This window comes from Lepidothrix coronata, unplaced genomic scaffold (genome assembly GCF_001604755.1).
Source record: "Lepidothrix coronata isolate B3197 unplaced genomic scaffold, Lepidothrix_coronata-1.0 Scaffold374, whole genome shotgun sequence".
NCBI classification, from domain to species: domain Eukaryota; kingdom Metazoa; phylum Chordata; class Aves; order Passeriformes; family Pipridae; genus Lepidothrix; species Lepidothrix coronata.
In genome coordinates, this window is record NW_016690554.1 from 88,294 (window position 1) to 153,860 (window position 65,567).

Consider the following 65,567-nt stretch of genomic DNA (forward strand, 5'->3'; position numbering starts at 1 on the left):
GCTCGGTCCGGGGGATGAGGGGAGACGTGCTAAGCCCGCAGAAAAGCCCTTCCCGAGCTGGCAGAGCCGGGCAGGGTTAGCCTGTGTGTGCTGGGGTGTGTTTACTAAACACTGCTCCCGGAGAGAGGGAATGGCTGGAATTCAGCCCCTCGCTCCCCACCAGACCCCAAGGACACGCAGGCGGACCAGGGGAATTCGCTCCTCCAGCCTGCTGCCATGGCTGCATATTTCTGAGACCCAAGCAGCAAAAAAAATAAAAGAAGAAAATCAAAACATTTCATTGGGAGGGAAGAAAAATAGGAGGGGAAAAAATGCAGAAGAGTGATGAGAAGGACGAGTGAGTCCAAGAAATGTATTAGATCATCCTTAGAAACTGGTGTCTGAGGAGTTCTCTGTAGCTCAGGCTGTTCCAATATTTATTGTGTGTTATTTAAACCATGACTCCTGGCACCAGCTGGGGTTCCACAGCCCTGCATGCTGCTCGGGAACGTTGGGAAAAGCTGGTCCCGGGCTCCAGGACTGCTTGACAGGGGCTGAAAGAAAACATCCCTGTTGGGGTCCTGGGCTCCAGGACAGCTTGAGAAGGGTTGGAAGCAAAACATCTCTGTTGGCTGCAGCCTGCTCCAGATGAGCTGCTGGCAGGATGGCAGCACGGCTGTATCCTGTAAGCAGGACCCAGTGTGGAGCTGGCAAACAGCAGTGTGGGATATAAACTTGTAGTTTATAGGATCAAATCCTTGGAGGGGCTGAGCGAGGACAGGCCAGGGCTGGCTCCAGCATGAGAACAGAGCTCCCTGAATGAGGGTGAGATGCACACCTGCAGGCAGGGATCCTGGATCCTCTGATCCTGGAGGGATTTGTTGATATCGGTGTGCTGGGTATTTAAAGTCACTCCGTGGGCAGTTCTTTATGAGCAGGTTTCAGCACGCAGACTGTGAGGCAATTTGTGTGCTTCATGTCTGTGACACCCTGGAAAAGCATCCCTTCCTTGTGCAGAGGCAGGACATGGCATCAGGAGCCTGGAGCTCCCACTCTGGCCTGGGTGATGCAAGCCTGGCTCATGTAACCCTGTGGTACCAACTGAGGTTCTCCGGGCAGCCACAGGCATCCAAATCCCAGCCGGATTAAACCCCTGCAATGATCTGGCACCTCTGCCTCTCATATCTCCTGGGAGGAATCTGGATCTGCAGCAATGTTTATTCTCTTGTGGGATTCCCAGTGTTAACTACAAGATGCGGAATGATGGTGCCATGGTCTCTGCTCCATGCCATGAGTGCCAGGGCTGGCTGACCACATGCAAGAGCTGCTCTGGGGCTGGGTGCCCACGGGAGCAATTTCCCAAGAGATGAAATCAGAGAATCAGAGTTACAGGATGGTTTGGCTTGGAAGGGACCTGAAAGATCATCTCGTTTCAATTCCCTGCCATGGGCAGGGACACCTTCCACTAGCCCAGGTTACTTCACGCCCCGTCCAACCTGGCCTTGGACACTTCCAAGGATGAGGCAGCCACAGCTGCTCTGGGCAACCTGTGCCAGGGCCTCCCCACCCTCACAGGGAACAATTTTTCCCAATATCCCATCTAACTCTGCCCTCTGGCAGTGGGAAGCCATTCTCCCTTGTCCTGTCCCTGCAGGCCCTTGTCCAAAGCCCCTCTCCAGCTCTCCTGGAGCCCTTTTAGGCTCTGCCAGGCGATCCCGATCCTTCCCTTCCCCAGGATGAGGCGCCNACCTGGCCTTGGACACTTCCAGGGATGAGGCAGCCACAGCTGCTCTGGGCAACCTGTGCCAGGGCCTCCCCACCCTCACAGGGAACAATTCTTCCCACTATCCCATCTAACTCTGCCCTCTGGCAGTGGGAAGCCATTCTCCCTTGTCCTGTCCCTTCAGGCCCTTGTCCAAAGCCCCTCTCCAGCTCTCCTGGAGCCCTTTTAGGCTCTGCCAGGCGATCCCGATCCTTCCCTTCCCCAGGATGAGGCGCCTCCGCCGCCCCTCTCCCGCGCGCACAGCGACACCTGGCGGCCGGGCCGGGCACGGGCTCTGCACTTCCCGGGGGCTGGAGCGTGTCCAGGGAAAAGAATGGAGCTGGGAAGGGGCTGGAGCAGCAGGAGCGGCTGAGGGAGCTGGGGGGGCTCAGCCTGGAGAAAAGGAGGCTCAGGGAGGACCTTCTGGCTCTGCAAGTCCCTGACAGGAGGGGGGAGCCGGGGGTGGTCGGGCTCTGCTCCCAGGGAACAAGGGACAGGAGGAGAGGGAACGGCCTCAGGCTGTGCCAGGGGAGGGTCAGGTCGGTATAGGAAAAATTCCTATCCCAAAAGGGCTGTCCAGCCCTGGCACAGCTGTCCAGGGCAGTGGTGGAGTCCCCATCTCTGGAGGGATTTAAAAGCCATGTGGATGTGGCACCTGGGGACATGGGATAGTGGTGGGTTGGCAGTGCTGGGAGGAATGTTCAACTCGATGGCCTTAGAGGGCTTTTCCAACCTTAATGACCCTATAATTCCATCTTTAAAACTGCGTTTAGTCACTGATGTTGGAGCATGGCTGTGATGTTTTCCAGCCAAGGGCTTTTCCCCATGATTCCTTAAGGAGCATTTCTCCCCGGCTGGCTTCATTCTGCACACAGTAACGGGTCTTTAATGACAACCCCATTGCATGTGCGGGACAAAGTTTATAAATGAGGGATAGGGAATCTGTTGCCCTCTCCAGGAGGGATTATGAGCACAAGCAAGATGCTAATATCACCAAACTAAAAGTGGTTTTGAATCTGAACTGCATGGCTGTAAACTCTCCATATGGCTTTCACCCCATAAAAACGCCTGTGGATGGTATTCCAAGAGCTGCCTTTTGCTGTTTGTGCTGTTCAAGAGATGTTAAGCAGCACAAAGCTCCTTTCCACCTGACCTAACCCTCACCCTGCCCCACGTGGAGATGCCTCCAGTAGGAAACAAGAGATGGAATTAATTGCTGTGACCCATCAGTGTCCAGCCCTGTCACCCACAGCTCAAGAAAATGCTGAAATAAGACCCGTGGAAGCAGTTCAAGGTCAGGTTTCCGCTTTACAGGGAAAAGCCAAGGAAATGCAGCTTATTTTGCTCATGAAAGAGAAATGGCTGAGCACAGTGATCACAAAGCAAGAAAATTCCCCAGGATTTTCGGCACAACAATGACAAAGTTTTAATCAGCTGGTGAAAGTGTGAGGATCCTACAGCTGTTATCCAAGCCAGGGTGAGATCTGGCCCATGCAGGTTCCTGCTGACAGGATCCCTCCTTGCTGGCTCTGGGGCTTCGAAGGGTTTCCCAGCCCTGAAATCCACATGGGAATACTGGATAGTTTATGGAAAGCATTTAAAAATGTTTAGGATTTTTTGAAAGAAGGAGTTTTCATTGGATTTTGGGTATACACAGCTTCATGTGGTGGGAGCTGCTGGAGAACAAATAGTCTGGCTGGGCCTATGAAAGGATCCAGGAATGGTTGGATGGGAGGAAGCCAGGTTGCCTTTCCACAGCCTTTTTCCTGACCCTAACCTCAATTTCAAGATGAGGATCTATGAAAACACAGCAGCCCTGACAGAACAGAATAGAGTCAAAAGCACAAAGCATTTTAATGAGGCAAAACATCCTGCTAAGTCTTTTGGTTTATTGGTGTTGAGCCCATTCCAAGCCCAGAGAAAAGGACTCTGAATCTATTAAAATAGTTGGCTTGTGGGATCTGCAATGTAAGCATGATTAAAATCCATCTATTTTTATCTATATGAGAATATATCAGCCACAGGAATCTGGTTTATTTTAGAAGTAAAATATATTTATCTCCAATAAAAGTGTCCAGGTGAGCTCAGGGTGTAACAGCATTGGCCAGTGCTGGGAAGAGACAGGTACCCGGGTTTGCTCCTTCCCAGCCCCGTTGCTGGCTGGTGCTGGTGACATTCCAGGAGTTGTAATGCCATTTGGACAGAAAATGGGAGACAGGAGTTAGATCTCTGCAGCCTGAAGAAGTTCAGGCTTACTGCATCCCAGAACAATCCTTGAGAGGAGTGGGAGAGTCCTGCTCTTTCCTGCTTCCAGCTTTGATGGATCCAGGGGTACCACACCTCTTCTGTAGAGTGTGAGAGATTTCTGGTTCTCATTTATCTCAGTGAAAATGGGGATTTTAATACTTTCTCAGAAAGAAAGTCACAAATATTTTCCACTTCCCGGGCAAACGCTCCAAGTGTGCTTTGGTGAAAAAAGGATGGGATACAGTGACTCCTACAACTAATTATCTCCATTCCCATATCGTGTGTGGGCTCCAAAAAACCCTGGTAAAACCATAAACCAGTTCCAACTGCCAGAGCACAGGGAAACACTTACATAAGTGACCTGTAAAACACAACCACATCAGTTTAGAGCTGCTGCTCCATTGGCTTCCCAAGGGAAAAGGGGACAGCGCTGACTGAGCTCCCTGAGGATGGGTGCTGTGTTTGGAGTCACTGCTGTGTTTGGAGTCACTGGAGTGCTGAACTACAGTGCAAGGTCTGTTGTTCCAGCAGAGACGTAAGAAATCCCCTGGAGACAAATTTTGAAGCATCATTCGCACTGAAAAGCCAATAAAAGACCAAGCAGGAGACCCAGGGGCAGGTTGAGGTGTCTGCTTGCCCTCTCTGCTCCCTCCAACTGTTATCTTTCCAATTTTCACTCAATTTTGTCATCGAAAAAGGTTTTGTTTCTAATTTTCTGTCCTGATACCAATTCTCACCTGAGCATCAAGCTCTGAACCAGTGCAGAACAAAATGTAACAGCATTACAAGCCTTGTTGTGCAACCCATGGCCCCAAATCCTGCCATCCACTGGCAAGGAAAACGCTTCCGATGACACACACGCCAGCCCAGCATCCCCTGGGTGTCCTGGGGAGGGAAGAGGTGGGACAGCCAGCCCCCAAACACAATTTAGTTTGTATTTAGCAATATTGTGGCATGCACACTCCCCTTATAAGGGAACAAGGGAATGGCATGTGCCTTCCCAACCACACGCTGAAACCGTATTCCGAGGCTCCGCTCTCCTCCAGCCTCCTGTGCTTAATGCCACAGCAGCTCCCGCCAGCTTCATGTTCCCAGGATGTTTTTTCCATTAAATGCTGCATTTCCTGGAACTTGTACACAGTATTTCCCTCTGCTGCTGTGTGAGTGACTTTTCCTCTCTGAATATCCCAGTCAACTCTGCAGTGATGGAGCAGCCGGCCCTTCCTTCCCCAGGGCAGCTTTGTGGACCTGTGTGCACAATTAGGAATTAAATAAAGAAAAAATAGAAGTCTGATGCAAAGAGAAGCAGGTTGGGAGTCTGAAGGTTTTTATCTTTGCCTCAGTGCTATTCCAGAAACAGGAGGACACCAGACTTCCCAGTGCCTCCTATTTATGGGTGACGAGACAGGATAAAAAGAGTTTGTGGGAAGGTCTGTACATTTTAAAGTTTGAAGTTTCAGCTCTTCCCTCCCCTGGAAGACTCCACGGGTTGTTGCTGATCTGAGGGAAGCCATATTTCTATGAGTCATTCTTCTCCTTGGGCTGTGGGAAAAAGGATGGCAAATTTAGAGATGTAGGAGAAAACAAGCAGCAAGCCCCCCCAGTCTGTTCCACCCAGATGAGAGAGGAGAACTGGAAACCCTGGGGCACCTTGCTCCATGAAAGACAGAAGTGGGAAGTCCTTCAGGAAATGGCAGGAGGTAAAACAGAGCAAATGGAGGGGTTTATCCCTACTCAGAGGTGTGGGGACACATTGTTGCCCATGGAAAGGGGTAAATAAATACCAAATAAGGGAGAATACTAAATGATACTAAATAATAAAGGAGTAAATCGATGCTAAATAGCTTAGGTGTTTTCACAGGCTCAGCTGTGACATATTTTCCTAGGTCTCCTAAATCCAAAATCCCCTTTGGCCATTTCTAACTCCTGTCCACAGGTAAAGCCAAAGCTCTGGAGCATTTCTGTGGAGAAGCCTTGTGGTCAGAGGTCCTTGTGCAAGCAATGAGCTGAAGGCTCCTGGGCCATGGAACAAAGGTGCAGTTGTGTTGGAAGCCATCCAAGCACTGAGGTCACCTGGTACTCGTAAAGGAGAGAAGCTGTTTGAAGGCAAAAATGTTGGAAGACTGATTGGAAGAGGCTGAAGGACTTCATTCCTGTGTCTGCGTGAAGGGGCCGGCTCTCCTCTCCAGGGAATGCTGCACAGTCATTTACAATCCTAAAGAGGAGGTGGGAAAAGCCCCCCTGAATCTCAGCAATGTGTGTGAGCGAGTCTGGACACGGAGCAGTCATTCCCAAAGCCCTGTCTCCTGCCTCCCAGCACCCGCGTAAACATTCCTATATCGTGTGTCTTCCATGAGGTCCTCATGTATCAAATTCCCACCAGTGCCATTAATTGTCAGCTATTTGCTTTTACAGGTTTGTTTTTCATCCAGAAATGAGTCCCAGCTCTTCCATCCCTCCTGGGACCCGGTGGTGGTAAGTGCTGATACAATCAGGCTGGGAGCACACGCAGTGATGCATCCCAGTGCCTATCCAAGCAAAACTCTTCCATATGAGCGCTGTGAGTTCACAGCTATTGCTAGCAGCTTGCCACTGAGAGACTTTGTGTATCCTCTTGCAATATAATCTTCCCCAGAACGGTTTTGAAAGACGGTGAACTCGATCCTGCCAAAAATAGTCTGTGCAGCCAAAAAAAATCAACAGAAGATCTTCAGCGTTTGAGCTGGCCCATGAGTTGCATTTTTCACCTTTTTCCAATGAGATGTTTCTTGACATCCACGAAACCTTCATTTGGCTTCTAATCCCCCCAATTATCCTCTCAGACTGCATTTTAATTACAACTTCAGGGCTCAGCAAGCAATCAGCCTCACGGGCATGAGGGAGCAGCCACCCCAGCCAGGCCTTTAGCCCCGTGTCAGGCTGGCAGCCATGGCCCAAGAATGTGTTTATTTGCCTTTGGTTTATGTGGTTTTGGTGACCTTTTGTTAAAATCAGCTAGTGGCTTCCAGGAGGCAGAGTTACATACTCGCTGAAAAGGAATCGCAGGAAAATAATCCCGCACGGGTCCTTCTGCTGAACGTCACATTTGTGCTGAATATCGTGTTCCTGTGCCCAAGGCAGGGATGGCCAAGGTTAAGGTTAAAGTCATGTTAACCACAGTGCCTGCATGGATACTGCTCCCTTGTTCCTCATGAAGACAGAAATGGCTTTGGGGAAAATGGGGCACCGTGGAAAATGGAACCCCCATGTGGGAATTCCTGTGGGTCCTGCCACCATTAAAGGCTGTCACAGCTAAGGACTGTCTGCATTTCCCTGTCTCTTCTGCCAAGTCTTTGACAAACCCATGGAAAAAAAGAGCTGTTTGTCTCCTGCCTGGTGCCTACACCACATTTTGGGCCTCGCTGGGCTCATCCTACCTCCAGAGAGCAGGAGCAACTCCTTGCTGTTCCCCCATTGCACTCATTAGGAGTGAAGCAGGGATGTCTCCAAGTGATGGATCCATGCTGGCTGTGTCTCCCCATGTGAGCTGCCTGTCAACTCACCAGAAAAGGGCATCAGCATTTTGCTTGGTCTTTGTCTAATGAGCCTCAGTCTTGGTTTTGATCACATCAGACACCAACGTTGCCTGTCTGTCCACGAGTCCCTAAGTGAGGTGCACCAGGAGCCAGCCGGAGTCTGAGCGTTCGGCTGTGTCTGCAGGGCAAACACAGATGCCCAGACGCCGAGTTTGGGGGCTGAGGAAACGGCCCGTGGAGGAGCTGGGGTGTGGAAAGCTCTCTCTCAGCAACCAGTGCTGTGCAGGCTGGGCCACATCCACCCAACCCCAGACTTGCCCATAACTTCCCTCTCCGTTTCAGTTTGGTGTTTCATTTTTTACACCTCACACTGTTAAGGAAGTGGTGGTTATTGTGGGGAGGTGTGTGAGCGATTTCTCTTTCACCACAGTGATTAGAAGTGCAGAACTTCCTACACACTTTCTCCACTCTTAGGATTATGAGCTGAAAGACTCACTGACTAAACCCCTCTGTGGCCAATTATCCTGCAGTGTCCTGCTGTCACGGTGTCCCACGGAGGGACGGAATTCCTGCCGGCAGGTCAGGAGGAAGCACGTAATTCAAAGCTATTAATGGTCATAAATGAATATTGTGACGCTTCTGCTGAAAACCTCAATCAAGCAGGCAGCTCCCAGCGATGGATTTGCCGACAGCAAAGCTGTCACTGCTCTCCAGAGGAGCTGGAGAGCGGCCAGGTGCGACAGCAGGTAGGAAGGTGATGATGGAGGCAGCTCCTCAGCCTGGAGGAGGGAGGAATGAGGCGTGTTTAGGTCAATAGCCAGCTCAGAAGAACAAAATCCACTTCCCTAGCTGATCAGAACAGAGGTTTTGTGTTTCAGGGGAAAGGTGGATATCTTGAAAAGGGGGTTTGCGCCAAACTGCCACAGAAATCCTTACTTTTGAAATTCTGCACAGCAGAGGATTGTGGGAAAAGGTCAGGAATGTTTGTATAGGAGAATCAAAGTCTCACGCTGGAATTTAATGTTGTTTTCATCATTGGGCTTGATTATTATTGCATTCTTTTAAAATATATCAGCTGTCAAGCAGCCCTGCTGCTGGCATTCCGTACTGTAACAGAACAGGAGACGTGTTTACAGTTTGGATTTTACTTCAGGATCATTACAGGCAGCAATGGCTTGGCTGGGGTTGAAATCACCATCCTCTGTGGGCCAAAGGCTCTCTGTTACAATGAAATGAAACGCTGCTGCTGCTTCTTAGCTTTGACAGCACTGTGAGTTAAAAAAGCAGATTAAAATGTTAAATACAACATTGGTATGTTTTATATACTTATAAAAAGTGTATTTAAAAAAACCCTTATTTTTTAGTTTTAAAAATGTGACCTAAAAAGGACATTTTCTTCAACTAAAATGCTGGTATTCCAGCAGTACTTCCAGTTGGGAAAGCTTCTGAGCAGTGTGTTGGGTTCTGGGTAGCAGGGGGGCTACAGGGGTGACTTCTTTGAGAAGCTGCCAGAAGCTTCCCCTGTGTTCAATGCAAACAATGCCAGCTGGCTCCAAAGTGGACTTCTCATTATCCTATTGATCTCATTGGTAATAGATTTCATAAATTTCCCCAAATTGGGTCTGTTTGGCCCAGGACAGTATAGCTGAGTGATCTCCCCGTCCTTAGCTCGACTCATAAGCCCTTCACTACATTTTCTCTCCCCTGTCTGGCTGGGGAGGGCAGTGATGGGCTTTGGTGGGCACCAGGTGTCCCACCAGGATTGACCCACCACAATCAGTTATTCCAGGATTATCTTTTCTGGGATGTTTTGACAGAACATTTCCAGCCATGTGTCCATGACCCGCCTTGGTCCATCATGGATGGATGGCCAGGACAGGCTGTTGGGCTGGAAGGGTTCAGGATAGAGCAATGACAGCCGAGGGGGGACGTGGGGATGCGTGGGGGGCTCAGGGCAAGTGTGAGGTGATTCGGTGGCAGCCCGGGGTGCAGCGCCCACTCCTGCCAGCCTTCCATCGGGATGGGGTCAGAGACCGTGAGGGACCTGGAAAAGGACTTGGGAGTGCTGGTGACGGCGGCTGGACATGAGCCCAGGTGTGCCCAGGTGGGCAGGAGGCCAAGGGCACCTGGGCTGTGTCACACCCAGAGTGGGCACAGGACAAGGGCAGGGATTGTCCCCCTGTGCTGGCACCGCTGAGGCCCCTCCAGGGCTGTGTCCAGTTCTGGGCCCCTCAGTTCACGAAGGACATGGAGGGGCTGGAGCGTGTGCAGGGAAGGGAACAGAGCTGGGAAGGGGCTGGAGCAGCAGGAGGGGCTGAGGGAGCTGGGGGGGCTCAGCCTGGAGAAAAGGAGGCTCAGGGGGGACCTTCTGGCTCTGCAACCCCCTGACAGGAGGGGGGAGCCGGGGGGGGTGTCGGGCTCTGCTCCCAGGGAACAAGGGACAGGAGGAGAGGGAACGGCCTCAGGCTGTGCCAGGGGAGCGTCAGGTTGGACATCAGGAGGAATTTCTCCCTGGAAAGGGCTGTCAGTCCTTGGCAGGGGCTGCCCAGGGAGGTGGTGGAGTCTCCATCTCTGTAGGTGTCCAAGGAAGGACTGGACGTGGCACTGAGTGCTCTGGGCTGGGAGACAAGGTGGGGATCGGGCGCAGGTTGGACTCGATGACCTCAGAGGTTCATTCCGATCTCAGTGATTCTGTGAGTGGCAGGAGCCGCAGGACGTCCTTCCTCCTCCTCTTCCTCCCGGCCCCGGGCTGGATGCGGGAAGGGGCGGGAAGAGCCGTGAGCGGGATCCCCCCCGCGCTGAGGGGGCGCCCGCGGCGGCGGCGGGAGCGGCGCGTGCGCGGGGCGGGGCCTGGCGGCGGCCGCGCCGTGCGAGGGTCCGGCGGGGCGGGGGGTCCCGCCCGCGTCCCCCCGGCCCTCCCTCCCTCCCTCCCTCCTTCCCTCCTTCCTTCCCTCCTTCCCTCCCTCCCTCCGTCCCTCCGTCCCCGCCGAGCGATGGGGCCGCGGCGCCGGGAGCCCGGCGGGGGGCGGCGGGGCCGGCCCCGTGAGGCGGCGGGGGAGGCGGGCGCGGGGCCGTGGCGGTGCCGGCGGTTGCGGGGCCCGCGCCGCCATCTCCTCCGCCTGCTGCTGCCGCCGCCGCCGCTGCTGCTCCTGCTGCTGCTGCCCGTCCAGGGCCAGCCCGGCCCGCACGCCCCGGACTGGCCCCCCGGTGGCCCCGGGCCCAGCCTCAGCATCTACCTGAGCGAGGAGGAGGTGCGGCAGCTGATCGGTGAGTGCGGCCGGGGGCTCCGCGGGGCTTAGATGGTGGGGAGGGTCCGGGCGCTCAGCCGGGGCTGAGGGGCTTCTGTGGGGTTGGGGTGGAAGTTTGGATGGGGGCTGGAAGGGGATGGGAGGCTGTGGGGATGGTGGGGGTCAGCAGGAGGAGGGGAGGGTGACCGTGGGGTCCAGGAGGCAGTAGGGGTGTCTCCGGGGCTGTTGGGAGGGAGACAGGTCTGGGGGTGCAGGGGAGGATGGAGAGGGCGGAGAGGGCTGTGAGCAGGGATGAAGGACCTGGGGCTCAGGAGAGGATGGGGAGCCTCGGGGCTGTGGTGGGGATGGGTGAATCCAGGGATCTGCGTGGGTACTGTAGGACTGGCTGTGAGTGGGGATGAAGGACCTGGGCTCAGGAGAGGATAGGGGGCTGTGGGACTGGGGTGGAGATGGTGGGAGTCAGCAGGATCGGAGGGTGGCTCAGGAGAGGATGGGGAGCTGTGGGACCGTGGTGGGAATGAGTGATTCCAGGGGTCTGCGTGGGTTTTGTAGGACTGGGGGAGCAGGGGACTGTGGGGAGAATGGAGGACTCGGAACGAGTCTCTACTGGTCAGGGCTTCACCATGAGGGTGAGGGGTCGGTTGGAGTGACCTGGGTGGTGTCCCGTGGGAGCAGGGTAAACCCTGGGAGAGGTGAGCTCAGTCTCGGGATTTAATTAGCCAGGCCAGTGACATGCAGAGGGCAGAGAGGAGACCTGGCAATAATTGGGTGCGTGTGTGAAAGGAATCTTAATTTCTAGGCAGGCTGACAATTGCTGCGCAAGGACTTGGAGGCAGTTCCTGAAGTCCCCCATCTGGCCCGCTGTGGAAGGCTTTTGCAGGAGTTCTGTGCTTGGAGAGTCTGACTTAAACAAAGATTTGTTTTCTGTAGGCTTTGACTTGCTTAGGCTCTTGTTTAGAGTTGGTGGCTGGAGTCTCAAAACAAATCTGTTGGTGTCCCCAGTGATTTGTTTTTCCCAAGTGCCCTGTATCGCTGCAGGCTGGAAAACTGGCAGTGCAAGACTTTATTTGCGTCAAATGGACAAAATAAAAATATCTCCAGTTAATTTTCACCCTGTGAGCATGTAGCTGACCCAAGTCAGGGGATCTGGGGAGTGAAGAGCGCTGTAAACACTTTTCCCTCATGGTGATCAGCATCCTGCTGTCGTCATTTTTACAGGACACGTGCTTTTTGCTACCACATGCTCCTTTACAGATAGAGGGTGAAAATGTCAGGCTTTCTGGTTAGCTGGGATTCTGAACAGGTAGTTAATCTTGGAAGTAGTGACTGGTAAGGTTTGAGCTATCCCGAGCCCACTGCCTGAAATCTGTGTTGGCTGGATTTGCACAGGCTTCCTTGGCCCACTACAGTCATTATGCATCTTGAAGTAGCAGCTGAGCAGGGAATATCTGCTGTTATGATTTTTTAAGTGAAATTTCATCCTACAACCTCCTTTATGGGTGTCTGTTGTTAATGTGGCTGAAGGCACTTATTAGTCAGCTGTCTGTGGCTGGTTTATGTCATTTTAAGTATCTGACACACTTGATCTGTTTTGCTTCTGTGACCCCAGAGTTGGTTAAATTGGAGTCCAATGTGGAGATAAACTGGCACTTCTTTCAGTTAGTGGGGTTCAGATCACTAGAAGTCTCTTGCAAACTAAACTTCCAGGAACTAAATTGTGTTGTTGGCATGAGGAGATCTAAATTTAGGGGTATCCTTTACACTTGCTGTTGTAGGTGAGGTGTAGTTTAGTGAGGCATCTAGAACAGGCAGTCAAATCAGCAGTACCTTTATATATTCCTCTGGCAGAAGAAAATCCAGAGGAACAGACAGTTTTATTCCAGTTCCTCACACTTCAGAAAGCAAACCCAGCCATTTGATATGTTCCATTTTGTAGTATGTGACTGGGACTTACTACAATCAAGTTCATGGTGTAAGGGCTTGTAGTGAGGTGCAGACTTGCAAAGAGCAGGGAGGGGGTTCAGCTTCTGGAACTTCCCCGGGAAAAGCTGTGGTTCAGCACATGTTGGGATAGTCAGTCACGGGGACAGGAAGATGTGAAGCGAAGTGTTAAGTTCAGTGAAGCTGTTAATAATAGAAACTGGATTCTTTCAGCTTTTGTCTCTAAACAAACTCTGTCTCTGCTACTGTCTTGCTGTGGCTGAACAGAAACTCTCAGGACTTTCTGAAGTGCTCATAAACCCAACTGTTACACGGAGTTACTGCAGTTACTACAGCCTGTGGTGTGTTCATGCTTCTTAATATCATCCCTGTACATCTTCAGGGACTTGCTGCAGATTATTTGTGGCTGCTGTTCTTTGTGGCGTGGAGGCAGGACAGATACTGTGATTTATGGTGAAAACTGCCTGCTCCTTTCCTGTGTGCTTAATGCCAGATTTCCACCATTGGGCTGTGGGATTCTGGCCATGTGTCTGCCTTAGGAGGAATTGTTTTGAAATCTTCAGAACTTTACATAGAAGAAAGCTGGAGGAAACTGGCTTGTCTTGTTGTGTGAGGTGGATTTTTGTTTTGAAACGCTGCGGAGTTCTCAGGGTCTGAAGGCAGGACTTGCTATATGGCAGGCAGATGGTGTCTCCGACAGAAATATCTCTTGCCCTTCCCATGGAAAATGTTCCCAGCCACCCAGACTATAAGCCTTTGAGAAAAAGAATCTGCGGTTTCCACACAGTTGAATGTGTCAGATTCCACTCACACCATGCAGGATTCAGCGATAGATGGGATAAAGGTAGAAGGAGAGAGGAGTTAGTCGAGGGGACTTGATTGACACAACTCCAGCATGGCAGCAGGAGCCAGAGGTGTCTGGGTGGGAGCAGGGATGGGGTACGGGGTCAGGGAGAGTTGGTGAGGAGGAAGAGAAGCACTGCTTGCTGGGGAGAGACACCCAGAGCACCACAACGTTTTTAGGGGTGTCAGTGAACTCTCTTGGCACTGAGATCTGTAGTTTTTTGGAGCTGGTTCATAGAGCTGAAATATTGTTACTCTTCTGGAGTGACTAACTGCAGATGTGATAACACCACCTGATCCTGTCCCCTTTTCCAGTGATTGCTGTGGGATGCTGAATACACAGAGCCGATGGTGTGAAGTTAGTGATGAGTTATTCAGTAGAAAGTCTCTACTTGATTTAGTGACTTCCATTCCAATTTTCCCACGAAATCAGAATGTGATTTGCCTCATGTTGAAATGCTCCATTGTTCTGCTTTTCACAGGATCATGGGATGTAAAGGCCCATGTATCCCTGCTTTGCAGGCAGTGAGCTCAGGTTCAGAGATTAAGGTAGAAAATATCCATTATTGTTAGATAACTAACTTTCATAATTGAGGATTGGGTCTAGTCTGTTGCACACAGTGTTACTTGGCACTTAGAGCATTCCTGGTGTGCCTCTTAGACCTTAACTGTGAGTTCCCAGCAGTTCTGCAGCTCAGCCTCACAGGAGACCTAAGGTTCTACCCTCTGATTACAAGGACCAGAATCAATAGCTGCCTGTGCAAATTTGGCTTAAACAGCTCTCCTGGCACTGCAGGCAGTTCTTTTGCAGCATTCATGGCAGGAACAAGGTGCTTAAGCAGCAGAGGACAATCCTTTCTGCCCTTGCAGGTTTTTTTTTTTTTTTTTTGGAGACTGCATGGCTTTCTGCTGTGAACTTGGTCTTGTGGCTAGCCCTCCTTCTCATACGGCTCTGGGTCTTTTTGGTGCCAGGTCTGGTCTGAGTGTTAACTGAGACTTTAGTCCCAGGAGAGGAAAATACCACATTATCATGTAACTAAGGGTTATCATAATGGATATGTACCAGGGGGGCTAAATTAGAATTGCAGGGGTCAGAAGTCCTACAATGTTTGCATTGAGTTTCTAAATTTACTATTCTCTGGCCTGGTTTCTTCTGAGTAATCACTGAATGCTGTCTGCTGTTGGTTTTATATTTGCACTTGCTTAATTGCAGAGTTAGATTAATTTGACACTGATGTGACTTTCGTGTTCTAGAATTTCATTAGAAGCTGCTGTGCAGCTTACCAAAATGACTTGTCTGGGTGTAAGATGCAAAACTGATGCAAAATCTATTACAGCAGTGGGTTGGTTGTGTTTTAAATTGTGCTGCTGACTCACAGGGTGGTTGAGGTTGGCAGGGACCTCCGGAGGTCATCTGGTCCCACTCCCTGCCCAAGCAGGGCCACCCAGAGCTGGTTGTCCAGCACCACATCCAGAAGCTTTTGGACATCTCTGAGTTTGGAGACTCCACCACCTCTGTGGGCAAGCTGTGCCAGTGTTTGGTCACCCTCAGTATATCAGTTTTTCCTGATGTTCACACAGACCCTCCTGTGTTTCAGTTTGTGCCCATTGCCTCTGGTCCTGTCACTGGGCAGAGCCTGTCTCCATCCTCTTTGCACACACCTTCAGACACTTACTTATGTTGCTGAGATTCCCCCTGAGCCAGCTGTTCTCCAGGCTGAACAGCTCCAGCTTTCTCAGCCTCTCCTCATGGGAGAGGTGCCCCAGTCCCTTTAATACTCTTTGCACCCTTCCCTGGATCTGCTCCAGTAACTCCATGACTCTTGTGTTGGGGAGCCCAGTGCTCCAGGTGTGACTGAGCAGAGCCCTGGGAAATTATAGGCCACATGCAATTTTGTATATTAGAAATGGAGTCTAAACATCATCTTATTGCAGCAGATGATCTTAATGAAAGATGTCTTCGTCTTGTACTGTGAAAAAGCTTTCTTGATGGCACTGTTTTGGGGAGTTGGCCTCAGGAGTTCACATCAAAAGTGCTTTATGGTACTTGCACTGAGGCTATAGTGACTGGAAATCCTGTTGTTCCCTCGTTGCCTGGTTGTTATAAAAGGGAGCAGAAAGTAGGTATTCCTTTCGATTCTTGAAAAGCTTCAGGGCCTTGTTAAAATCTTCCCTGTCTTGGGCATCATCACAACCTGGAGCACCGGTGAGCCAGCGCTGTGCTCCGAGTGCCGCTGTTGTTAGCAGCACCCAAGATCATTTTCCATGGGACGTGGGTAACTCACAGGAACTGGAAAAAATACAACAAAGAGCCTCTGTGGTTGCAGGAGGGTGAAGGAGGTGCCTGGTAATGCTCTGTGGTACCATTCAAAAGGGACTTAAAATGGAGATTTATGTAGGTGCCCACCTGCATGGGAAGGGTATAAAACTTCTAATCCTGACAGTCACTGTGCACTGAAACAAAACTGACCTGCTGAAAGTATTCTGATCCATCCCAGTGAACTGAAGTGCTGTTTTTAGGGTGATGGGTCTTTTACCTCTCCCAGTAAAGCCCTTTGCCCTGATGGGTGTGCAGTAGCTGGTGTTTTGGGTGATGTGATCCAGCCTGCTCTGGAGCAGGGGTGCAGCAGCAGCAGCAGGTCAGGACAAGTTCCCTGTGGAGTCGAGCAGCCTGTGCTCATTCTGGAGCCTCTCCGTGCTCCTGGGTGCCTGTCTGTCTGATTTACAGAGCACCACAGCTCATGTCTGTACTGAGGCTTACAAGAACAAGCTGCATTTGGGGTTCCTCGGCCCCTTTCCATTCTTTTACCTCCCTTTTGGTTTGCAAAGTTCAAGTAACTTGTGGAGAGCTGTTTGAGATATGTGCAGTCATCTGTTCTTACTGCAGTATTTGTAATGCTTGCAGACCTGCAGAGGAATACACTTCTGGAAGCTTGAAATGGCCTGTGGAAGGCCATTGGGAGTGACTCCAGTGGAGGCAGCCCCTGGCCTGGGTTAGGATTGCTTTGAAATCAAATTCTGTGTGATGCCATTAGGAGGGAAGTTCAGGAATTAAACTTCAGTCCTTGTGTGTGTTGATCTGCTCAGCATTGCTGAGATGGGGGGTTGATTTCTGAATCCCGCTTTAGCACACCAGCTGATGTGTTGGGATTTAAACTGCCGGGGGCTCCATGTGAATCCTGCCTGGAGAAGGCAATTTCCTTCTCCAGACTGGTGTTCGGGAGGGATTGCAGGGGCAGCTCTGTCTGCGCTCAGCCCTGGGAGGGAACAGCCATTTCAGCTCCCCAGAGGCCAAGGGCTGCCTAGTGATAAATGTTTGTGGCTCTTGGAACATTTGTGTGTCAGGGACTTGGAAGAAACCTGACCTCTGGGACTGAAGGCTGGACTGTTTTTGGGGGGGGGAAATTCCCAAAGCTGCATTCCTCACTGCCTTGACTTTACACCTGTGTTGGGTTTGGCAGCATCCTATTTATCACTGGTGATTGTTTGGCCTCTTGGAATACTGCTCTCTTTCTCCCTCCAGTATGTGGACAGAATGGGAACAAGGGAGAGGAAATGGAGGCACAGCTCCCTGAATGCATGAGAAAAGCCAGCAAGAAGGTCTCAGGATATGGGGAGGAAGGCAGGGACCAAAACTGCTCCTAAACACCACCTGGGCAGAGGGAAATACAGGAGATAGGGATCATGTTCACAGGCATGAAAAATCCCAGGGTGGCATTTTCCTGAGAGTGGGAGCTGTGGAGGCAGCTGTGCTGTACCCTCTGGGTACTTTAAAGGATGAAGCATCTGGGGAAGCCTTGTGTTTTTCTCCTCCCCTTTTGCTATTTGGAGCTGTGTTTGGATACTGGAAGAGCTGAATTAATGAGACAGATTCCCAATGTGTTGATTCACAGTTGTGCTGAGCTCCAGCGAAATGGCTTGATGACTAATTCCTACCTGACACTATCCAGACTGCAATATCAGGGAGGCTCCCACTTTCCTCACGGTGGGAGGGTGTTCAGTTGGGAGTTACTGCTCTGTACCTCGGTGTGCAGTGTTTGAGTGGCGCTGAGCTCTCAGCTGGGAGAGCCGAGTACAGGGTGAAGTGAATTTAACGAGTTGTGCCTGATGAATTGATTTTTTTTTCCCCCCTTTTTTTCCCCTGGAATGGCAGCAGCACCAGCAGCTCCCATGTAGGAATGAATGCTAACACCCTGTGCAAATGCCTCATAGGGGCACAAAGGGCGCCGTGGCAGAGGCTTCAAATGCATTATTCCTCTTCCATTGCCACCTTTGTCCTTCTTCCAAGCGGATAACTCACATATTTGCACTGGCTGCTCCAGAGCTCTGGGAGCAGAAGCAGCAGCATGAAACTAATGTGGTGCTTTAGAATTTCACTGCCACTTACTGGGTGTTGAATAGCTGTAATTAAATTAACCAGTGTATTGATTTCAGCACGCTGCTTGGGAAAGAGCAGAGCAGGAACACAGGCATGGGAGCTGCTGCTCCAGAGGCTTGGAAAGCTGCAGGATATGTCAGCAATGCCAGTGGAGCTGAGCAGGCTGATAAACTAAAGATGGTGATCCTCTCCAAACTGTTTGGGCCTTAATGAAGTTGGTTGAAGGCCTTGCAGAGTAATTCCTATTAAAAGAAAAGCATGCTAAGCTCCGTGGGTGTAGAGGTGGCCACAAGAGCAAACAGACCTGGTTTGGCTTGTGTGGAGCTTGGTTTTGGGTTAAACAATCTGTGTCACTGGGATGGAAGTGTTCAAAGCATGTCAGAAGAGGTAAGATTATCCCTTCAGCACAGAACTGGGAGCGTGAGTTCCAAGGCTGAGAAGTCTGAAGCACCGAGGGTGTATGTATTTTTTCTAATATATTTTTAATTTATTTTTACTCCCTTGGGTCCTGGTTCCTGGAATAGCCATGGCCCTTGGCAGGGACGCTGTTCTGAAGGTCTTGCCTGCAGGGATGACTAAATCAGCATGTGGGAGCATTACCGTAACTAAATGAAATAAAATAAAATGGCACCACTTCTGTGGGTAGGTGACACTAAAATACCACAAACACACGTTATTCATGAACCCAAATGAATCTGACAGACCTGTATTAGGTGGTGGAGTTCTGGCTGGGAAGTTACAGCAGGTCCCTTCCAAAGCTTTGTGATACTACTGAGCATTTGATGGGAAGTTCCTCTGTTTTGAGGTTTGTGCTGTTGGGCAGCTGCAGTTCTCGAGGATGGAACACTTTGGTTTTCTCTTCTCAGTGTTTGCTTTCATTCTATCTCCAGAGGAGCATCAAACTTCACGTTCCAATAATGATGAGATTTGCAATTACTGCTGAGGTAAATTTTTGTTTTGTGAATACACCAGCTATTCCGTGTGCTAAGAATAAAGTTCTATTTTCTCATTAAAGTTAGATTTATTTTTTAATATTAAAGTTCCCTTCCAGTCTCCCCCAGCCCTGCACCTGGGCTGTTCCTATTCCACCTGTCCCATTTCCCTTTGCCCTCTGTAGGTCACTGCCACTAATTTTCCTCTACCTTCAAGTATCTGTTTTGTGCATCTCTCCTGCCTCTTTCCTTTGGAATCAGCCCTTCAGGTAACTCGTGCACCATCCTGGCTATTTAATAGCAAAGTGGCTCCTGGTTTTGGTGGGAGTTTATTAGGTTTTTTTTTTCCTTGAGATGGGCAAATTTCATTTAGATGTTCTCAGGACTGAGTTCACTTGTGTTCTGCTCTGAGGTGACATAGGTGGTGTTGCTTTGTTGTTTTTTTTCCCTATTAAGGTGAGTGTCATCTTTTAACTATTTCCACAGTGGTCTTTATATCCCACCTATCAGAAAAATGAAGGTTTTATTCTGTAGATGAAGGAGAGAAGAACAAGCAGGCAGGTGGTTGAAATGTAGTTGTTGCTGCTGTTCAGAGACAAATAAAGGGTAAGCAGATGGGGTTTAGGAACAATAAATGTCTTCTTTTTAGAATGGATTGAGTTAAATATTGCTTTTACTTAGGCAAGTGACATCTCCTGAGGGAGCTTCTTCTGTGGAGGGGAAGAAGTCCTCTTTGACTTTCCCACTTTCAGTGGGAAAAATCCCATTTGCCTGTGGTGTTGAACTTGCAAATTGTATTTAACAGCATCAATAAGGTGAATTGGGGAAGATCTGTCTGTGAAGATTCACAAGGACTTAATGAGGGCTCTCAGCTCAGAGTTTTTCTGTTGTTTGCTGGATGCTGGGAAGCTTGCTGCAAAGATTTCCTGCTGGGGACTCTTGGTTGCTTTTCAAGGATGCATTAGTTGCCTTAAAGTTCTGACAAGTATTTCCTCAAAAGGAAAGCCTTGCTCTGTTGTTTTGCACCTCCAGCTCAGGGAAAGTTAACTCTTCACAGGTAACAAATAACCAAAGTCCACATGCCCTCTTGTTGCTGCTCTTTGGAGTCCTGGAGCTGGCGGAGCTGCAAGTGTTGCTGGGTTTCTGCTGATTATTTGTTTTTCAGCTTGACACTGAACATCCTTTGACTGTCCCTGGCACCCGTGTTAGGGGAGTGAAAAGCTGTTTCTTCATCATCTTTGTGTTGCTGAAGGTTTAAACTATTTTTTTTCCCTGTGATATTTTTCATCAGTCATCTTTTCCACAGGCTCCTGGCTGTAAGGTGTATAAAAACAAGTATTTCAGCCCAAATTCCTGACCAGCAGCTATAACTGACAGGCCGTAGCTTTGTGGAAAACCTAAGTAAAAATGCAAGTGGAAGGCTGTGATCTGTGAGTGGTTTTATTAAAGCAAAGTTCATTTTGTTGTTATGCACAAATAGGATGCATAAAGTTCTTTGTGTGTCTCTATATTCAGATGCTTAGTACTGCATTCCCAGTAGTTTATTGTTCTCTGAACTAAATTGATCCATGGGGATCAGTTTGCATTTGTTTTCCTCATTTTTTTTTTTAACTCCCACTTGTAGTTTCAGCTCTGCATAGGCTGATTGTTGAAGTGAATTAATTAAGCACATTCAAGCTAAGAAGGCTTGCTCTGGGAGAGTGTGCTCACTACCCCCCAAAAAAAAAAGTTGCAGTAGTCAAGAGCTGATTTTTAATTCTTCAGCCACATTTCCTTGTCCTTAGGCTGTATTTTTCAGTGGACATTTGCAGAACCTGCTGCAAAAAAAGGAAGACTTAGGCTTTAAAGTCAGTGTTTCAGATTTAGGGTGCACTTTAAGTGAAAGGAAAATGGAAGTAAAAAGAAGATGCCTTTCTTCAAGAAGGTAAATTGGCAAGTGGTGGGAGAATCTGGTGTGTTTATGGGGCAGGACTTGGGAAGTGGGGGGTGGTGGAGGGGTGTTGAAGCTCGAGGTTCCTACTCCTTCAACATGGATGTTCATGCTGGAGTGGAAACTTCTGGTCTGGCCAGAGGACTAACCCAGAGGCCTGATTCTCTGGAGCACATAATAGAACAAATAGAATATTTATGTGAATATAACAACTCATTGAACTGGGTAACTCTTCCCAATTAATTAGTTTCAGTGGCCGTGAGTCAGGACCAGGAGTGGCTTCGCTCTGGGAGGGCTGGGGTGGTTTGATGTCGCACTGCAGAGATTTCTCAGCTGCTGATGAAGAAACTCCTTCAAATTACAGACCAGAACATTAGGAAAACAGGCCCTAATTTCACTCCTTTCTGTGCTGCGACAGATAATTATGTCAGCTCTTGTTGCCAGACTGCTCTTAATGAAATGCTGCTTTTTGCAATATTTTAGCCCTAGTCTAACAGCAATCTCATCCAACTCTTACATTGCACACTCATTTTTTAGATCTCCCAGTTCAGACAAAATGTGTCAGAATTATGTTATGATGATTTGGAGTGATTAAGTAATTAAGTGTAACCCCAGGTGACAGACTCCTAAACACTGCTGTGTTTAAGAAGAACACGTTATTACTAGTAGATGTTGCAGGACAGATTTACTTCATAAGAATAAAATCCAATTTTCCCATGCTGATAGAGGCAAGTTTCTTTTGTATATTGTGCTTGAAAAGAAAGAAAAAAAAAAAGAGAGTTGAAGCCAGACTGCGTTTGCACAAGGACATTTGAAAAGAAGTGTTTTGTTAGGCTGCTGGACTGACATGATTCAATTTTGTCATGAACACAAGGGCTGCCCAGCGTCTTTGCCATCTGGGAATGAAACTTGGCCTCTCCCCTTCCTTTCTGAGCTTTTTCAGATCTTTTGTCATGTTAAACAGTGCAAAGAATGACAGACTTTCTCAGTGCTGCTTCTTAAATTTACCTTTTTGTTTGCCTCCAACTTTAATTTATTCTTCCAAAGCTGTGCCCGAGGTACAAAGATGGGGAAGTTCATAATGAGATTTAGGGACTGCCTGGGTGAAAGGGTGGTGGCTTTGCCTGGAAATTCAGGCAGTTAAACTCCCTGAGGAGTGTTCCCCCACTTGTTTGCTCTCCCTGCCTTTGGCTTGCTGAAGGCTGAACTAAGGAACGTTGCCAGGCAGGTGTCGATGTGCAAGTGTGAAGGGAAAAGGCGAAACGCAGAATTAGAGCAATTCTGAGTTAAACTTCAGCTGTCAGGGTGAGACTCACATCCCACAGCCCATCGGTGAGCTCTGGCTCCCACTGCTGTTCTCTGCAATGCCCTGTGTGATTCCTGATCTGTGTGGACCTTCCCAGTGCCTTCCCTTATGGCTGGGATGTGGTGCAGCTCCTCTGTCAGGGAGCACACACCTGCCTGTACCTGCCCAGAGCACAGGGAAGGGGCTGTTTGTCACTGGCAGGTTCAGCTGCGATTTTTTTGGTGTGATTTGTTGGCCTGATTGAGATAAATTATACAAAGTGCTTCAGGAATTCAGGATTGAGGTGGGGAGGCAGCAAGGGGATGAAAACTGGTCTGGAAGCAGAACTATCCTGTGGTGGATTGGAGGTAGAGAGATAGGAGCTTGGTTGTTGGGGAAGGACTCTGGTTCTTAGCTGTGCATGGGCAGTGGAATTTTATCTTTAGTTCACTGATGGGAAAAGATGTGCTAGAGAGGAAATGTTTTTATTGTTGATAAACTTAAAAGGAAAAAATTATTGTTCAGTATCGAAACCTTGGTATTTCCCAGGTTTGTAACTATTGGTTTCCGGGCTTTGAGAAAGCCTTTATCCAAATTCCTAGGGAAAAAAAATCCAGTGAGAAGCTATTGGGAGATACTGCCTGTGAGTTTAATCACAGAATCATGGAATGGTTTGGGGTGGATCTTAAATCCCACCCCTGCCATGGGCAGGGACACCTTCCACTAGGCCGAGTTGCTCCAAGCCCCGTCCAACCTGGCCTTGGACACTTCCAGGGATCCAGGGGCAGCCACAGCTTCTCTGGGCAACCTGTGCCAGGGTCTCCCCATCCTCCCAGGGAAGAATTTCTTCCCAATATCCCACCTAACCCTGCCCTCTGGCGGTGAGAAGCCATTCCCCCTTGTTCTATCACTGCATACCCTTCTCCAAAGTCCCACTCCAACCCTCCTGTTAGGAACTTTAGGAAATTTGTGATCCACAGACACCAAAACCACAGAGGATTTGCTGGTAAAGTGTCCCTGTGTCCTTGGGTTAATTCTTCCATAGGCAGTTTCTCTAGGCCCCTGACACTGAGCCAGGCCATTTTCTGCTTTTTTATGAATTAAGAGCAATTGTACAAAACCTCTGAAATTATTTTTCTATGCCAGTCTTAAAGCATAATTTTTTTGAGCCATAAAACACGATGTTGATTCTCGTGTGGGTCTTACATGGTGCTGTTGAAATTCATATTATTAGTGTCACCTCTTAGTGTGGAGCTTTTTATGGCAGCACAGGCATTAAAACATTAGTGGGCTCCAGAATCAAATTACTCAGTGTTGTACCACCATTAGAGCTTAAAGGTTTGATTGGTTTTCTGTAGAGTAATTTGGTTTTGGACCCCTTTAGATGATATTGCCCCTCAAGATATTTCTGCTTGACAGCTTCAGTTAGGGTTGCTTTTTATATTACTTTTATAAAGGCAGGTTTTTACCACAGGCAGTTTTATTGCCATAAACCCATTTGATTTCTATGACCAGTTTCTCTACAAGGTTTATATTAAATCAAGGATTATCACCCTGAAATTCTGCAATGTTTTTGTGAACCTGTGGTTTCTGGGGGGACCATTTATCAGCAGATGAGGTTTTCTTTATTCCAGAAGCAGCTTCCTTGCTCTAGTTTCATTGTTTCACCTGCTAATCCTTTTGCCCTCGTATTTTGTTTTAAATAACTTGTACTTACTTGGGTTGATTTGAATACTTTGTTTAGTAGGTTTATGCCCATAAAGCTTCCTATCTTGATTGGAATAGCAAGTGTCTGATAGCTGTGAGCTCTTCTCCACACTCCTTCCACGTTTGCTAAATCTGAGGTGGATTTCATGTCCAAACATGTAAAAATGATCTGAGCAAGGATTTTGGAAGTCTGCTGTTGCTTTTATGTGTTTTTCAAAGTTTTATTTTGTTTCAAGGGGGGGGGGTGGTTCCCCCTCCTCCCTGTCGTACCATGGATATGCTTTTACATTTCCCATTTGTTGCTGAGTGGGGATAGGGACCAAGTGGACAAGAAATACTGAACTTTTTTCTTTGTACTGTCTCAGGCTGTTTACATTCAGCACTTGTGGCATCACCTGCAGCCTTTTCTGTTCAATACCTTGTGTGAGAGCATTTCTCCCTGGGATTACTCCATTCTCTTGACTCCTTCCCCAGTCTCTGGGGTTCTCCCCCTCACCACCCCCAGTACCTGTGATTGTATGCTCTGGGGTTTTGCTTAAATTTTGGGACACTGATGAGCCAGGAGGGAGTAAAAGTGTTTAACAGCAACAAGGATGAAGAGGAGTATCTTGGCTGCATTTCTGTACCCTGGGGAAACAAGGTGGATTAAATCAAGATTGGAATAAGAGGATATGTCCCTTTGCACTGATCTGTGCCCAGTTTTTGCACTAAACAGGAGGAATTCTTTCTCTCAAGCTGATGCTCCCTTTCTTCAAATGCAGCTTGTCTACACAGTTCAGTGGTTAGTTTTGATTTATTTTACCTTAATTTCTTAAAAACCCCAGACTTTTGTGATTCCCTGGATTCTTGGAATACTTCAGGATACCTTAAATGCTATTTTCTCAAAGTCAAAGCCCCTTCAATATTCTTGACTTCCTAGCCATACTAAAAATAATTAATGGAGTCATAGAATGTTTTGGGTTGAAAAAAGTTTGTCCAGTTCCACCCCCTGCCATGGGCAGGGACACCTTCCACTAGCCCAGGTTGCTCCAAGCCCCATCCAACCTGGCCTTGGACACTTCCAGGGATGGGGCAGCCACAGCTTCTCTGAGCAACCTGTGCCAGGGCCTCCCCACCCTCCCAGGGAAGAATTTCTTCCCAACATTAAACCATTCCCCCTTGTCCCATCACTGTCTCTGTGTAAAAAGTCTCTCTCCCTGGTTTTTATAAGCCCCCTTTAGGTACTGGAAGACCACAATGAGGTCATCCCAGAATCCATTATTTACATTCCCATTTGTACTGTGGCTGTTTGATTTGAACTCTGTTCCCTCTGTTCCCTCTGTGTGGAATATTCTGTGTCTCATTTGCCCAGTTGTTCTCTTGGCGTGTCCCTACATTGCTGAGCCTGGATAGCATTTGATTGGGAGCACAGGAGGAAGAGCTGTGTGAGACAAGGCAAAATGGTACTGATTACAAATCCAGTGTGGTTTTTCCTGAGGATGTGGAGCTGGGATTAATTTTATCTCTGCAGGGAGGTAGTGCTTACTCTGCCATTAATTGCTAGTGACACCCAGGGCAAGCTGCAGGGTCCTGCCCTGTGTTCAGGGTGACCTTGGAACGTGTGGCCCAGAAAATAAGGGCAGCTGCAGGAGTTTTAGTTTGAGAATGTGTGTTTTATTTAGGGAAATGCACCTTAGTCCTCTGTAATTAATCGTTTTGTGGCTGTTTCAGTTCTCCAGGTGTATTAAAATGTTTAGAGAGTGTAGGGTAGCTATAAAATATTAGTGTTGCTGGGTGAACAAATGTCTCCTTTCGCTGCATGCAAGGGAGAGTGACTTTGTACATGAACAGGCAGTGATAGGACAAGGGGGAATGGTTTTAAACTATAAAAGAGGAGAGATTTACATAAATACATCCGTGTGAGGGTGGGGAGACCCTGGCCCAGGTTGCCCAGAGAAGCTGTGGCTGCCCCATCCCTGGAAGTGTCCAAGGCAAGGTTGGACAGGGCTTGGAGCAACCTGGGCTGGTGGAAGGTGTCCCTGCCCATGGCAGGGGGTGGCACTGGATGAGCTCTAAGGTTCCTTCCAACCCAAACCATTCTGTGTTTCTGTAGTCTCATTACCTTGACACTAATTCCATAGTGCTTACGTGCTTTGGGCTTAAGAAATGAGCTATTCCAGGAGGAATTACCTGTGACTGTCCAGCTGACAATCCAAGGCAGTTTGGTTTGAGTGAACGCAGTTGTAAATAAGAGCAAAACCAGAGCCTTGTTTCCCAGGAGCAGACAGGGGTATGTTCAGGAGAGCCTGTAATGACTCTCTTGGAGGATTGTGTGAAAAGTCTTCTTTCCTTCCATTCCAGCTTTTACCTGTGTCTGAGCCTGTGGCACCTCTCTGAAACTGGTGCTTTGTGGGATTGTGAAGTGCTCTGTCAGTGCTGCACAACATTGGCCTCCAAACCTGCCGTGGAATTTAGGGACTTGAGGAAGTATTCGCTAAAAATTCAGATGCAAGTGGAGCTGGTGATCCTGAGAGTTGTGTTTGGTCCTGTTCTTCCCTGTCTCACTCTTCCCTTTCTCCTTGCAGGTCTTGATGCAGAGCTGTCCTACGTGAGGAATGATGTGATTAATCATTACGCCTTGTCCTTCAATCTCTTAATTCCCAGTGAGACCAACAATCTCCACTTCACCTGGCATGCTAAATCCAAGGTGAGCAGTAACTTCTGGGTTTGGGTGCTTGAGACACGAGCTGTGCTGCCTAGTGAACATTATCATTAGTGTTATTAGTTCTGTTATCACATAATGGCTCTTTTCTTTGCAAAAATTAGCATGTGCTAGGTGCAAAATACTTATTTATATGACTGCAGGCAGCAAGTTAAGGTGATATATATCCAAGCTGTTCCTTTCTTACTTTAGAAAGGTTAAGCACTTATTTTAAAGTATTTTATGCTGCTTGCTCCTGGCAAGGTCCATGTATGTACACAAGCTGTGGAATCTCTTCTGTTGGTGCACTGGACACGCAGAAGGGGCAGCCATGAACTGAAGCCTCTGGAAATGATATGTACAGCAATTGTTGGAGAGATTTCTAGAAACATATGCCTGGAGACAAGGAGAACCTATAAAAACAGCATCTAGTATGTTCTTACTGAGCCCTGATTAAATGGAAAGGGGTTTTATTTCACTTAATCACCGTGGCTGGAGCGTGCAGCAGCAGCTGTCAGAAACGTTGCCTGTGCTCTTTCCAGTTCCTTAACAATTTATATTTTCATATATTAAATGATCTGTTTAGTCTCTGCCAGATGTTCATTCTGGGTTGTTGTTTTTTTTTTTCTTTTTTAAATTGAGTGATGGTCGTTCTTCTGTCCTTAGGAAGGAAATGCTGCAGTAGGAGCAGTAACATGAGTTTCCTTGTTAGAGCTGCAGCCATGGGCCACCTGCATCCCCGTCCCTGCCCTGAGCTTCCTTGGGCCTGGCTGGGAATTCTGAGGAGGAATTTTTGAGCTTGTGATTGCACCACTCGGCACCTTCCCTTCTGACTTGGTGGGGTGGGTGCAGGGCAGTTTGTAGGAGCTCAGAAACTGGGTAGTGTCTCCACGCTTGGCATCTTGACTGGAAAATAAATTGATAACAGAAATGAACCGTATTATGTTTTAGAAAGGAGGGAAAAAAATAAACTGTTGGGCCAAACAAAGTCAAACAAATTCATTCAACTGACTGTGAAGGATTGGGATTAATTTCCAACGGGATCTTAGGACTTACAGTAGACCCTGTAGGGGTTTTTTTTGAATGAATGTTTGCTGAATCAGCTTCTTAAGTGGAAACAAAATCTTGACTATAGTTGAGTAAATTGTTTCTAAGCAATTTTGTTTGTAAAACTGACTAGAAGAGGGGGAATTTTTTGAATTCCTATGGCTGACTTTTGAAGAAGTAAATTTAAAAGTACTGACAGGTGAGGTTTGTGGGGGATTTTTTTTTTTAATACACCACTCTAAATTCTGCCTCAAATTTTAAAGAACGATTTCTGTTTTGGCTTTCTTAATTTAAACTATCACAAATGCCTGATGTTTAAATATCACATAAGAAACTCGGAATGTGGTCACTTAAAATCACCAGAACTCTTTGAAAATAATGTATATAGTTTTTTTTTTCTTTTAGAGAAGAATTGTGAAAAGGTATGTAGCATTTCTTTTTACCTCTGCAGAGATTTCTGATGTGTTTTCTCTCTCCCAACTCTTGTTACAGGTTGAGTATAAACTGGGATTTCAGGTCCATGATCCCGTGGCCATGGCTCTGCCCCAGGCCAACATTTCTCTACAGGGAGAAGTTCCTCGCACCCTCTCAGGTAAAATTCCCACCCCCATCCAGCTAATGGGGGAATAATGGTCATTTACTCCCAAATACAGTTTTAGTAACCTGTGAGCATTTAATATAAGTGACATAAATGAATTTAAAATCCATGTCCTTTAATGCTCTAATAGTTGTCTGGAGTGATGAGGCGTGAAGGCTAAAATAACATATCTTAATATCGAGTTATTTGACAGTGTGCATTATAAACATCATTTATAAAGACCCTTATCACGGAAAAGTTGTTCCATCACAACGTCTGAGAAGTGCTCAAACTTACCTGCAGTCCCTTTTGTTGTGTTCACAGTGTTTTGTGTGGAACTCTCCTGCACTGGCAGACTCGACTCCGACGTCACAATACTAATGCAGCTCAACTTAACAATGAATTCCTCAAAAAACATCACAATTTTAAATTTCAAAAGAAGGAAAATGTGCTACAAAAGTAAGAGATTAAGTTTCAAATCTTTAAAAGTTCTTACTGTTAAAGTGTGATAGGAAAAGGGAGTGGGATGGTGTGTGATCCAGGACAGGAGTAACAGAGTCTTGGAGAGGATTGGAAGAAAGCAGGTCAAATTTTGTCTTTCATAGATCAGTGGGGATTTGTGGTAAAAGCAGAAGCTGGTGAATGAATAACTTTCCCCAAGAGTTCTGCTGTATTGATTGACCTTTATTTTTTACATATATATCAGAAAGCATTTTCTCTGTGCTTGGAAGGAAAAAAGGTGTTTCTTCAAAACTGCAACACTCTGAGAATTCAAATTGTTCTAAGAATTACCAAGCAAATCTACTTAGTTCATAACTTATGATAAGATTAGCTATTTAGTGAATATAAGGAGGTGTTAGTCTGTCAGACATGGAGTACAAAATGATCTTGGGATGTAATCCAGACTCTGGAAATCCCAGATTGACTCTTTGGTGTTTCCACTTGGGAATCTGCAAGCATAATTTATACTTGGATTGTTGCTGCTTCCTAGAATTTCCAGAGTATTTCGTAGTATTTTGATAGGCATCAGAAGACAATTGTTTAGGAGGATGCCAAGAGCTATGCCCTCCTCAGGAGTGGTTGTGGTGTCCCATTCCCAGGCAGCGTTTGGGGGTGGCCAGCTCTCTCTTTCCATGCTCCTCCTGGCTCTGATCACGTGGAGCCTTTGAACAGGACAGCAGTTGGCTTTCCAGAGGGACATTTGTCACTTTTCTGGAGTGTAAATGCCCAGGGATGAACTTGGGGAAGGTGTGGGTGGAAGAGCTGGTGTGGCTTTGTAGCATGTAATGTTGGGGTACTCCTGTTCCTTGCATTGATGCTACAGGAAGATCATTCTTAATTATAATTAATTAAAATAATAATAACAACAATAACAACAACAACAACAACAACAACAACAACAACAACAATAATAATAATAATAATAATTGTTATTATTATTAAAGTGCATCTCTGTTTATAGTAAAAATGGAGGTCTGGCTGATAATATTGACATTTTTACCTTTGTTATGTTTTCCTGGGTATTTTTTCAACTATTCTAAGTGAGGGAAGTCAGCCCTGCTGACCCATTCACAGCTATGGATGTGTGGCAGAGTTTTCCATAGGCACCACACAGTTTTCTGGGGCTGTGAGACAAATCCACTTCCTAAATCATGCAGAAATGATTCTCATAAAGATTCACATTTCTGCAGGTTCATCAAACCATCACTGACTTTGTGCGTTGGTTGGTGTAGATCACCCAGAGATTTCTGACTTAATTTAGTGCCTAAGTTAGAAATACAAAGGAACTTGCTACTGGTTTTGTTCAGGGCATTCCTGATAGTTCCTCCTCAAGTTTAAAAAGGGAATAAAAAAAGAGGAGGAGAAAAACTCTCTGATTTTTCCCTGCCCTGGATTACTGTTTCACAAGGTGAACAGGCTGAACTGGGATGGGAAGGGGCTGGGCTGGATTGGATACAACTGGAAGCAGGAAAGGAGATGTGCAAGTGGGACCGTTCCTTTGCAGCCACAGAAATATTGGATTCCCTCCATGCAAATCCTCAGGGAGGTTCACCTGAAGGCACCTCCACAGCCTGCATTCCCCAGATTTGCACTGCTCCCCTTGGAAACCAGGCTCACAATAAGCCTAATGAAGATTTGTTCCCTTTGTAAAGGACCACAGCACATGTATTGTGCCTTTAGCTGTGTATTTCTGAATATTTCAATAGGCATCATGTCTCTCATCCCTCAGTCTGGTTTTCCCTAAAGGAGGCAATTGGCTTCCTGTGAAGGGCTGCAGTAATAAAAGTACACCGAACTGAATGGTTTTGTCTCATCTCTTTAGAGCTTGAACCAGAAGTCAAATCTCCAACAGCTGATAAAAACAGCAGCAAGGCTCTCTGTAAGTAATCCTGAACGTATAGCTTTGGGTGTGAAAAGTGGAAAACTTGGGATGCTCTTTGGTGCCACAGCTTTCCCTGTTAAAACACTCTCCAGGTAGTCTGTACTGTACCCAGTATTTTAGGTTTTTTTTTTGATAATTAATTTTATTAATTATTATATTAACTAGTGAAGGGGGTAAAAACCTCTATTTCACGTCTCCTTACAACTCTCGTGTCCCATCTTAGGGCTCTGGTTTCCCTACATGGTTGATCTATTTTCTTTAGGACTTTAGGACCTGTCTTGTTTGCTGTTCTGACCTGTCACTGTTGAGTGAATGGGACGAGATAGTTTCTTTTACTCACTCCTGCCTGGAAGTACCATCAGCTGACTGTGCTCAGCCTCCAGAGTGCCCAAAATGTCACTGTTTGGCCCAAATGCTCTTGGAAGGCAGTGGAGTGCGTTGCTCAGTGTTCTCTTTACCCCCTGCTGTCTCTTCCAGGGCAGTTGTTCTCCAGGATACCTGATCCCTCCCTACCTCCAGCCCCTCTGCTCACGTTGATGTAACAAACTAACAAATTGTAATTTCTTCTGGGCTTTGTTTGTTTTTTTTTTCTCTTTGAGAAGAGTTTGGTGACTTTGCACCTCCCTGTTTCAGTTGATCCTGTAAACGCAGCTCCCACCACTTCCACCCGGGTGTTCTACATCAGTGTGGGCGTGTGCTGTGCTGTGATATTCCTGGTGGCAATAATCCTGGCTGTCCTGCACCTCCACAGCATGAAAAGGATCGAGTTGGATGACAGGTGTGTATTCCAGCTGTCCCAGTGCGTTTCTGGGACATGTTTGCTCAGATTTGTGGGAGTTTGGTCTCAAAACAAAATCCGTGGGATTTCTGCTCTCCATGTCAAGCTGTAGCAGGTATTACCTGTGTAGGGTTGTGGTAAGTGCTGTGCTGCACAAAGGCAGCTTTTGCAGGTGCCCTGCTGTTTATGGGGTGGGAGGGTTGTGGTTCCTCAGTTTTTGTGAGAGTAGTTGTGTGGAGTGGGGAAATTTGGACAGAATCAGATTTACAGGGGTTGTCAGGATTGACAGAAAAATTGGTAGATACTTGGGCACACAGAAAAGGCAGGCTGGGAGAGCTGGGGGTGTTCAGCCTGGAGAGGAGAAGGGTCTGCAAAGACCTTTTAGCCCCTTCCAGTGCCTGAGAAGGCTCTAAGAGAGCTGGAGAAGGACTTTGAACAAGGGCCTGGAGGGACAAGAGAAGAGGGAGTAGCTTCCCACTGCCAGAAGGCAGGGTTAGATGGGATATTGGGAAGGAATTGTTGGCTGGGAGGGTGGGGAGGCCCTGATACAGGGTGCCCAGAGCAGCTGTGGCTGTCCCTGGATCCCTGGAAGTGTCCAAGGCCAGGTTGGACTGGGCTTGGAGCAACCTGGGCTAGTGGAAGGGTGGAATGAGATGAGCTTTAAGATCCTTTCCAACCCAACCCATTCTGGGATCCAGGAGTCTATGGAAACATTTATTTTTTACTGACATATACAGGAGACTGAATTTCAGTTTTCTCTATTTTTATGGATTTTCCAGTATTCTCTTTGCTCCTGGGGTACAGTCTGGGGATTACAACTGCTTGGTTATAAAGCTGGAAATGTTGCACTCTCCCAAATGCATTTCCAATCCAGAAAAACTGTGTCACATGCACGTGAAAGGGACTTGTAATGTTAACCCGAGGGCAGTGGAGTAGGGATTAAACACCGAGGTGGAAGAAAGGCTGGAAAAGCAGGTGGACTGAGGCTGCATCAGATGCAACTGTTCAGGACCTGGCAGTTTGAAACTGGATCCTTTGGAAAACAGTCAGGCCTGTGGGTGGTCACCCCTGGTGAAAGGGTGTCTTGAACTACAGGATATCTTGGGCTGCTGCTGTGCTGCCTTTAACCTCTGAGGGTAGCTTTATCTTTTCATAGTCCTCTTCATCCTTTCATCTATTCCTTTCAGTTTTTCTCTCTGCCATCCCCTCCCCTGGTGTCCCCAGCCCATGGGGCTTTGGGGAGTCACTGCCTTCAGCAGTTGGGATTTCTCAAGGCTTGATTGACTTGTCACCTTCCCTCAATTCCTTTGTGCCTGATTGTCTGCTGAGGGGTTTTAATCAGCTGAAGGTGCTAAAGGATGTGCAGCTTTAATTCAGAAAGGGAAAGCATTGCAGTTATAGTGTGTGAGCAGTGTCATCTGGGAGGTTTTGAGGGTGTCTGGCCCAGCAGCGGGGTCAGTTGTCCTTCCATCCGCTCCACGGCACTGGATTTCTGTGGAGATACAGGCTAAAATCCACCTAATATCGGTCCTCTGTGGTTTGCAAGTGTTAATGATTTGCTGTAAATCAGTTTATGCCCTCCTGATAAATTCTGATAATTTCAGGGAGGTTTCCCTGCCCATGGCAGGGAGTTGGAACGAGATGATCTTTATTGTCCCTTCCAGACCCAAACCATGCTGTGTTCTTATGAAGTTTGTGCAACTCCTGGGGTTTAGCTCTTCAGAGCACCATGTGAGGGCTTGATTTTGGAGCCCAAAGGTGCCTGACCTGACAAAACCTTGGATATGTTCCTGGGTAAGAGCTGTGGTCAGCTGGTGCCAGAGCAAAGGTGTAACAGAGGCAACATGTGCCTGAAAATCAGCATCTGTGGAGTTCTGTTTTCAGCAAACTCGCTGAGAGAAGAAACAACTTTTGATTTGGCTTTGAAATACAATCTCGAGCTGTTGCTGTAAAGGGGTTCTGAAAGGAAGATGATAATGTCATTGGAGTTAATAACCTCCCAGGAGCAACAATCGCTCTTAATTTCAAACCCCAGAACTAAATAAAACCGAGGAGGGTTGTTAACTAGAAGCTCAGTGCAGGCAGATGAGTTTACAGGTGCACACAGATTATTTAAGAACATTGTATTGGAAGTCCAGAGCAAATACTCCAAAACCTCCTAGAAAAGGCACTGGAAAAAGTGCCAAGGAAAGCTGGCATGGCTTAACAGCAGGATAATGGGAGTCATTAAAGCAAGAAGGCATCGTTCAAAAAGCTGACCAAATATGAGAGTGGGAAAGCTCAGAAAGAGAGTTAAACATAAAACCCAGAGTGAAACCAACCCAAAAGGGAGGGTTTCAAACTTGCAACAGGCGTTAGAAGAGTAATTCCCTTCTCAAACTTGCCTCCAGCCAAAGGAATTGGTAGGGCTGGTGGGTGATCAGGTTACAAAAGGAGTTTCCAGCCAGAGCAGGAAAAGTTGTGCATCCACGTTTAATGCAAGGACCATGCCAGGGAAATGGGTCGTGTTGAAGCAGCTTGTGGGTGAAATAGTGGGAACAATTAAAATAAGCAGTATTGAGTTGTCAGCACCAGAGAATATTCATTCAGAAGCTCCAGAGGAAGTTAAAGGGGTGCAGCTATACCAGCAACTGTGGCTTTGACCTTGTGGTAAAAGCTGTGCTGAAACCCTGCACGTGGAAGACAGGGAATGTGGGCATAATTGTAAAGAAAAGTTTCTAGAGAGAGTTGAGGTCAGTTATAAATCAGTATGCTTGTGTTGTGAGAACCAGCAGATTCTGTTCTAAAGAAAAAATTGAGCAGGTGTATCCACAATTGTGGTATAATGGGGAAGAGCTGACTTGGATTTCTGGTTTTTAAGGGAAGTCTGGCTTCAAACGTAGCAGTGGGCCTGGAGGGCATCACCTCGTGCCTGACGGTCGTACAAGGATGACTGGCACTGCTTGGTCAGCCCTCAACAGTAGCCCAAGAAGCATTCAATGTTGATTATTTGGCAAGGCAGAGGTTGTATCCCAAAACAATTTCCTCTTTGTCCTCCCAACACATTCAGCAGAAGCGGAGATGCTTTTAAGTCGGATAAAAGGGGGGGATGTTTCTGTGTGTTTGGAGTGGGACATCAAAAAAGGTTTTCTCTGGCCCTGCCATCTGAGCTGGTGACAGGTCCTGCCTTTGCCTCTTCACCTGTTCTTGGGCCATTACAGCTACAACAACTCTGGTAGGAATTTGACTGTAAGGATAAGACAGAAGGCGTTCTGCTGTGGTTTACCTGTCTTGTGAACACTCGTGCAGCTCTGGTCCTTCTGCCCACAGAAAGCGTCTCAAAACCACATTGTAGGTGGTCCTGGAAGGGACAACCCTTAGTGAGGGGAACGACAAAGTAGGGTAGAGCAGTTTGGGCTGTAAAAGAGAGTCTCAGTGGGACATTGGTACCGTGAAAGAAATGTGTACAAGTTTTCTGTGGGTCTTCTCTGGAGTATAATGGTTGGGTTTGCTATGACAGGGTGGTTCTTGCTATAAATGTTTTGTCACTTTGATTATTCAAAAGTGAAGGGAAAGTACTGGAAAACAGCAAATTCTGCAAAAGAAGCAAGAGGAAGCTGTTCACGCTGCAAGAACAGAAGTGCTGAGATTTTTGAGTTCCCTGAAACACAATTTAATGTTTGAGCGACTTCAAAAACTCTGCTCTTTCCAAGCCTTGCCTGGAAAATCTCCTGGTTTAACGCCACTAAGTTAACTTTGAATGTGTTCCAGTGGCAAGCAGTGATGTTTTAACTGTCCATCTTTGTTTTAAACCAGCATCAGTGACAGCAGCAGCTCCCAAGGCCTGTCCCAGCCCTCCACACAGACGACGCAGTACCTGCGAGCTGACACCCCCAACAACGCCACGCCAGTAACCAGTAAGTGTTAATCTAAGGACAGACTTATCCAGCCATGCCACAGTCAGGAGGGAGCTCTGGGGCTCAGGAGTGATCCCATCTCCATGTGTTTCTGATGGTTGTGTTATTCTTTTAATCTCTTTTTGCTTCCAGCTTTGCTTGAAATGATATGAAGTAGCTAAAAAGAGCAGTGAATGAAAAGGAAGGGTGGCAATGGTTTGTATTCTCTGTGGTTGACTCATCTGGTAACTGATATCATGGAATCTCCTGAGCTGGAAGGGACCCACAAGGATCATCCAGTCCAGCTCCTGGCCCTGCCCAGGATACCCTGACAATCCCACCCTGTCCCTGAGAGTGTTGTCCAAACCCTCCTGGAGCTCTGGCAGCCTTGGGGCTGTGCCCACTGCCCTGGGGAGCCTGGGCAGTGCCCAGCCACCCTCTGGGGGAAGAACCTTTGTCTGAGATCCAACCTGATCCTGCCCTGGCACAGCTCCAGCCGTTCCCTGGGGTCTTGTCACTGATCACAGAGGGCAGAGATCCCACGTGCAGCACAAGGGAAAGGCTCCTGGTCACTCCAGTGAGGCTGAACAGCCAAGGAACTGCACTCCAGGTGTGTCCCTGCACTGTCCGGCTTCCCTCCAGCTGGAACAGTCCCTTCCCTGAGCAATGCTGCGTGGGATAGCCCTCCACTAGACAATAATTTGAGGAGCAAAAATTCCACAGATAATAAATATATAAATGTATAACACAGATAATAAATAAGTAAATACAGAATTAACACACAACGCAGCTGATCATTGCACAGTTGCGTTAATTGGGTTTTCAGTAACATTTAAATTTTTAAGAAAATATTACCAGAGTAATTCTCAAGATATCTCTAATGATTCATAAATTTGTGCAAAAGTACTCTGTCCTTTCTGACTCTGCTGGTGTCTCCAGATGTGTGGAAGTGCCAGCAGAGGGCACTGGTAGTTTGGTTATGTCCTGCTGGGGTCAGGCGTCTTCCCTCTTCATTTCCTCCTTGTCAGGGCACTGCAGGGAGGTGTTAGTCACCTTTCCTTGGGGTTAATAAAGAGGCACTTGATTATTATATATTATTGTTATCTCGTGACACTGCAGGGAATCCTTGTGTGATTTCTTTCCCTGCTGATGATTCTTCACACGGCATCTTGTGTTTTTTATTGCTCAATCCTCTTTTTAAGAGGAATACATAATGTTTTTAGGGCCATGCTGGTCTGTACCTGTAGGTGGTGCTGAGGTGAAGCCGTGTGCTTGTATTTTCATTCCAAGGGTATTTATGTTGGATTGTTTGGCTCTGCTGGCTCCTCAGGTTATCCTACGTTACGGATAGAGAAGAATGATCTCAAAAGTGTCACTCTCATGGAGGCCAAAGCTAAAGTGAAGGACATAGCCATCTCCAGGGAGAGGATAACCCTCAAAGATGTGCTCCAGGAAGGTATTTACAGCACTCAGACACTTTATTCCTGCACCACAATATATATAAATATACAGATATACCGATATATAAATACACAGATATTGATATATAAATATACATGGATTTTTATTGCTGGATTTTTCCAAGATTATTAATGGGTGACATTTCTGATCTTTGTAACTTCGGTGGAAGAGAGGAATGATGAGTGATGTTTGCACTTGGGGTGTGGGGAAAGCAGTTTCTGGAATTCATTAGAATGGGGGAGCAACTAAAAGGAAATCATTGGGCTTGTCTGTCTTACCAATCTGGTCCCTTAAATAAAGGAAGGTGTTAGATGGCTGAGGAGTGAGGGAATCAGTTGGGGCTCTAAGTGGCCAGGTAACTAATTTTTGAGAATTCCTGCTCTTAACAACAAAAAAAATCGAAGTGAAAACAACCCAAAGACCAGAAAAACTTCAGTTGTCCAAACTCAGTGTCTCAACTTGATAACCTTTGATCTGGAAATCTAATCAGCAGATGCAACATTTACAGCCCTGATATCAAAAATTCAGAAATGACCTGGTTCTTTTCATAGAATATCCTGAGTTGGAAGGGACCCACAAGGATTCTGGAGTCCAGCCCCTGATTGTTCACTTTGGAACTGTTCGTGCACAATGTTGATTGATTCTTGTTGATACCAAATTTGGGAAATAAGCTTATTTAGGGTTTTTTACCATTAATGCCTGAGTCTGTGTTCCCTGAGCAATCAAACTTCCCAGAGCTGGAGATCTGAGGTGATCATCCTTTGGAGGCAGGACTGCTGAATGCTCTGTGTTAGTCTGACCAGCAGTGGGAGGACCTTTTGACGTGTGCCTCTGAAGGTCTGGGGGCACAGCTCTGTGCTCAGCTCCAGTGTGAGCTCTGCAAAACCTTCCTCACTTGTGCCTTCCTTGGGATGTGCCTTGTTTTCCCCTGTGCTCTGCCTGTAGCTGGGGTGTTGGGAGTCATCCATGACTAGAAGTGACTCAGTGCCCCGGCAGCACTTCAGATGTTTGGTGACAGAGCTGCCCTTCCCGGCCAGATGAGTCTTAAAGGATTGCAGTATTGATACTTAATTTGAGTGGATTCTGCTGCTGTCATTAGTTCACTCTCATACTTGTCCCCCTAAATTCTTAGTTATCTAAAACCTTCGGCATTTACTGCCTGTAGTTGTGAATCCACCTCATGCTGGAGAGCTGGTTGGGTTCTATATTGGTGATTTTATGGGATTTATAGACACTTTAATTGCCATTGCTCCTCACTTTCTGCTGTGGCAGATACATCCTAAAGCAGTGTTTTCTTAATAGATACTCCCTTAATGTTATCAGTGTGTTTTACCCACTTAATACTAATTGTATGTTCTCTTTCCAGGCACCTTTGGGCGCATTTTCCATGGAATTCTAATAGAAGAGAAAGACCCCAGTAAAGAGAAGCAAGTTTTTGTCAAAACTGTTAAAGGTATGTTTGCAAAAGGACTGGGTTTGTGTGCAGGTGTTTGAGTTGTGGTGCAGGCTGAGGGTACCAAACCTGGCTCTAAGAACAACGCTCCATCCCCAAAATGTGCAAATGATTACTGCTTAAAAAGCAAAAGCAGTTTGGATGCTGCCTTCAGCCAGAGAGAACAGCAATCTTATATGGAAGAAAAATGCATATATTCCCTACCAATGCCTTCAGCTATTTCCCCTGGAATACTTTCACTTATTATTGTTCTAAGTAAAAGTCAGATTGGTTTTTTCCCTAGCATGTCACTGCTCTTTCCATCCACAGCCTTGTTGCCTGCAAGTTGCTGAAAACCACCTAAAATACATCTTAAAAATCTTCTATAAATGTGTGAATGTGCACAAGGCAGGGCATGGGCTCTGCCTTCCTTAAGCTTTGCTGGTGAAGTGTGAGAATTAGCATTCAGAACTGAACTGATACAAATAGAGCATCTGTGTCCAAGAAATATTTTGTTGGAGGAATTGAAATGGTGGCAGGTAGACTTAAGAAACAAGGTAAGTAGGGATGAAAACCATATTATATATATATCCTGTGTATATATTACATATATCCTACATATATCCCTACATTACATGTATCTACATACATCCCTTCCTCTGCACTCATCATTGTAGGAGTCTTCTGGTAGCTGAATTCCCAGTGCAGTGGTTGTTTCACCACTTATTTTTGTCACTTCAGTTGGGTGCATTATTGTCTTTTGGTTTCTCATTTTACAACTTCTTTAATTCTTAAGAAAAAAAAAATTAGTCTTCTATAAGAATCACAACTTTTTACATTTTTTTGCCTTGCTGTTAATTTTTAAAGATCCTGATTTTAGAGAAGAAGGTGGGAAATGGTGAAGCTGCTGAATTTTGTTGCCGTTGAATCTTTCTGTTACCCATTTATTCTCTGCCATCTTTAATATGTTGCTTAAAGAAAGCAATTTTCTTGGTCTGTTTCTTGCACAATCTTGCGATGTTCTTTTCTCTGGCATGTCACAGAATCACACAGAATGAATCAGGGAATCTCAGAATGGGTTGGGTTGGAAGGGACCTTAGATTTCATCTCATTCCACCCCCTGCCATGGGCAGGGACACCTTCCACTAGCCCAGGTTGCTCCAACCTGGCCTTGGACACTTGCAGGGATCCAGGAGCAGCCACAGCTTCTCTGGGCAACCTGTATCGGGGCCTCCCCACCCTCCCAGCCAACAATTCCTTCCCAATATCCCATCTATCCCTGCCCTCTGGCAGTGGGAAGCCATTCCCCTTGTCCTGTCACTCCAGCCCTTGTCCAAAGTCCCTCTCCAGCTCTTCTGGAGCCCCTTTAGAGGCTGGAAGGGGCTCTAAGGCCTCCCTGGAGCCTTCTCTTCTGCTGCTTTCTGTTCCCCCTCCTGACAAACCCTTCTGACTGTCATTTTGCTTTTATTTAATATAGTTTTCAAAATACTTGGCCCATGGCACGTGGGTTGCTTTTTATAGCATTGGATTAAACAGCACGACAAGATTTGTCAGAAGAGATCTTGATTTAGCTGCCTCCCATCACCACTTATGGAATTGCTATCCCAAAATGCAGCTTCCAACCCACTCCTAAATCCATACTTCTTTCTCCCTTGGATCTGTAGCACAGTTAATCCTGATTCCTCTTGCCCATCCCTTTGCAGGGAAGGATTCGCTGGCTGTGGTGAACTGGAGCGTGGTTTTAGGAGAGTGATGGCATTCACAGGATCAGTCTGCGGAGAATTTCCCAGCTTTGGAAAGGATCTGTGTGGAAAAAGTTCAGAGTAGATTTTGGTGACACTTGTCTGGTTTGGGCAGCAGGGAAAATAACTGTAACCAGCCTCTCTCCTCTCAGCAGCTCAGTTGCAGTGCTAATATTGGGCAGCTTCGTTTTCCTACCCTGGCTGTGATGTGTGTGTGTGCAGCTGGGACATGTAATAAGTTAGGAATTTGATCTGTTTGGGAAAAAAGCCCTACTCTCTTGTAACAGGAGTTTTTCCTTGATCTCATTCATCCTGTGGCCACACACACGCTGCTGTTCTGGCACAGGCAGAGCAGGGCAGGACCATAAAATTGTGATGGATATGAGAACTATTAAAGTGACTTAAGTATCTCTTCGCTGAAGGCAAGAAAGGAGCCTGGGAGTCATGGAAAAGAGACAAGGAAAAAAGGCTTTGTCTGTGGAGTTAAATTATCCCTTCCCAAAAGTACAAGCTGCTCCAAAACTGTCTTGTTTTACTCTGAGAGGGATCAAATGAAGCCCATTTGGTGCCCTGAATGCCAGAAAGCAATGGAGGGGGGCTGTGGGGTGGTTTAGATCTTTGGAAAGTGAACTGTGAGCTGAAGTTCTTTCAGGAGGTGCTGAGAGGAAAAATAACCTTCTAAAGAGGAAAAACATCTTTCTTCTCACCAGGATCAGAGCTTGAGAAACTGAAGCCATTGCTTTCACTGTTCTGACATTAAGGGAGTTGTTACAGCTTTAAACCTGGAATTGCAAGTGAAATCACAGAATTGTAGATCAGTTTGGGTTGGAAGGGACCTTAAAGATCATCCCATTCCACCACCTGCCATGGACAGGGACACCTCCCACTAGCCCAAGTTGCTCCAAGTCCTGTCCAGCCTGGCCTTGGACACTTCCAGGGATCCAGGGGCAGCCACGGCCTCTCTGGGCAACCTGTGCCAGGGTCTGACCTCGCAGTAAAGAATAAATAAATAAAATTTTCTTCCTTGTGTCCAGTGTAAATCTACCCTTTTGCAAGCTAAAGCTGTTGTCCTCGTCCTGTCACTACAGGCCATGATCACAAGTCTCTCCCTGTCTGTCTTATAACCCACCTTTTAGTATTGAAAGGCCACAGAAAGGTATCCCTGGAGCCTTTTCTTCCCCAGGCTGAACCACCTCAACCCAACAAGAACTACAGATGGGACTGGGAGGCTTCCCTGGGCCAGGAGCTCGGGTCTGTTGGCTTTTGGGAGAAAGAGCTCTGCTCTCTAGGAAAGGTGCCAGGGAAGGGTTGTTGTGCTGTTCAAGGAATGGTTTCTGATTGCTGCTTGTTAGGAATACCCGTGAATGAACTCTGGAAACTCTTCCTGTGTCCCTCCTTCAGCTGCCAGTGTCTTACAGCATCCATAACTTCCAAGTGGGATTGTTTCCCATAACGTGGACAGAGAGAATGTGCTGTCAGTTTTCTTATTCCCTATCCCAGGGAAGGGGACTGTTGTGGCCCTTGTGCTCCTCAGGCTGTAGGTACATCTGTATTTCCTGCTCTGAGGGGAGGGTTTGCAGCCTTGCCAGATTGCCTCTTCCCTATCTTTTATCTCTCCCGGGGGTTCTTTTCCCCAAAGGATCAAAAAGCACAAAGAGTTGGCTGGTTATGACAGTGGCTGCAGCAGCCCTTCCCACTTTGCTTCCCTGATGCTTTCCAGCCCTCCAGGAAGATGTTGAGCATTGCTATAAACCTGAAGAATGCTCAGTGAAACCTTGATTTCTCTGAGCTTAGTGCTTGTTCCCTTTCTTGAAGTGACCTGTTAAAGGAACCAATAATACATGAAAACTGAGGGAGCCTGGACCTGCCGAGTGTCCTGAGAGGCTCTTGAAGTGGAAGAGCTCATCCAGAGGGTTTCCAGCAATATATTGTATTCCCTGATTTCCCAAGCTGGGATTGACATAGTAGGTCAGACTCTCAGAGAGCAAGTTTGAGGCTAATGAGGCACCATCAGTGCAGGGGGAGAACAGATTGGAGTGTGCTCATTTGGCATGATTGGGCTGGTTTCTCCTCCACCACAGAATTTGGGACTTTCATTTGAACCATTCCTTAAGATACTGGAGTAGCTTTCAACCAATTCAGTGATTACTTGTTCTGTAGCTCATAAGTTGATAGGACTGAGAAGTTGGAGACACTTCTCTTGCAGCCTCAACACCACATCTTTTATAAAGACACATCTTTTATAAAGACAAAGGCTGAAGGAGGATTCATCTCTGAGTTTCACTCCAGATCCCTTAGAAGAGTTTTTTCTTCCATCTCTAGCTCTGGTTCACTCCAGGGAGAAAGTTGTAACATGCCCTGGTAGTGACAAAGTTTCTACCTGCACGTTCATGAAATACATTAGGTTATAATGTTTTTTTAATGCTGTATCATCTTAACACTTCTGAGTGTGTCTGGATGCCTGAGCCTTCCATTATGTGCAGGGCTCTGTGCCAAGGAGAGCTTTAAAGGAAAATGGATATCCTTTGGCAAAATTAGAGGTGGCTTTCTGGAAGCTCTAATAACTTTGGAAATACAGAGATTCCAAGATCTGGGGAAAAGGTGTCACGTGTTCCTGCTTCCTCTGGATCCTTCATGTTGGCCACCCAGTTGTTCTGTTCTCTTTGCAGTTTACAGCTTCACTATGTTCATTTGCTAGTCCTCACTGTAAAAGTTTTAATGACTTCCATCTTTAGACTTTTCTGTGGAAAATTTGCCTTATTCCTTTTTTTAAATAGACATCCATGAGGATTAAGGATGATATTGCCAGTAAGAAAGAACATGGATACGTTATCTACTATTTTTGGGGTTTTGGAATCCATGGATCAACACAACCTGAATAAGTTCTTTGTTAGAAGATGAGAGATTTAACATTCCCTATTTTAGCAGGGAATTTGCTTCCCTCGTTGTGTTTCTTGTTCTACAGAAGAAAATAGTGTTATGAACCTGGAATGCTTCCCTTTCCAGCAGGAGGTTTCCAATCCCTCTCAGCTTTGGGAAGTGTCTCGGTTGGCACGTTCCTCCAAGCTGGCATTGCATCTCTTGCCAGTGATTAACAGATCTCCTCTGCCTTTCTTGGGAGTCTCTGGAAGTCAGAGGGGGAAAAAAACACACCTTGGATTTAAAGAAAACATTGTTTAATGGTGCTTTTCCTGTGAAGGAGAAAATTCTTAGCAGAACAAATGGAATTGTGTTATTCCAGGAACATACACAGTGAGGGTGAGCTGTGCAGAGCCCTGACTCACTCAGGACCTTCTGGCCAAGGTACACTTTTGGTAAAAACAACCCATCGTGCTGTTCAGGATAACCTGGCTGCTCCCATTTCATGTTCTAACCACTTAACATTTTTCTGATGTACGAGGAAGGAGAGTTTGAAAACAAACCGCCCATGGAAAGCACTGGAAACAAAGTCAATGTGTGACAAAGGTCAGCTCTTAAAACTTCGTTTTACCAACATTAACAAAGCTCTGGGGTTTGCTATCTGAGGTCATGAAAAGTGCTTTAGGACTCTTTCAGCCTTCTTGGCTACCTCTGACATTATACTTTAGATTTTTTTTATCCATTGCTAATCTAGTTAAGAGGAGATGCCCCATCCCTGGGAGTGTTTCAGGGCAGGTTGGAGCAACCTGGGATAGTGGAAGGTGTCCCTGCCCATGGCAGGGGGTGGAACAAGATGAGCTTTAAGGTCCCTTCCAACCCAAACCACTTTGGGATTCGGTGATTCTGGTGACCCTTTAGAACATCTTCCTGCAGTGAGGAGGTGTAAGGATAGAGATCCTGAGAACTCAGGCTGTGCAGAGCAGGGAAAGCAATAGGACCATTTAGGGGACTTAAGTGTGTACAAGCAGCTTTGTGTTAACCCAGCTGGAGGGTTTCTTGTTCATACTAAACAAATACCACAGCCTGGAGCATCCACAGTTGTTCCCAAGGGATCATTTTTAAATGGATTGAATTTGCTGTTCTGGGCAGTTCATTCTTAAAGCACAGCTTTGTGAAAATATTTCGAAGTTTTAGGTTCATGCCTTAAATGCAGAGCATTTAAATTAATTGTTGAAAGTGTTTAACCTCCCAAAATCAGAGTGCAGGATCCTGTTTCTGTAGAATATAGTTTATGTAAAACAAAACAAAAAACAAAATCAAGAAAAGAGCTAGTGCTCATCTTCTTCAGTGTCTTCATAAGGGAAGATACCTGAATTTAAAGAATGGGGAATAAGCAGCAAATTTCTGAATATTAGCCTAAAAATACACTACATATGTCATTCAATTCTAGTTCTTTAAGAATATCCTGAGACCTAAAATAATACAACATAAATTAAAAAAAATACTGAGTAGCAGCTCTTAGGGTTGATGTCTGAAGTATTGTACTGATTAATTTAAAGACTTGTTATTCCATATGCTAAAAAATAATCACCTGCAGTACACTTTGATTTACATGTAGTTAAAATCACCACTTGAATTTCAGTTTTATTTGCTGCTGCCCTTTGGACCATGACATTAGTCATGTTTCTCTTCCCCAGTTTCACTTTGCATTTACTTACACTTTCGACTTCATTTCAATGGATTATTTATGGGTTCATTTAATGGATTATTGAGCAAAGACCCTTTTCCTTGTTTCTCTTTGCTGCTGCTCCTTGAATCTTGGTGTTACTGTTGTGCAGGGAAATAAGACCATCCCCAAATCCTGCTTTTCTCTGCCCTTTTAGAACTGTGTAAGCATTTGTAATGTAGAGAAAACAGAACAGCATTCCCTATTTTAGCAGGGAATTTTTTTCCTTCACTCCAGAGGCAGGCAGGAAGCCAGGGATGTGCCATTGGCTTCCATGGTCCCTTGTCCCTGTCTGACTCCTGGGGCCTCTGGAAATTTTAAAGCAGAAATATTTTTCTGTATGTCCTTTCTCTTCTGCCTGTGCAAAAGCAGGTTGGATCCTGACTGCTTGCATTCCTTTAGCAGTACATCCTTGTAGTGAAGGGAAGCTGTGAAAATACCTGGTAGCAGCACTAAAAATGTCCTGTGCAACAGATGTGAGCACAGGATAGTCTTGGAGGGTTGAACTTCTTCCAAAGACTCTGGTAGAAGGGTTAAAGCAGCACCCAGGCACGTGTTCCCTTTGAACTGGGGCTCAGTTCTGCCTGGGAGCAGTTTTACCTAATTAATTGCTGTGCAGAAGCATCAGTAATTAAGAAGGATGTGTTGACACAGGGAGCATTTACCACCTGGAGCTGTTCTAGTCCTGCACTCTGGACACACTCTGTGACCTCTGTGCCTGTCACCCTTCAAGAAGCAGAGCTCCTGGGCTTTGTCACAGGATATTGGGCAAAGCCCCCAAGGCTGGAAGAGAATAAGGGTTATAGAAGCTTGTGAGAACAGGCAGTTGTGTGGAAAATGGGCTGTGCAAGTGCTGTGATGAGGGAGAGTATAAGCTTTCAGTATGAGACAGAAGGAAGTTCCCATGGGAACAAGCCGTTACAAATGGTCCAAAGGTGGGAAAAGCTGCAGGTAAAACATCTTTTTAAATCTTGCTGTTGGGAAGTGTGTTTGTTAGAAACCTTGGAGTTCCTGGCTGTTGTGTTTGCAGAGCTGCTGCTGATAGGAGTGCTGAGGGAATCTGCTGTTCCTGCCTTTAGCAGGCTGTGAAAGGGCTCTGGGTTGACTTAGTTCAGTTTTGCTGTCGTGGATTTTAAGCTTCTGCTTTGCCTTCTCTCTGAAGAAACGGATTTCAGTGACTGTGCTCCAATCTGAAGTCTTTAAGTGGTGATGCTGCCTGAAAGGGGGTTGTGGGGAGGGGGTGTCTGTTCTCCCACATAACGCCCTGCAGCTGATGAGTTCCTGGTCTCAGAGCAAGCAAATTCCCTCAGTCTTAGTGTCATCACAAAACTTGCCTGAGATCTTTTCACCTCATGATTCATGTCACTGATGAATGGTGATGAACAGAGATTTAAAAATGCGGTTTTGCAGCTGGATGTCGAGAAGTTGGTAAAAATCAAGTAGGTTCTTTCTCCCCGTGAGCCAGGCAGGGCCCCAGCACAGAGAGATTAGCCTCTTCTCCAAAAATAGCAGTGCCAAGAGTCTCATTGTGCCTGGCTGCATACAAATACTGTGATATCATGAGATAAACCTGCAGCTCTATGAAAGCTGCTTGAAATCCTGCCTTGTTCTTGCTCTGGGCCTTGGCAAAAGGTAAAACCAGGCCCAGAAAGGGTGAAACCAGGGCTTTGAGGGCATCTTCCTCTCTGGAATGTGTTTATATCTATCTCAAATAGTCTTGGTTTTAAGCACCTTCTGAAAGTTGGACCTTTTTGGTCCTAATTGAACATCTATAATTGCCACTGGGTGTTAAATCTTCCTCTTAACTCACCCGAAGTCTCTGCTCTTCATTTGCTCAGCTACTGATGTGTGATCACCTTGTGAAAACCAGGCTGCACCTCATCATCATCCAGCTGCAACTGCATGAATCGCTGAGCTCTGACATATTCTTAATCACAAATAATGGTAATCTGTCAGACTTCAGCTCTTTTCAGGGCTTTGAGGAAGTCGTGCACCAAGCCCTTGTTGCCTTGCCCTGGAGAGTTAAATTCAGCTTAAATTCAGGGCTGTTTCCTGGTGTCCAAATTTAATGCATGGGAGCCTCTGACCTCAGCTGTGTCTTCAAGTAGCTGTTCTAACTTCAGAGGTTCCTGGCTCTGTGGGAGGCTCTCCCCCTGTTCCCCCTCTCCAGCTGCGTGTGTGGCTGTGCTCATATCAAATGACTTCATGGATCCGGTGCAGACAAAGGAGCCGCCGGAGCCCGTGGGCATTCCATGGGTTTGACAGGATCCTTCCCCAGCTCTCACCTGTGTGGGGGCACAGACAATGCCCACGTGTGTGTCTGCTTACACGGATTGCTCAGAGATCTGATGCCTGGTTTTAGTACAGGGTGATACTTTGGCCCAGGCAGGAGGATGAAATCTGGAAGATTCATCCCAGAATGGCCTCGTAAAAACATCTCACCAAGCTGGAATTGCTCTGGGACTCCTATTTCTCATATCAGCCAGAAATGCTGTGGGTTTCCTGGATTGATCTGAAGGGTTTTCATACATGATGGTCAGATTCACCAGGTCCTCACAACAAAATGTATTACTACCAAAATCACCTTCACCCTGATCTGTGAAGACCTGACTGTTGGATGCTCAGCTGTGGTTATAGCCTGTTAAATGAGGCAGAGTTAAATGAAAAGTTAAATGAACTTTTTCTTGTGTAACTGATGACAGTGGCCTTAAAAGGAAGTGTCTGACTGCTATGGGGACTGTTGCAGTAGTATTGTGGTGGTATTTTTCCCCCTTTTGACTAGAATCACTCAAAGAGGTGATTTACATTCTGTTTTGAATTATATTGAGTACAAACCAACAACAGTTGAATTGTGTGGTGGTACTTAATTGGCATTGGTCTCAGCCTTGTACTGCTATTGTTTATTCTGGTCTGTTGAATTTGTTGGTGTTGGGTAAGTCTTTTTTCCATGCAGAAAACAAGGAAATAATATTGATAAGCAAACACAATACAGATGCTGAGACTGTTTCACGAGATAAGATTTTGATTTCCGTATATACTTGACTGGGAGTCAATTGTCCCTTTGGGTGCTCAACCACTATAAGGTGGAAAGAAAGCACCAGAACATCACAGTGACCTGCTGAAACCTCCCTGAGTGCTGGAAAGGGAAAGGCAGTGACAGGAGAGTGTCATCCCTGACAGAGTTACCATGAAGAGATGAGTAGGTGCATTGTCCAAAGCAGCTCGACTCGTTCTGTAGATGTTAAATCCACTCTTAAATAATCTCTGATTTAAAGCTTCAAATTATTACTTGGTGGCTCTTATAATTAAAAGCAAACCAGTTCAGCAAGCACAGGGCCAGAGAGTGCATGAGTGGGTTAATCAGCTTAAACTCACACCCAGGAATCGCTTTCCTCCCTTGTCATGTGCTGGGTTGAAGAGGTTGAGGTCTTTGAGTCCTGTAATTAATGCATTTACACCTTGAGCTCTGTGCTGGTAACCTGCTCCTCTGACCTCTCACAATCTGCTTTTACCTCTCCATTTTTAATGCTGCTTGCCCTTTAGAACAGTTGGCTGATTCAGCATTCAGGCCTGTATCATTTAATGCACTATCTCGGTTTTTCTTACTTGTTTCCAAGCCCTTTGCAGTCTCTCTCCTGCATCTCAAATTAGTCACACAGCAAACCTGTCATGCCTCTGTGTTGGAGTGCAAACCAGAGGCTTCAGCTGGTGGTGGCTTAAATGTCTCCTGCACTGCAAGAGTTTGTACGTACCATACCCCCATATGGAATTGTTATCAAATACAAGGGAATCATGGAGTTTAGTTTGGAAAAGCCCTCTAAGACCATCGAGTCCAACTGCTCCCCCAGCACTGCCAAGGCCACCACTATCCCATGTCCCCAAGTGCCACATCCACATGGCTTTTAAATCCCTCCAGGGATGGAGACTCCACCACTGCCCTGGGTGTCTGTGCCAGAGCTGGACAGCCCTTTCCATCAAGAAATATTCCCCAGTATCCAATCTGACCCTCCCCTGGCACAGCTTGAGGCCATTCCCTCTCCTCCTGTCCCTTGTTCCCTGGGAGCAGAGCCCGACTCCCCCTCGTCTCTCCCCTCCCGTCAGGGACTTGCAGAGCCAGAAGGTCCCCCCTGAGCCTCCTTTTCTCCAGGCTGAGCCCCCCCAGCTCCCTCAGCCCCTTCCCAGCTCCCTTCCCTTCCCTGCACATGCTCCAGCCCCTCAATGTCTTTTTTGTTGTGAGGAGTCCAAATGCACTGGTTGATGCATCCCATAATATACCGCAGCCATAATTGTCACTAATTTAATGGCACCTCTCTCTGGGCTTTTCTAGAGCTCCCACATCACTCAAAACTCAGCCCAAGTCACGTTTTCCCTTGCAGGGTTCAGGCTCAGTTAGGAAGGGGTGTCAGGGCTGCACAGGGAGCAGGCTCAGACCATGGAGAAGGAAAAAAAGAGCAGATGAGTTCTTGCCTCTTCTTCCTCCCAGGGCAGTAAAATCTTGGCTTGAATCATGTACAGTATGTAAATCCCCCCCTTAAAGCAGCAGGGAAAGCTGATGAGGTTGAGCTGGGCTCTCCTGTGCCAGCTTCCTGCCAAGGCACACCAGGACTAGTCCCAGCACGAGGGAGGGATGGAAAATGCACCCAGGAATGAGGAGGGTGGGATTGGGAGAGCTCTTATTTACGTCACCTTAAGCTTCCCTGTAGGTTCTTGCCAGCTGAGAGGGGGAAAAGCCCCAAATACACAAATATTGGTGGGGAAGGGGTTGCAGGCACCACTTGTGCTTCTGCCCACTGCATGGGGGTGTTCTGCCCATTGCCATGGGTCACTGGAGTTACCACAGATGGCTGAATTTTAGCTGGCAGCAGGGATTTGATTTATTTATTTATTTATTTATTTTTAAAGGTGGTTACCAAGAGTCAAGTGGGCCGAGCAGAGAGCAAGGAAATAAGTAAACCTAGAAATCAATGGTCTCCAGCAGTGTGGCTGTGAACTGCAGACACCTGTACTGGTAACTGAGCAGCAAAGCAGTGTCCTCAGAGCACATCCACGTTTGGGAAACACGTGGCATGGGCCCTGCTTCCACCAGCCCTGGCGCCTGGGCAGGATGTGCCCCACAGTGCCCAGTGCAGGCAGCTGTGCCTGCCCAGAAGCTGTCAGGAAGTGGCAAAAATACAGCCTGTCAGCACCTGGAGTGTGGCTTGTTTCCCTTCTCGGCGTCACCCCACTCGTTCAAGCAGAAATAACCCTCAGAACTTGGCTTACTCACATGGGGCTTTTTAAATTCCATTTTAAAAAGGGAGGCAAACAAGTTCTGTTTGTGCTCCAGTGACCTCAAGTGACTTGAAAACGTGGACTGAATTGTAATGGATGTGTTGGTTTGATTCCAAGGCTGTGTCTGTGGTTCCCTTTTCCCCCTAGATCAGGCCTCGGAGGTGCAGGTGACAATGATGCTGACTGAGAGCTGCAAACTCCGAGGACTTCACCACAGGTAAGGCAGGCAAGGGGTGTGACAGAACTGTCCCTGGGAGCTGGAAATCCCTGTGCTAAAGCTAAAGCTCCCTGAGGGGGGAAAGGGAACTGTTTGTTTAGAATTCAGTGAGACTTTTATAGGATCGTGGAATCCCAGACTGGTTTGGATTGGAAGGGACCTTAAAGCCCATCCAGTGCCACCCCCTGCCATGGGCAGGGACACCTTCCACTAGCCCAGGTTGCTCCGAGCCCTGTCCATCCTGGCCTTGGACACTTCCAGGGATCCAGGGGCAGCCACAGCTTCTCTGGGCAACCTGTGCCAGGGCCTCAGCATCCTCACAGGGAAGAATTTCTTCCCAATATCCCGTCTAATCCTGCCCTCTGGCAGTGGGAAGCCATTTCCCCTTGTTCTATCCCTGCAGGCCCTTGTCCAGAGTCCCTCTCCAGCTCTCCTGGAGCCCCTTTAGGCACTGGAAGGGGCTCTCAGGTCTCCCTGGATCCTTCTCTTCTCCAGTCTGAACACCCACAGCTCTCCCAGCCTTGCCTAAAAACCAGGATTGTATTAAGAGCAGTAGCAGGTTCTTGGGGAATCATACTTAAAATTGAACCAAAATGACCCAGCCCTCCTCTCTCATCATTCAGAGTGAGCTGTTGTCCTCCCTTTTGTAAGTCAAACTATTTTTAAAAAGTTCAAAAAACTTTTCTTCTCTACACTGCCCATAAAGCTGGGACCTTCACGGGTCTGTAGAGCTCATGGGTGTGACACCTGACTGTCAGATGCCTTCAGGTAAGAGCAAGAAACTTCAAAATTCCCTTTTAAAAATCATCATATCTCTTTGGAGACTTTTACTAACAAGTTTTAAATAGGAAATACAGGTATTTAAAAAAGTGATTGATGGAAATTTGAAACTGTGTCCAGTTTGGTTCGAGTTCCTATGAATGTACATATTGATATTTATATATTATTATATATATTTGTATATTGATCTATTTATATTTATAGAATGATACTACAGGAAGATGTTTAGAAACACCACAGCACGGGGGTTACCTGGGCCATAAGAGGGTTGGAAGGGACATTTAAAGTGGTTTAGTGGTGACCTTGGCAGAACTGGGTTAAAGGTCTTTTCTAACTTAAATGATTCCCTGGTTCTAAAACTGTTTGTGTAGTTAGAATGCAATTTGATGCTTAGCTGATTCAAAACTACATTTTTCTGTTCTGTCACTTTGCAGTGGATCAAACATGATGTTTTGACTTTTTTTTTGGTTAAACTACTGTAAGGGAACTGTATATTCTGTGTCTATAGTTGCCTTTAGAATGATACACTTCCCAGCTGGGGATATATCACTTCAGAGTCCAAATGATTACCTGTATTCACAGCAATTTATTTCAGCCCTTTTGGACCAAATGGAAAAAATTTGGAGGGTTCTTCCTTAATGGGAAAGTAATCAAATATTGCATTTATTAAGAAGAGTAATGTCTAGGGCTTCAATTATTTGGACATGTTGTGCTCAGAAGTTCATAATACAAGATTAAATGCTGTTCTTCAACATTGAATTAATTTCAGTTACTGTGTTCAGGGATCAGAAATATTTTTTACCAGATTTCAGTTCCATAAAATGAGGAATTTCTCTTGTCTTGCAGGAATCTGCTGCCTATCACCCATGTCTGTATAGAAGAGGGAGAGAAACCAATGGTGCTGCTGCCATACATGAACTGGGGGAACCTTAAACTCTTCCTGCGACAGTGCAAGTTGGTGGAGGCCAACAACCCTCAGGTACACCCAGGAATCTGGGAATTCGTGCCCATTAAGCCTGGATTTGGTCTGTCACCCGTGTTTGTGCCTTCAAAGGAATAGTTGTGGCATTGGTGTGACCTGCAGAGGAGGTTCCCCAGCAAGTGTTGGCCTTGATCCATACTAGGAAAACATTCCTGGCTGTGTTTATCAGCATGAGGCTGAGAGACCTCTGACTAGTATATCAGTGGTATATCAGTGCATCTTCAAATTATCCTAAAAAATAGAGAAAACAGTGTCTGATTGTGGATTTAAATTAGGGGAAATCCTGTCTGGAGGAATTTCAGATTTCCCGATTTTTAGTTTCGGTGTAATTAACATTCCCTTTAATTACTGTAGTTCTTTGTTAGTCAAATAACTGGATTTATTGAACTTTAGATAAGGGAAGCAATCTCTGATTTTTTTTTTTTTAATTGCTGTGGGTGCTCTTTAGCATTAATAACTTTGCTGTGTTTCCATGGGACCTGTGGCATATATTTCCTGAAAGAAAATATGCTTGTTTTTAATAATTTGAATTATCTTTTAGTGCTGGATGTGTATATATAGTAAAACTATCCCTCTTGTTAGAATTACCTTGTTTTCAACTTCACCTTGGTTTGGATTCTTTAGACTAAATCAGGCACAAAATGAAATCCCAGGGTGAGAATTTCTTCCTGTTACGTACCAAATTTCAAACTAGCCACTTTGTTATCATTTTAATGTAATATTTGGTTTATTTTAACCCTGGTCTTGCAGCTTCAGTGTGTTGCCCACATCCTCAGGTTCCTGAAACACTGTAGAAGTGGAGGAGGGAAGGCAAGCTATAAATATGTGTAAGATTTTAATTTAGGTAGGACTGTGAAGTTGCAAAGGGAGCTGGAGCAACAGCATTGGCTACTGGTTTTCAGCAGTAGAGAGCAACAAGGACTGGGACTGTTTGTGCTGCCTGGAAATGAGCTGGTTTTCAGGGAGATGAAGTGAAAAAAGTGTGGTAAGAAGGGTAAAATCGACCACTTTTACCTGTGTTCACCTCTAATCAAAGGAAAAGCAGGTGCAACTTGGAAACATTTGCCCTTGGAATGTCAAACAAAGGAGGGAAAATTTAGAATAAGGGGTTTTCCTGAGTGTCCCTCGGGTCTGTAGGGACTAGAAGGCACTGCAGGGGAGGGGAGGGGCACTGCAGCACACCCGCTGACCCTGCAGGCACTGGGCTGGCAGTGATTGCTGTTGTGGGCTCTTGCAGGCCATTTCCCAGCAGGACCTCGTCCATATGGCCATCCAGATTGCCTGTGGAATGAGCTACTTGGCCAGACGGGAGGTCATCCACAAAGACCTGGCTGCTAGAAACTGTGTGTAAGTACTGTCACCTCTGGGGCTGGAGCTCTTCCAGTGGCCCTGATCTCTGCTCCCAGGTGTCTCGCTGGGCTTTTGCCTGAGTTTTAGGTGACTGGTTTTGTCAGTGAAGCTGTTTTCCTCCAAACCCAGGGGGGACCAGGTTTTAAAGGAAGCAAAACATCCCCACTGTAAATACTTCTGCTGGGTTTGTCTATCACTTTTTTTTTTTTTTAAGTCTTGAAAAGAATTAAAGCTTCCCTTCAGCTTTAATAAGAACTTGGAATCTCTCCAACAATTTATCGGTGATGGATTTTTGTACAAAGTTGTTTTTCTTGGTTTTTTCCCCTTAGGTAATGGCTTCATGGCTTTGGTCATTGGCAGATTTTTTTAGTTCCCAAGTGATGGATGAATATAAATGAGCTTTGGAATGGTAGAAATGCCAGAGTAGGGTTTGAGACCATCTTCTGGCTGGAATACACCCTCAAAATGTAGAGATGGAGGTGCTTGGTGGCTTTCTATGAACCAAATCCCTCACATGATCTCTGCTCACCCTCTACCTGCTCTTGTGCTCCCTAGGGATGCTCAGTGGGATGGACTTCTTGGGAGATTCTGTTCCTAATTCCTATTGCTTTTCCTTACTGGTGAACACGTTGAGGAAGAAGTGCTACCACAGGGAGCAAAGATCACAAACATCAGGGAATCCCCTGGAGCTTTAGTGTTGGAAAGAGAAGGAGATGCCAGTGGCTGGGATCCCTGGAAGGGCTTTGTTCCCCCTGCCCCTCCTTCAATCCCCAGGTCTGCTCCTGTGTGGTGAAAGGCTGGGAGAAGTTGGTACCAAGTATGTCAGATCCATGTCCTAATTTTGGGAAGGGAGCCAGGGTTGCAGTGGTGTTGGCAAGTGTAAGGGACAAAATACTTTTGGTCTCGTGTGTCCATGGCACAGTCAGGTCCAATTCCAGTGGACAGGAGGATTGCACAAGTCAGAGCTCTCTAATCACTGGGAAATTGCCCTTTGGATTAAGTTTGTTTATAGATAAGTCTTCTAGGAATTTCTCTGAACTCTTAACAATAATTAGATATGGAAATTCCCTGGGCTGTAAATTTTGAGGATAATGAACTGGCCTGAAAATGCATAGAAATGGGATAAATAAGAAGGTATCAGAGACTGTGAAGGGGGAAACACACAAATTGAGCATTTTTGTTTATTTTTTTCTCATTAAAGTAAATAATTGACAAGATGAGCAGATAACAAACACCGATTTGTTACTGTCTCCCCCAACCCAGTGTTACTTCTGTATTTTTGTCATGAGATGTTGAAGCCAGCATCTTTCCCATATTCTGAGATCAGCTGTTTATGAGAACATTGAACTGTATTACACACTTCTGTAAATTCAGACAGTCTGAATTACATCCCAGAGGGGGCAATTTCTCTGTGTTATTTTGAGTCATCTTTTCTTAATTAAAAGTAAGTTTCCCTTGGTGTCCTATTTCTGACAAGCATCAATCTCTCTTGTTGAGTGGAATAAATAATATCTTACCAAATTGCTTGATTGGAGACACACTTTTAGGCCACAAAAAATATTGGTTGCTAGAAGATATTACAGGATCTTTCTTTGCTTTAATCCTTGCCCCATTATTACCACAGAAGTGCTGAAAGGTGTTTAATTGCTCTGGTAGGGGATCTCCAAGGGAGCAGGAATAGTTTAAGGGAGTTCCTTGTTGGCTTTAAGTGTATTTTTTTTCACTTGTAAATGTTTGATTTTATTTAATCAAGCCTGCTGATTTCCCTGGTGCTTATCTGTTGGCACAGAACAAATAGGTTCTGTGGTAATATTTGCTAATCACGGAATAAGCGTGTCCTGGTGCAGGAGAATGAATGCCTTGAAATGTGGATTAGCATTCCCCAGTTAAATCCTGAGTCTGAAACTTAAGGCTGAGCAGAAATATGTGCTGTAAAGCTATGACTCCAGGTTTGCTGAGTGCTCCTGTTCTCTCTGAACTAGCATTGACGATGCACTTCAGGTGAAGATCACGGACAATGCGCTGTCCCGGGACCTGTTTCCCATGGATTACCATTGCCTGGGGGATAATGAGAACAGGCCAGTTCGGTGGATGGCTCTGGAAAGCCTGGTGAACAATGAATTTTCCAGTGCTAGTGATGTGGTGAGTTTTTTCCCTCCTCTTCCATTTTGTTAATGTAGTTTATTGACATTTTTCCCTTTTTTCAGCCATTGGAGAATCACAGAATCACGGGATGGTTTGGGTTGGAGGGCACGTTAAAGTTCATCCAGTTCCACCCCCTGCCATGGGCAGGGACACCTTCCACTAGCCCAGGTTGCTCCAAGCCCCGTCCATCTTGGCCTTGGACACTTCCAGGGATCCAGGGGCAGCCACAGCTTTTCTGGACAACCTGTGCCAGGGCCTCCCCACCCTCACCGGGAAGGATTTCTTCCCAATATCCCATCTAACCCTGCCCTCTGGCAGTAGGAAGCCATTTCCCCTTGGCCTGTCCCTGCAGGCCCTTGTCTAGAGTCCCTCTCCAGCTCTCCTGGAGCCCCTTTAGGCACTGGAAAGGGCTCTCAGATCTCTGGATCCTTCTCTCCTCCAGGTGAACCCCCCCAGCTCTCCCAGCCTGGCTCCAGAGCAGAGAGGCTCCAGCCCTCAGAGCATCTCTGTGGCTTCCTCTGGACTCACTCCAGCAGCTCCACATCTTTGTTATGCTGGAGACCCCTGAACTGTGGCTCCATGGCAGTGGATCCATGGCACTGAATAGATAATGGTGGCTTGTTTAGAGCAGTGTCTGCTCCTGCTCCCTGCATCTGCTGCTTGTGGCAGATGGTTCTGAGAGCAGTCAGACCCTTGTGCACAGAAAAATTGCCCATTACATCCTGTTCCCTTGGAAGTGTTGGCAGGAAAGACAGTTAAATTCACAAGGATCATCCAGTCCAGCTTCTGGCCCCGCACAGGACACCCCAGCAATCCCACCCTGTCCTTCAGAGCGTTGTCCAAACAATCCCTGAGTTCTGGCAGCCTTGGGGCCGTGCCCACTGCCCTGGGGAGCCTGGTCAGTGCCCAAACACCCTCTGGAAGTCAAAGTGGGCATCCTTGGCTCACCCTGTGTCCACTGACACACTGTCTGCTCAGCAGAGAACTAGTCAGGCACAGCTTAAAATAAATCCACAGCCCTCATAAATCCATGCTGACTCTTCCCACACTCCTTTATGGTTCATATGCATAGAAGTGACTTCAGGATAACGTGCTCCAAACATACACAGGAGCTGATGTTAGGCTGTCTGGCCTGTAGTTCCCTGGCTCCCATCTCTTCCCGAGGGTGTCTTTATTCCACTTGTCAAGAACCTGCCCTGGTTGAGGTGACCTTTCAAAGATGGTAGGAGCAGCACTGCACTGAGCTCAGCCCGCTCCCTCAGCACCCTTGGGTGCATCCTGTCTGGCGCAGCGCTCTGGTCTGGTTTGGAAAACGTCTGAGAAGTTCTGGTTGGTTTTTTTCCCCTCGTGGTCTCTGTATTAGTGCTCAAACCCACATAAACAACAAGAAAAACGAGGAAGGAAGGGAAGGTGCCAGCTCTGCTCCACAAGTACTTCTGTATTCATTGGAACATGCGTACGGGGTTTGTGTTGTACCAAACTTGAAGACAGAAGAGGAAATCGGAGCTGCCTGTAAGAGCATGTTTTTAGAGTGTTAATTGGGCTGGAGCAAATGTTGATTTACTTTTTTTTTTTATTATTATTATTTTAACTCTGGAACACAAAAGCCCTGTTTTTGAAGACTGGACTTGGAAATGAAAGCTTATGTAATGGTGGCAGTGAGATGTGGAATTCTATTCGGATGAAGGAACCTCAGTATCATAAACAGTGCAATTCAGCATCTGTTCCTCCCATTTTAACACAACTCCTTTTTCCCTTACATGGGGATAAATGCCACTCCCCTTCTAATACATAGTTTTAACTGCAGAGATGTGGCCAGCTGAGAGTTGTAGAGTTCAAAAACGGGCAGTTTTTCTGCGTGTTTAGAAAATACCATCTGCCCTAAATATCAGCTTTGCATCTACCTGGATGCTGTTCACAGAAATCTGATGTCATGTGTTTTTGTCTGCTTGCAAGGAACAAATCCAGTGATCCCCCTGCATGTAAGAGGTAAATGGGTGATGACATGTGGTACAAACAGTGTGGGTGGTGTCTGCCGAGATGTTCCAGCCTTGCTTTTTGGATGACTTTCTTCCAAATGGTTTTGCTGGCTTGAAACCTTCCCAGTAATGTGTTCCTCCCCAGCCAGCAGCTCTATCAGGCAGCCAGAGCGTAGCAAAACAAACCACTATTCCTGCTGAACTGTGATTCCGTGGTTTTCCCACTCTTGGACACGGAGCTCTTGAATCTCTTCGTGCCATTTTTAGGCAGTTCCTTATGGAATTACAGGAGGGGCATTCTCTGAGTGGTTTTGCTTGACTCACCCTTCATCTCACGTTCGTGACCACCACTTGTCCCTCATTTCTTAACTTTAAAAAAGGGATTTTATTTCCTTTGGTGGCTGTTCAGAGCTGTGTCTGTGCCTCTGCCATTCCCAGACCTTCCCATCCAAAAACATCCCTTTCTTAAGGCTTTGATCAAGGGGAGTGGTGGGATTTCTCTTGATTAAAACAAGAATCTTGTGAGCCTTGCAGAATTCTGCCCTTTTTTAATAAATCATGATGCTTGCAGCACGTGTGACCTGAGCAGTGAGTCACCAGTGTGCAGTATCAGCTCCATCTCTGGTCTCCTGGGTCTCTGGATACCAGCTCATAAATCATTTTCCTTGTACTCTGCTTGTGTGTGGATTGATGGATGGACTTTTCATCCTTCTAAGCTCCTCCTGGCAAGGAGTGTCAGCTGGATGTGTTGAATGCTGATCCAGCTGTCAGGTTTACTGGGAATGGAATCCTTATTTTTTTCTCCTGAGTCCTAATTGTGAGCATACCCTCCAAATATACAGATGACTTGGATTCAAAAGAACGATGGTCTCATTCAGTCTGCCCTTCTGACCCCTTGAATTTCACAGACCTTTTTTGATGATTTTTGAGGCATTTTGAAGAACTGAAATGTAGAAAAAAATACCAATTTTATGTTAAACATTGATTCAGTGTTCAGTATCCTTTAGATTTAAATGTTCTGAAGTGTAATAATAAAAAATGCAGTAAACACATGATTTTTAGCATTGATATCTTAGTGCACTAAGATTTTGACTTCAGTTCAACTTCATAGAATCATGGAATGATTTGGGCTGGAAGGGACCTTAAAGCTCATCCACTTCCACCACCCATGGGCAGGGACACCTTCCACTAGCCCAGGTTGCTCCAAGCCCTGTTCAACCTGGCCTTGGACTCTTCAAGGGATGGGGCAGCCACAGCTTCTCTGGGCAACTTAACACCAGTTCTGGGATTCTTAATTAGCCCCGTTCAAGACAACGTGTTGCCACGTGGTTATATATGGAATTTACATAAAGCTTTCCTTCTGTGCCTGCTCTTATTTCTGACTGATTCTGTGCAGTGCCTGGAGGAGCTGCCAAGGTTCAGCCTGGTTTGTTAACCCCTGCACTGTTCCTTCGCAGTGGGCCTTCGGAGTGACGCTGTGGGAGCTGATGACCCTGGGCCAGACGCCGTACGTGGACATCGACCCCTTCGAGATGGGCGCGTACCTCAAGGACGGCTATCGCATCGCGCAGCCCATCAACTGCCCTGACGAGCTGTGAGTGCGGGCTGGGGGCAGAGCATGAAGGGTCTGATGAGCATGAAGCTTTTTGATCGGCACGTTAAGCCAGGCTTGTCAGAGAAAGAGCCGGGTTTGCCTTCTTCCCCCGCCCTTTTGTTCTGCCTGTCAGACAAACCTTGGGGTGGGTGCTCCTTGTGTGCGCTGCTGCTTCCAGCTCCGGGGCCTCCAACAGAAGAAGGCCATGGAAGTGAGCCAGAAGGCTGCAGTGAGTCCAGAGGATGCCATGGAGATACTCCAAGGGCTGGAGCCTCTCTGCTCTGGAGCCAGGCTGGGAGAGCTGGGGGTCTTCACCTGGAGGAGAGAAGGATCCAGGGAGACCTGAGAGCCCCTTTCCAGTGCCTAAAGGGGCTCCAGGAGAGCTGGAGAGGGACTCTAGACAAGGGCCTGCAGGGACAGGCCAAGGGGAAATGGCTACCCACTGCCAGAGGGCAGGGTTAGATGGGATATTGGGAAGAAATCCTTCCCGGTGAGGGTGGGGAGGCCCTGGCACAGGTTGCCCAGAGAAGCTGTGGCTGCCCCTGGATCCCTGGAAGTGTCCAAGGCCAGGTTGGATGGGGCTTGGAGCAACCTGGGCTAGTGGAAGGTGTCCCTGCCCATGGCAGGGGGTGGAACTGGATGAGATTTAATGTCCCTTCCAACCCAAACCGTTCCATAATTCCATGCTTTTAAGCAGTTGAGCAATTTCTAGTGACCGTGTATTGCTCCCTCCTGGATTGCCACAGGCTCATATCCTAAATCAAGCCAGCACCTCTAGTCCCAGCCCATATGCTGATCATTCCAGGTGGCTGTCCTCTGAAGGAGCTGTTCAGCATCATGTACTATAAGATCCAGTGTTCCTGGTCTCTCTCTGCTTGATCAGCAGGTTTCCCAGTGGCAAAGGCTGTTTTTCCCCTTCTGGCTGGGGCTGTGGTCACCTGGCTGACGTTCTCCTCCTGTCTCCATGTGCCTCTGTCTTGCAGGTTTGCAGTGATGGCCTGCTGTTGGGCCCTAGATCCCGAAGAAAGACCCAAGTTTCAGCAGCTGGTGCAATGTCTAACTGAATTTCACGCAGCATTGGGAGCCTACGTCTGAAACTGCAGCAGAAGATGGGATTCCCTGCTTGGGAGAAGGCATGGCATCCATCTGCAGCTCCATGCATCCCTCGGACTCGCACACGTGATGTGTATAAAGCAACACCAAAGGGAGAAAGCACTTCTTCCAAAACACTGTGCCTTAGATTGCCTTAGTAGTCTCAAGTTTTTTTTTGTAAGACCTCTTGGTGTTGAATATTTTCTAGGTATCACTTTTGCTAAGTTAAATCGAGACCTTTTGGTTTGCCATCAGGATTTGTTAAGTGTAGTGATAGTGAACTGAAACACGAGATTTGGATGGACTTTGCACTCTGACAGCAGACACGTGAATTTTTTTCGGAACGTTTATGGGACTGGTAGAAAAGTGAGGAGAGGGGAAATGAAAAGCCACACTGCAGAAAATTTTCCCTGCTTTTAAAAAAAAAACAAAACGTTGAAACTGAATCTTTCTGACCAGCTCCAATGTTTGTACTTGTATGTATCTGGAATAGCTTTTTAGTATCAACTTCTTCTATTTTGAGACAACAGCACATTGTGGTTGGATCCACACGCGGCATCTGAACCCTTTTTAACCCATTCACAAATGTTCCTTGGAACAGCTGGTCTTCAGGATACAACATCTCCTTTTTAAAGCAATGATGTAAAAGTGATTCCAGTTTACCTCATACAGAGAGCAGTGAAGGGGGGTAAGAATGGTGCCCTCCTTTTCAGATCAGAGGATTTTGGAGGTGGTTTTATGCGCTAACTAAGGGCTTTCAGAGAAGCGCCAGAGCAGCCCCTGGGTGGGAGTCTGTCCCCTCAGACTTCTGCCTCGCAGTTTCTCTTGTTCAAAAAGGTACTGGTTGTTTTTTTAATGGGCTTTTATGGCCTGAAATGGGCTTAAATATATAAATATATATTTGTAAAGACAACTTGCAGAGTAAAGAACGTTTTTCTATTACACCTAACGTGAAAGCTTGGTCCCTCACCTCGCCCTGTGTGTGGAACGTGCAGGTTGACGGTGGTTGGGCTGGAGTTGGCAGGAAGGGAAGGTGGATTACCTGCCTCTCTCCCTGTGGAACTGGTCCCTGGGACTTCAGGTATTGTCCTGCTGCCTTCCTTAACCCAAGGAAGGGTTCCACCCCGGCTTGTTTGGAGTTGAACACTGCTTAAGAGGACTGAACATGGTTTTTCAGGAAAATGTGTGCTACGTTCAGCCTCAGTAGCTTTCATATCCTGCATATAACAGAGTTAGTTGCAGAACAGCTCCCAGCTCTCCAGGTGAGCTGTAGGTTCCATCCTCTGCCTGGTGGCACCACAGGGCAGGTTGTGCTTCAGCACACCGTGGGACATGGAGAATTGCCTTTTGTCTCTCCCCATGTGCAGAGTTCAGCACCCACAGCCTCAAGTGTTTGTGCAACTGCAGCGGTGGGAGCACTGCCCTGACAGGCTCCGGAGCCATCGGAGCGTTCCAGGAGCCTGGTGTGCCAGTGGGAGCAGCTGGATTTGGCCGTGTCACGCAGATGTGCAGCTTTTCTTCTTTCCAGAGTTCTGAACCTTGCTGAAGAAAATTAATCCTCCCTAATTAGTGTCACATGGGGCAGAGCTTTGAGTGCTCTTTATCCCTCCAGATGCCGCAGCTTTCCCATCTGCACTTCAGGGTCGGTTACCTGTGGCCAGTGAACCAAATCTTGCTTTATCCTGAAAGAAAATTTTCCTGCTGGCTCAGGTTTGGGCATGTTGTGTTGGGCTGTGCTTGCCTGACTGATCTAAAACTGGTTTTGTTTAGTCTAGAGTCATGTGGGGAAGCAGCAGGGCTTTGCCTGGGTGGGTGTCTGTGGTCTCTTCCCTTTCTGAGCTGGGGAACTGCCCACTGGCAGGACTTTGTTGACAGTGATGTGGTTGTTGAAGCTGCCAGCGGAAGAGTTACTGACATCCAGGTGGGATCTGCTGCTCTGAGAGTTACTTGGGATTGGAAAACAGCCTGGGGTGAAAATGATACACCCATTGTATGTGCTCTGTAGGGTGGAGTCACGTGCATCCAAGGTGTGTATCTGGCAAGATCTGCTCACATCCCACAGGTGTCAGAAGTGACACCTGACCACTGTGGCCTGGAGGAGGTTTAGGGATGTGCTGCATCTGAACCTGCTCTGCCCAGTCAGCAGGAGCTGGGGGAATGGCAAACTGCATCAGCTTTCCCTTCCCTAGGATGCTTCTCATCTACTCCCCTCAGCAGAGACTGGCAGGTGCTCTAGTGTGGGTTGAGGTACAGATACAACTATTCATTTTGGAAATTTTACTGTCCTTCAAACTGGCTTCACCTGCAGGGATCAGGCTGCCCAGGGCAGTGGGGAGTCACCATCCCCAGAAGTGGTGAATAAACAAGTAAACGTGGCCTTTAGTGCTCTGTTTTAGTGGTGTTTGTTCAAAGGTTGGACTTGATGATCTTGGAGGTCTTTTCCAACCTTTAATGATTCCGTGATTCTGTGGTAGGCATTCTGATAGGAGAGCTACCCTGAGTAGATTCCTTGCAGGAATTTATTGTACCTGAGATTGCAAATAGCTTTCCTGCTGGTGTTTATCTGCAGTGCTGCATGTGTTGTATCTTAGCTCTACGGCCTTCTAGGGGAGCTCTTGAGGAGCAGGTCACTTGGGTGTAGAAGATAAGCAAGGCAGACTTCCTGGAAGGAGAATATCATCAGTAACTTCTAGTCTTGGAGCACACAGCAAAGTCTCAGTGAGACCCTGGGGAGAGCTGGATGGAGCATGGCTGGTAGGTGAGTCAAGGAGATGAAAGAACAGAAAGCTGTGGTTACAGGAGAGAAGAAATGGGGAAGACTGTGGTTTCCAGGATTTTTTTTCTGTGGAGGGTGATGCCAGAGGTGAAAACTAGGCAAAGAAGATGTAAAAGGCAAGAGGTGTTGAGTGTTCAGTTGGGTGGCTTAGCTGGGAAGACCCCTGAAGGGCAGGGTGGGATGGGATTCCCTTTGAGGGCAGAGGTCAGACTTGTTGGGAGGACTTCAGATGGAGAAGGGCTCTGAAGTGAAGAATAGGATCAAATCACAGAGAGAAGAGAAAGCTGAGAGCCAACAGTGGTTCATCAGTGATGGGTTGAGAGCTGTGGAGATGCTAAATCAGGGATATGAAGGGCAGCTGGAAAGCAGCGCTCAGAGAACGGCTGCTGCAGGATATTTCTGTGGAACTCAAGGGACACACCTTGGAGGATCAAAGTGCTTGTCTTGGCCAGCCTCAGGCTCAGGTTGTCCTTTGTTTCCCACTGTAACTGTCTCCAGATTTTCAGCGAAGGGCAAGGCTGACATGGTGTGAGTGCAAATGGTTCCGTTCGTTTCCTCTGGAGGTGACCTTGTTTTCTTGAGTTATTTGTTTGACACTGGGAATCATCACCCCACCCCAGAGGGTTCAACAACCTTTGCACTGGGATCTGAGAAGGCTTTCAGCTATTTTGCCTGGAAAGACACGTGTGTGGTGTGCTCTAAACTACCTGCATGGCAAGGTCAGCGGGTGCTTTTCAGAAGCGAGTGGAAGTACTGCCAAAACAGTGGAATTCCTGTGAGGGCATTGAGGAGTAACATTTTTGCGGTAGCTGATGGATATGAATCATTTTGAAGAAAAGGAAGATTAAAAAAAAATGAGGAGAAGTAGTCCTTGTGACAGGAGTGGTAGGAGTGCACCAAGCTCGTGTTGGGGGAGTACATTCCTCACAGATAGATCTGTGCACTTGGGCCAGGGGGATTTGTCCACCTTCTGCAGGCCAGTCCCAAAGCTCCACAGTGCCAACTCCCAAGTATTTCTCTTGGAAAACATCAGATACACACTCCACACACCAATCCAAGTGCCAGTGTTAAAGCCCTCACCTGGCACGCGAAGGGTGTTCACACAGCCCTTGGGAAACAGCCCTTGGTGTGTTTGTACCACACACCAGGTGTATTTTTTCAGCACAACATGTGGCTTTTAGTGCAGATGATCTCTGAACCACAGATTTTGAGTGTTCAAGAAATCCCTGTCTGTCAGGTGAACTCCTGTTGGTGCTGGCAGATTGTTATCCCAGGATGCCAGGTGAGTCCAGCCATTGCCTTTGATCTCAGCACAGGAATTTTAATGAGAAGCCACTGGAAGAAATTAAAGAAACCTATTTAAAATAAAATCAGCTCTGAGAGCTGGTGTGGGGGATCCAAATGGCTCCACCAGCAGCAGCTCTGTAGCAGGAGGCAAGGTTTGACTGTAAGATTTGGTGGGGTTTTTGGGTCATTTATTGGCCCGATTGGGGCTGAGTGTGGGCTTAGGACTCAGCAGACCTTGGCATGTTCTCACATGGCTTAACTTGATGTCCTGCAGCCAGATGTGGTGGCTTTGCAGAAGCTTCCAATGAGAAGGTTTTTCCATTAAGAAACCCAAGAACTAGGCAGAGTTAAACAAAATAACTCCCCCAAGTGTGTTTCTGCTTCATCTGCTGGCTTCTGTGCTTTCCTAGAGTAGGAGAGGCTGGAGGCACCAACCCCATCTCCTCTTCTCCATCCCTCCTGCCCCCCAGCCCCTTCTGCAGCTCAGGCTCATCCGCACTCTCAGCTTCCACCTTGGTTTCTCAAATAAGATGACTTAGTTTAGTTTATTCCAGCTTTTCTTTTTGCTTAGGAGGTTTTAGCTCAGCCCCTTCTGTTGTGTTCCAGTCCCATAGCTTTGGACCTGATGAGCTGGATTATCTCTGGGAGAAACCCTCCAGGATCCAAGAACCCTTTCCTTGCCTTGTATCCATGTGGAGCCAAACCACGGAGCAAGCAACCAAACCCCCTGGCTGCAAGTGATCCCCCAGCTGAGAAGTTGGTCTGGGGAGATGAAGTCACCTTGCTGAGACCAGTTGGTAAGAGAAGGATCTGTGTGGTTCTGCTCATGTCACCCTGGAGATGACAATGAAGACACCTGGGACCTCTGTCCTGATGTGGGAGAGACTTGGAGCAGAGGCCTCAGCTCTTGGAGCTGTCCAACACCCTCAAAACAAGCATTTTCACTGTTTTAATGGTATTTAAGACCCAGGTCTGTGCAGGTCCCAGGCTTGCTCGCCCTACAAAAGCCAATTGCTCTAAGGGTGGAGGTTGGGAGAGGTGGCTCCAATAAGTTTGTGATGCTTCAGCATCTGGAATAGACTTGGAGAAGGCTGGAAGTTGAGTGTGTTTCTGCTGTAAAGCTTGGATGAAAGCAAGCAGGAATCTCCTCTGGGTGTGCCTGAGATGCAAATCCAGTGCTGCAGCCAGCATGTAAAAGCTGTTTCCAAGCTCACCTGGCCCTGGGAGTGCTCAGCCACCCGCCCAGGCCCTCTGTGTCCCACCTCTGTCCAGGCAGCCTTGGGCCGGTGCTGCTGGGAGCACATCTTGGTTCTCCAGGCCCCTTGCCCTCAGAGAATCCAGCTGTCCCCCAATCCTTCCTCTCCATCCAAATGGAGCAGAGCTGGTGAGTCTTTAAATAATACTGCCCTCCAAGCCTTGCTTTTGAGCCAGGAGAAACCCAGAGGTAGATACAGCTCTGGATAAACCTTCCCTATGGAGACAGGCTGAGAGAGCTGCGGCTGCTCAGCCTGGAGAAGAGAAGGTTATGTGGAGGTCTCAGAGCACCTTCCAGGATCTGAAGGGGCTCCAGGAGAGCTGGAGAGGGACTATTCATCAGGAACTGGAGCGACAGAACGATGAGTAATGGATACAAATTGAAAGAGGAGAAATTTAGGCTGGATATTAGGAAGAAATTCTTCCCTGGGAGTGTGGGGAGGCCCTGGCACAGGTTGCCCAGAGAAGCTGTGGCTGCCCCTGGATCCCTGGAAGTGTCAAGGCCGGGTTGGA

General features: G+C 46.9%; 1 protein-coding gene across 1 annotated transcript; it reads left to right on the top strand.

Moving 5' to 3' along the window:
• The first annotated feature begins 10,496 nt into the window (after positions 1-10,496).
• On the top strand, positions 10,497-60,679 carry RYK (receptor-like tyrosine kinase). Its single transcript, XM_017839099.1, has 15 exons — positions 10,497-10,770; positions 26,332-26,453; positions 27,987-28,086; positions 28,396-28,530; positions 30,395-30,451; positions 31,088-31,232; positions 35,028-35,128; positions 36,429-36,563; positions 37,935-38,021; positions 49,746-49,815; positions 51,442-51,574; positions 52,815-52,924; positions 54,910-55,069; positions 58,509-58,645; positions 59,629-60,679. Exons 1-15 carry the CDS (start codon positions 10,497-10,499, stop codon positions 59,738-59,740), a joined length of 1,878 nt encoding a protein of 625 aa, XP_017694588.1. The 3' UTR covers positions 59,741-60,679.
• Positions 60,680-65,567: the final 4,888 nt, after the last annotated feature.

What these genes read in the sequence shown, in the direction of transcription:
- RYK (XM_017839099.1), top strand. Translation starts at nt 10,497, where the DNA reads ATGGGGCCGCGGCGCCGGGAGCCCGGCGGGGGGCGGCGGGGCCGGCCC. An exon ending in GGAGGTGCGGCAGCTGATCG is followed by an intron (nt 10,771 to 26,331) that starts GTGAGTGCGGCC and finishes TTCTCCTTGCAG; the next exon opens with GTCTTGATGCAGAGCTGTCC. An exon ending in AGGATCGAGTTGGATGACAG is followed by an intron (nt 31,233 to 35,027) that starts GTGTGTATTCCA and finishes GTTTTAAACCAG; the next exon opens with CATCAGTGACAGCAGCAGCT.